The 60,948-nt window shown below is 51.9% G+C and overlaps 1 protein-coding gene and 2 long non-coding RNA genes across 3 annotated transcripts; 2 read left to right on the top strand and 1 right to left on the bottom strand.

Annotated features, from left to right (window-relative positions):
- The first annotated feature begins 9,510 nt into the window (after positions 1 to 9,510).
- On the top strand, positions 9,511 to 9,862 carry LOC142905819 (uncharacterized). The gene is made up of 3 exons (XR_012929815.1): positions 9,511 to 9,582; positions 9,661 to 9,686; positions 9,817 to 9,862. It is a non-coding gene; the product is annotated as an uncharacterized LOC142905819 (long non-coding RNA).
- Positions 9,863 to 10,365: 503 nt separating this feature from the next.
- Positions 10,366 to 10,775, top strand: LOC142905820 (uncharacterized). The gene is made up of 3 exons (XR_012929816.1): positions 10,366 to 10,414; positions 10,493 to 10,622; positions 10,727 to 10,775. It is a non-coding gene; the product is annotated as an uncharacterized LOC142905820 (long non-coding RNA).
- Positions 10,776 to 10,955: 180 nt separating this feature from the next.
- Positions 10,956 to 53,194, bottom strand: LOC116955412 (chloride intracellular channel protein 5-like). The gene is made up of 6 exons (XM_032976478.2): positions 52,849 to 53,194; positions 22,373 to 22,482; positions 21,240 to 21,365; positions 20,263 to 20,369; positions 18,717 to 18,901; positions 10,956 to 15,324 (listed from the first exon to the last, which is right to left on the bottom strand). Exons 1-6 carry the CDS (start codon positions 52,903 to 52,905, stop codon positions 15,163 to 15,165), a joined length of 747 nt encoding a protein of 248 aa, XP_032832369.1. The 5' UTR covers positions 52,906 to 53,194; the 3' UTR covers positions 10,956 to 15,162.
- Between the last annotated feature and the right edge of the window lie 7,754 nt (positions 53,195 to 60,948).

The following is a 60,948-nucleotide window of genomic DNA, read 5'->3' as shown; positions in this document are numbered from 1 at the left end:
TGGGTTCACCTGCGTTCACCTGGGTGGATTTACCTGCGAGTACCTGGGTGGATTTACCTGCGTGTACCTGGGTGGATTTACCTGCGTGTGCCTGGGTGGATTTACCTGCGTTCACCAGGGTGGATTTACCTGCGAGTACCTGGGTGGATTTACCTGCGTGTACCTGGGTGGATTTACCTGCGTGTGCCTGGGTGGATTTACCTGCGTTCACCAGGGTGGATTTACCTGCGAGTACCTGGGTGGATTTACCTGCGTGTACCTGGGTGGATTTACCTGCGTGTACCTGGGTGGATTTACCTGCGTGTACCTGGGTGGGTTTACCTGCGTGTACCTGGGTGGATTTACCTGCGTTCACCTGGGTGGATTTACCTGCGTTCACCTGGGTGGATTTACCTGCGTGTACCTGGGTGGATTTACCTGCGTGTACCTGGGTGGATTTACCTGCGTGTACCTGGGTGGATTTACCTGCGTGTACCTGGGTGGATTTACCTGCGTGTGCCTGGGTGGATTTACCTGCGTGTACCTGGGTGGATTTACCTGCGTGTGCCTGGGTGGATTTACCTGCGTGGGGAGCGGTGGCGTAGCGGTCAGCGCTATGAACCCAGCGACCCGAGTTCGATTCCCGCTCACGGCCACCAACACCAGCGGTGACGATTATTTTGAACCGGTCCTGGGACCTCCCCTAGGTCGACTCAGCTTTAAACGAGTAGCTGGTGCGGTGTGTAGTAAACATCGCCACTGGGGAGACAAAGGCGGCCGGGCGTGGTGCTGCCCACCCACCCCCTCGTGTACCGCGCTCGCTACCAGCACTTGCCCCCACAGTCTGTTACGGCTATACGGGGGAGATTTGTCTTTGTTTTTGTATGGACTCTATGTTGAACTTCTTTCGCACCGTACGTAGCCGACCGCGCGGGGGGAGGACAGCGACAAACACCAAACACTCGAGAAGGCAGCTCTAGAGAAAGGAGTTCGTCAATCTCGACAACGACGCTGATGATGACGATTTAAAAGGGCGCAGCTCCCAGTGGCTTCCGACTATCGGACGGGCAAGAGCGTTCCAGACGGCCGCAGCCGCAGCAGCGCAAAGCGCCGCCGGCTCCGTTGGCCGGCGGCGCCGTGGCGAAGACCCCACCGCTGTCTGACGAGGTCGGCCAAGGGGAGGAGGAGGGGGGAGGAGGGGGGAGGAGGGGAGGAGGAGGGGGAAGGAGGAGGTGGAGGGGTGGAGGGGGTGAGGGGAGGAGGAGGTGGAGCGGGTAGCTGATCATGATGATGATGCACAGGCGGGTAGCTGATGATGATGATGCACAGGCGGGTAGCTGATGATGATGATGCACAGGCGGGTAGCTGATGATGATGATGATGCACAGGCGGGTAGCTGATGATGATGATGCACAGGCAGGTAGCTGATGATGATGATGCACAGGCGGGTAGCTGATGATGATGATGCACAGGCGGGTAGCTGATGATGATGATGATGCACAGGCGGGTAGCTGATGATGATGATGATGCACAGGCGGGTAGCTGATGATGATGATGCACAGGCGGGTAGCTGATGATGATGATGCACAGGCGGGTAGCTGATGATGATGATGCACAGGCGGGTAGCTGATGATGATGATGCACAGGCGGGTAGCTGATGATGATGATGATGCACAGGCGGGTAGCTGATGATGATGATGCACAGGCGGGTAGCTGATAATGATGATGCACAGGCGGGTAGCTGATGATGATGATGCACAGGCGGGTAGCTGATGATGATGATGCACAGGCGGGTAGCTGATGATGATGATGATGCACAGGCGGGTAGCTGATGATGATGATGATGCACAGGCGGGTAGCTGATGATGATGATGCACAGGCGGGTAGCTGATGATGATGCACAGGCGGGTAGCTGATGATGATGATGCACAGGCGGGTAGCTGATGATGATGATGCACAGGCGGGTAGCTGATAATGATGATGCACAGGCGGGTAGCTGATGATGATGATGCACAGGCGGGTAGCTGATGATGATGATGCACAGGCAGGTAGCTGATGATGATGATGCACAGGCGGGTAGCTGATGATGATGATGCACAGGCGGGTAGCTGATGATGATGATGATGCACAGGCGGGTAGCTGATGATGATGATGCACAGGCGGGTAGCTGATGATGATGATGCACAGGCGGGTAGCTGATGATGATGCACAGGCGGGTAGCTGATGATGATGATGCACAGGCGGGTAGCTGATGATGATGATGCACAGAGGGCGGAACGACGAAATGCCCCGACCCGCACACACGAAGCAGGAGACATCGCCCTACACCCCCACAGGGTCCCCCCTACACCCACAGGGTCCCCCTACACCCCCACAGGGCCCCCCTACACCCACAGGGACTGCCACGTGGACCCCCACAGGGTCCCCCTACACCCACAGGGTCCCCCCCCTACACCCCCACAGGGTCCCCCTACACCCCCCACAGGGACATTGCCACGTGGACCCCCACAGGGTACCCCTACACACCCACAGGGTACCCCTACACACCCACAGGGACTCCCACGTGGACCCCCACAGGGGTCCTGGTTCCACACGGAACTTGAGTAGTTTAGTTTTTTTGTGATTCGCGAACCTCCCCTACAAGCTGCACATCTCCTTGTCTTGTTGTCACGTTCTGACCCCGTGCCCCCTACTGGACATCTGCGATGAAGAGCTTCATGGCTCATCGGATTCCTCCAGCAGGATAAATACAAATTCTGATCGTGAAACCCCACGGGCTTCCAGCGCCAAGACGCGAGGTGGCGCCCAACTCCCACATACAGCCCCGTGTCTCCACATGTCCCCGTGTCTCCACATGTCCCCGTGTGTCTCTACATGTCCTCGTGTGTCCCCGTGTGTCTCCACATGTCCCCGCGTGTCCCCGCATGTCCCCGTGTGTCTCCACATGTCCCTGTGTCTCCACATGTCCCCGTGTCTCTACATGTCCCCGTGTGTCCCCGTGTGTCTCCACATGTCCCCGCGTGTCCCCGCATGTCTCCACATGTCCCCGTGTCTCCACATGTCCCCGTGTGTCTCCACATGTCCCCGCATCTCCCCGTGTGTCTCCACATGTCCCCGTGTCTCCACATGTCCCCGTGTGTGCCCGTGTGTCTCCACATGTCCCCGTGTGTCTCTACATGTCCTCGTGTGTCCCCGTGTCTCCACATGTCCCCGTGTGTCTCTACATGTCCCCCACATGTCCCCGTGTGTCTCCACATGTCCCTGTGTGTCCCTCCACATGTCCCCGTGTGTCCCTCCACATGTCCCCGTGTGTCTCCACATGTCCCTGTGTGTCCCTCCACATGTCCCCGTGTGTCTCTACATGTCCCCGTGTGTCTCTACATGTCCCCGTGTGTCTCTACATGTCCCCGTGTGTCCCGTGTGTCTCTACATGTCCCAGTGTGTCCCCGTGTGTCTCTACATGTCCCCGTGTGTCCCTCCACATGTCCCCGTGTCTCCACATGTCCCCGTGTGTCTCTACATGTCCCCGTGTGTCTCCACATGTCCCCGTGTGTCTCCACATGTCCCCGTGTGTCTCTACGTGTCCCCGTGTGTCCCTCCACATGTCCCCGTGTCTCCACATGTCCCCGTGTGTCTCTACATGTCCCCGTGTGTCCCTCCACATGTCCCCGTGTCTCCACATGTCCCCGTGTGTCTCCACATGTCCCCGTGTGTCTCCACATGTCCCCGTGTGTCTCTACGTGTCCCCGTGTGTCTCCACATGTCCCCGTGTGTCTCTACATGTCCTCGTGTACCCCTATGTATATTTATCAGTGTGTCTATTGGTCCGCCTATCTCCTTGTGTCTCCGTGGTGTGTTCATGTCTGTGTTCATGTCCGTGTGTTCATGTCTGTGTGTTCATGTGTGTGTGTTCATGTGTGTGTTCATGTCTGCGTGTTCATGTCTGTGTGTTCATGTCTGTGTGTTCAAGCGTTCCCCCGTGTCCACGTGGCCCTGTGAAAAGCGTTTGGCTGCTGTGAATGTCCACGTGACGGCAAGCCGCTTTGTCGAGCTGTCGTTTGTGCGGCCAGGTCGCGTCTGCAAAAAAAGAAGTTAATATAGCTCAGTGCGCCTTACCTGGTACTATAGAAAGTAGTTCACGTCGTTTTGTGTTAATTTGTTCCCGTGTGTCCATCTGCATCCGTGTGTCTATGTATCATGCGTGTCTGCGTGTGTACCCACGTGTCTCTCCCGTGTGTTCCGTTGCCGGCCTTCAGAGGTGCTACTCGCTAACAGAACTTGCCCCTACAGCCTGGTGAAGACTATAGAGGGTATATTTGTCTTTGTGTATCCACGTATCCCTCCGTGTGTGTCCGTGTGTCCACACATTCCCGTGTGTCCATGTGTATACGTGTATGCGTGCGCCCATGTGTATGCGTGTGTCCATGTGTATACGTGTCCATGTGTATAGGTGTGTCCACGTGTGTCCATGTGTATACGTGTGTCCATGTGTATACGTGTGTCCATGTGTATGCGTGTGTCCATGTGTATACGTGTGTCCATGTGTATGCGTGTGTCCATGTGTATACGTGTGTCCATGTGTGTCCACGTGTGTCCATGTGTATGTCCATGTGTATACGTGTGTCCATGTGTATACGTGTGTCCACGTGTGTCCACGTGTATACGTGTGTCCATGTGTGTCCACGTGTGTCCATGTGTATGTCCATGTGTATACGTGTGTCCATGTGTATACGTGTGTCCACGTGTGTCCACGTGTATACGTGTGTCCATGTGTATGCGTGTGTCCATGTGTATGCGTGTGCCCATGTGTATGTGTCCATGTGTATACGTGTGTCCATGTGTGTCCGTGTGTGTCCTTGTGTGTCCTTGTGTATGCGTGTGTCCATGTGTATGCGTGTGCCCATGTGTATGTGTGTCCATGTGTATACGTGTGTCCATGTGTGTCCATGTGTATACGTGTCCATGTGTATACGTGTCCATGTGTGTCTGTGTCCATGTGTATACGTGTCCATGTGTAACCATGTGTACGTGTGTCCATGTGTGTCCACGTGTGTCCATGTGTCCATGTGTATACGTGTGCCCATGTGTGTCCATGTGTATACGTGTGTCAATGTGTATACGTGTGTCCATGTGTATACGTGTGTCTATGTGTCCATGTGTATGCGTGTGTCCATGTGTATGCGTGTGCCCATGTGTGTCCATGTGTATACGTGTGTCCATGTGTGTCTGTGTCCATGTGTATACGTGTGTCCATGTGTATACGTGTGTCCATGTGTGTCCATGTGTATACGTGTGTCCACGTGTGTCCATGTGTATACGTGTGCCCATGTGTATGCGTGTGCCCATGTGTATGTGTCCATGTGTATACGTGTGTCCATGTGTATACGTGTGTGTCCACGTGTGTCCATGTGTATACGTGTGTCCATGTGTATACGTGTGTCCATGTGTATACGTGTGTCCATGTGTATACGTGTGTATGCGTGTGTCCATGTGTATACGTGTGCCCATGTGTATGTGTCCATGTGTGTCCAAGTGTATGCGTGTGTCCATGTGTATACGTGTGCCCATGTGTATGCGTGTGTCCATGTGTGTCCATGTGTATAGGTGTGTCCGTGTGTCCATGTGTATGCGTGTGTCCATGTGTGTCCATGTGTATAGGTGTGTCCATGTGTGTCCTTGTGTATACGTGTGTCCTTGTGTGTCCATGTGTGTCCATGTGTATACGTGTCCATGTGTGTCCATGTGTATACGTGTCCATGTGTGTCCATGTGTATACGTGTCCATGTGTGTCCATGTGTGTCCACGTGTGTCCACGTGCGTCTCGTCTCTTCCACCATCTCCCCCCTGGTGGCCCCACGCCTCTTCTCACAGGAACGACGCGAGACTTGGTAACTGCAATCATATTTACTTTTAAACTCCGTTCCAACTATGACAATGACGTTTAACACGCAGTAGCAGGCTTTCGCGATCAATATCATCCATAATGCAGGTTGTTTCGTGGGTTAGATCGCGTAAATCTATAAATGTGTCGTTAACCCCGCCACCACCCGAGACAGCCAATCGGTAAGGGTTGCGTCACGTGAACAGAACGTTGCCAACTCGTCACGAGCACAGCACCGCCGGTTGTGTTTAGAGAGCCAAGCCGCGACATTCACAATCCGAGTGTACGACGTTTCGCCAGTGATTACAAGCAGCTTCATTAGGCGAGAGCAGCCAGACCTGTGGCTGTAACGACACGTGGATACACTGACGCGATCTCACCACCACCCACCCGCACGACGGGAGAGGGACTCGGGCAGAGCGCCACGCGGGTTTGGCTCCGCGCAGTGGCCGTGGAAGTGGCCCGGCACGGGAGGCGTGAGCCGGGCACCGCCGCTGTGCCCAAGGTTGGCGAATACGCAGCGTCTGAACAATATCGAGCGTTGTATATTGTTCACTTGAAGTTTAGTTTGCCCGGCGTCTGCGTCGTTGGCCGAGGCAATGGACCAACGTCGCGCGTCACCACCGCAGCCCAAGAAAATCTCAAATCCACTCCCCTCTGAGAACCCGCGGGGCGTGGGATAACAAAAACACCGACACACCACCATCATCATCACCACCACCACCATAAGCCCAGTGGATGCGATTCTATTTGACATCTCGCACCCGTTGCTTTCGACTGCCGCGCCGGGAGGTTGGAATCGAACCCAGCAAGTTGCATACGGCGCAGCGCCGACAAGTCAGCGGGGGGGGGGGGGGGGCGACCTACGGCTACGGAGCCCCCCGGGGCGGCACTTGCTGAGGACAGCTGCTTCGTGACGTAGTTCATGAATAGACCCACCACTACACACACCACACACACCACTACACACACCATCACAAACACCACCAGCAACACACACCACTACACACACACACCACCAGCAGCACCAGCAGCACCAGCAACACCATCACTACACACACACCACCAGCAACACCACCACCATCACTACACACACACACCACCAGGACCACACACCACCACCACAAACACCACCAGCACCACACACCACCACCACAAACACCACCAGCACCACACACCACCACCACAAACACCACCAGCACCACACACCACCACCACAAACACCACCAGCACCACACACCACCACCACAAACACCACCAGCACCACACACCACCACCACAAACACCACCAGCACCACACACCACCACCACAAACACCACACACACACCCCACCAGCACCACACACACACACCACCAGCACCACACACACACACCACCAGCACCACACACACACCACCAGCACCACACACACACACCACCAGCACCACACACACACACCACCAGCCCCACACACACACACCACCAGCACCACACACACACCACCAGCACCACACACACACACCACCAGCACCACACACACACACCACCAGCAGCACCACACACACACACACACCACCAGCAGCACCACACACACACACCACCAGCAGCACCACACACACACCACCAGCAGCACCACACACACACCACCAGCAGCACCACACACACACCACCACACACACACCACCAGCAGCACCACACACACACACCACCAGCACCACACACACACACACACCACCAGCACCACACACACACACACCACCAGCACCACACACACCACCAGCACCACACACACCACCAGCACCAGCACCACACACACACACACCACCAGCACCACACACACACACACCCACCACCAGCACCACACACCACCACCACACACACACACCACCAGCACCACACACACACACCACCAGCACCACACACACACACCACCAGCACCACACACACACACCACCAGCACCATACACACCACCAGCACCATACACACACACCACCACACACACACACCACCAGCACCACACACACACACACCACCAGCACCACACACACACACCACCAGCCCCACACACACACACCACCAGCACCACACACACACCACCAGCACCACACACACACCACCAGCAGCACCACACACACACCACCAGCAGCACCACACACACACACCACCAGCAGCACCACACACACACACCACCAGCAGCACCACACACACACACCACCAGCAGCACCACACACACACCACCAGCAGCACCACACACACACACCACCAGCAGCACCACACACACACACCACCAGCACCACACACACACACACCACCAGCACCACACACACACACACCACCAGCACCACACACACACACACCACCAGCACCACACACACCACCAGCACCACACACACACACACCACCAGCACCACACACACACACACCACCAGCACCACACACACACACACCACCAGCACCACACACACACACACCACCAGCACCACACACACACACACCACCAGCACCACACACACACACACCACCAGCACCACACACACACACACACCACCAGCACCACACACACACACACCACCAGCACCACACACACACACACCCACCACCAGCACCACACACCACCACCACACACACACACCACCACCACCACACACACACACCACCAGCACCACACACACACACCACCAGCACCACACACACACACCACCAGCACCATACACACACACCACCACACACACACACCACCAGCACCACACACACCACCACCACAAACACCACAGCACCACACACACCACCACCACACACCAGTTGATGTGACGCTTAGGACTACATCGCGTTCGTGTAATGTTCAGTTTGCGTGTGCGTTAAGGTGGTGCGTGTTCAGGTTGTGTGTGTTCAGGTTGCGTGTAATGTTCAGTTTACGTGTGTGTTAATGTGGTGCATGTTCAGGTTGTGTGTGTTCAGGTTGCGTGTAATGTTCAGTTTACGTGTGCGTTAATGTGGTGCATGTTCAGGTTGTGTGTGCGTGTGTTCATGTTATGTGTTCAGGTTGTGTTCGGGTTGTGTGTGTTGGGGTTGTGTTCATGTTGTGTGTGTGTTGGGGTTGTGTTCATGTTGTGTGTGTGTTCAGGTTGTGTGTGTTCAGGTTATGTGGTCAGGTTGTGTTCGGGTTGTGTGTGTGTGTTGGGGTTGTGTGTGTGTGTTGGGGTTGTGTGTGTGTGTTGGGGTTGTGTGTTCAGATTGTGTTCGGGTTGTGTGCTCGTGTTCAGGTTGTGTGTTTGTCATTAATGCTCATCTCCATTCCGCCTCTCCGTCACTCTCATCGTCGAAGGTTCACCAGGCACACCTCCAGTGAAGGTTCACCAGGTACACCCCCAGTGAAGGTTCACCAGGTACACCCCCAGTGAAGGTTCACCAGGTACACCCCCAGTGAAGGTTCACCGGGTACACCTCCAGTGAAGGTTCACCAGGTACACCTCCAGTGAAGGTTCACCAGGTACACCTCCAGTGAAGGTTCACCAGGTACACCTCCAGTGAAGGTTCACCAGGCGCACCTCCAGTGAAGGTTCACCAGGCGCACCTCCAGTGAAGGTTCACCCGGCACACCTCCAGTGAAGGTTCACCCGGCACACCTCCAGTGAAGGTTCACCCGGCACACCTCCAGTGAAGGTTCACCAGGTACACCCCCAGTGAAGGTTCACCAGGTACACCCCCAGTGAAGGTTCACCAGGTACACCCCCAGTGAAGGTTCACCGGGTACACCTCCAGTGAAGGTTCACCAGGCACACCTCCAGTGAAGGTTCACCAGGCGCCCCTCCAGTGAAGGTTCACCAGGCACACCTCCAGTGAAGGTTCACCCGGCACACCTCCAGTGAAGGTTCACCCGGCACACCTCCAGTGAAGGTTCACCAGGTACACCTCCAGTGAAGGTTCACCCGGCACACCTCCAGTGAAGGTTCACCCGGCACACCTCCAGTGAAGGTTCACCAGGTACACCCCCAGTGAAGGTTCACCAGGTACACCTCCAGCGAAGATTCACCAGGTACACCTCCAGTGAAGGTTAACCAGGTACACCTCCAGTGAAGGTTCACCAGGTGTACCTCCAGCGAAGGTTCACCAGGTACACCCCCAGCGAAGGTTCACCAGGTACACCTCCAGCGAAGGTTCACCAGGTACACCTCCAGTGAAGGTTCACCAGGTACACCTCCAGTGAAGGTTCACCAGGTACACCTCCAGTGAAGGTTCACCAGGTACACCTCCAGTGAAGGTTCACCAGGTACACCTCCAGTGAAGGTTCACCAGGTGCACCTCCAGTGAAGGTTCACCAGGCGCACCTCCAGTGAAGGTTCACCAGGCGCACCTCCAGTGAAGGTTCACCAGGTACACCTCCAGTGAAGGTTCACCAGGCACACCTCCAGTGAAGGTTCACCAGGTACACCTCCAGTGAAGGTTCACCCGGCGCACCTCCAGCGAAGGTTCACCAGGTACACCTCCAGTGAAGGTTCACCAGGTGCACCTCCAGTGAAAGTTCACCAGGCACACCTCCAGTGAAGGTTCACCAGGTGCACCTCCAGTGAAGGTTCACCAGGCACACCTCCAGTGAAGGTTCACCAGGTACACCTCCAGTGAAGGTTCACCCGGCGCACCTCCAGCGAAGGTTCACCAGGTACACCTCCAGTGAAGGTTCACCAGGTGCACCTCCAGTGAAGGTTCACCAGGCACACCTCCAGTGAAGGTTCACCAGGTGCACCTCCAGTGAAGGTTCACCAGGTGCACCTCCAGTGAAGGTTCACCCGGCGCACCTCCAGCGAAGGTTCACCAGGCGCACCTCCAGTGAAGGCTCACCCGGCGCACCCCCAGTGAAGGTTCACCAGGCGCACCTCCAGTGAAGGCTCACCAGGTGCACCTCCAGTGAAGGTTCACCAGGCGCACCTCCAGTGAAGGCTCACCAGGCACACCTCCAGTGAAGGTTCACCAGGTGCACCCCCCAGTGAAGGTTCACCAGGTACACCCCCAGTGAAGGTTCACCCGTGACCCCTAAACGTTGCCCACCCACACACACAGAGCCAAGGGCTCTCAACCCCCGAGATGGGAAGCTGTAAGAACGCAGGAGAGACGAGTCGATGCATAGTCAGTTTAACGCAGCAGCAGCAGCAGTTGTAGCAGCGGAGAGGCTTTCGCGACCGACATTATCCAGATGTGTCGTCGAACCCGCCACCACCCGACGCAGCCAATTCAGCAAGGGTTTGTCACGTAAACAAAACGTTCCAATGAGTTACCAGTCTCAGCACGCACGGTTGTGTTGGAGAGTAAAAACATTTTGAATTCGAGTAGCTGCGACGTTTCGCCGGTAATTCCAACAACTGGCCTCATCGGGCGACAGCCAGAATTGAGGAAAATTCCACCGGTTCCGGACTTATGCATAGTTTTGAGAGTTTATAAATCTCTGCCGAACGGTCACTTGGCGAGTCATGACCACCCCTAGCTTGGCGACGAGTTAAAAGCGAAACCGATCCTTGGAGTTCCGGCCAAACATCACCTGGGGTTCGCACCGACCCCCACGCACGCAGCGGCATCAGCGGCTTGACGCGGCCACGCCGACGACTCCCAGCAAGGTGGAGCTACCGCAGGCGTCATCGAAGCGAACGTCACGGAAGGAAGAGGGGGGGGAGGGAGGGGGAGTGCCACCCCCCCCGCCCCAGGTGGCCAAAGCTACGAGTTGGAGAGGGCCTCCCTTGACAGCCGCCATCCGATGATGAGATATTTTCAAGAACGACGAGAACAAAAAGAACCAAAAACCCATTTAAACCGGAGCCGCCCCCAGACGCCGTTAAACGTCAGAGAGACCAAAATGGGACCCCTCTTTCCCCTATAGAGACTGGGTCTTAACGAAGGCTGCTGCCGTCTGGTTTAGGCCAGTCTCAAAGACAATACATCACACAGTATCAGAACCACACGTTTGTTTGCACGTTCACTACAAGCACTGCGTGTGGTTAATGCAGAAACTTGATTCCCTGTAAAAAGTTACTATTTGGTGTTTGAACTTTGTTTTATTGCCAGACAGAGTAAAACCTAGTATTATTTTTCATAATTTGATACTGGCAAAAAAAAGGCACCCCATGATGAAGCTGCTCAACCCCGAGGTATAAACGCTCTGACACGTGTGTGGCGTTGTCTCTGTGCTGTTCGCCTTGTGGCGTTGTTCTCTGGTCTGATAATGGTGGTGAGGCTAGGCCATGAAGAAGGCCAATCAGTCTCAAAGACAACGCATCACACATTAGTATCAGAGCCGCACGTTTGTGTCCGCACGTTCACCACAAGCACTGCGTGTGGTTAATGCAGAAACTCGATTCCTCGCAAAAGTTTACTATTTGGCGCTTGAACATCTTCGCACAACTCGTGTTTTACGTCGTACGTTGGAGAGCCCGCTAGCGTGACCACGGATGGCGGTTGAGGCAAGGGGAGGGCCTCGAGGTGTGACCGTGCGAGAAAACAAATCTAATGGTGGGGGCCCACCCGACCGATTACCGCACCCCCGCAGGTGATGATAATAATAATATAATGTCATGACCACGCGCCGCTGGGTACAGCCGCTTACAACCGCGCTGAGATAACACACGTGGAGGGGGGGGGGGGGAGATCCTTAACATAATCGTTTGTTATTCCTATGCACTATATGTAGTACTCTGCCTCTAATAACACTATGTTGCACGATAACATACATGAACAGGGATTTGATGACAAGAGGAACGATAATGGAAAGCGTAACAAGTTTAATATTCATAATTCTGAGCCTTCCTTCCACTCTCGTAAAAGCCTCGCCATTAATCTGCCGGGCACAGCAATCGCCGCCAATCGGCGCCACTTCCCATTCACGACACAGCAACAACAAAAACCGCGGATTTCGAGAGCTGTGGGCGTGCAACGGCTGCCATTTGTGATTCGAAACTTGGTTCGGAGGTTTTTTTTCCCTTCCTTCCTCCCCGCGGCCCCAAGATTCCGATTCATCGTCCGACGTTTCAAGCCGCGGGCGATCAAGGCCACCGGGCGTAACGATCCGAACAAATCTGCGCGTCGTCGTCGTCGTCAACCCTCCGACCGCCCGACACGGAAGAAGACGAAACGAGACTGTCGTGCGTGGCGCACGGTCCCCTCCCGTCGTAGCGGATCAACTCGACACCGATGGCGGCGGCGGCGGTGGGTGCGACAGAGATTCAGCGGCGGTGAGCTCGCGCGACGATTCTCTTCGGGGGAGGGGGCCGCGCCGAGCGTCTTCACGTCACGAATTCGGCGACTATTGCGATCGTGGCGTCCTGGATCTCGCCCCGAAGGCGCTCGACACGGTCGCAGGCGAATCGTCGATCTGGCCGCGGGAGTCGCTCCCGAACTTAACCCTCCGGCAACGAGCGGAGGGTTCTGAACGACGCAAAATTTGCGTTGGGCGGCCCGCCAACCCCAATTTCACGACGAATCCCGCGTCCGTCGCCTGCTACCGCCTTGTCCGCATCCGACCTATTAGTTGCACGGGCGAGCCGCTCTCGAAATCCACGCCGCTTCTTAAATCGACGGCCGGCCGGCCGCCGCGCGGACGTCCCCGGTCGCAGAGGGCAGGTTGCGTGGAACGCCCACACGTGGGGGAGCGACGCAAGTTGCACGCAACCGCCTGTGGGGAACGACCGCCACGACCAATCGCAGTCCGTCGCACGCCAACAGAACCGCGCGGCGCACGCCCCACCACCACCACCGCGCCCCCCATGGACCCGCGAGCAACGTGCCAATCGCGACGAGGAGTAACGGGCGGCGAAGACCGTAACGGTAAACGGCGGCAATGGTAACGAGAAGAATAAAAATGATTAACAAAAACAACTTTTAATTGGCCCTTCACGACGGTCGTGGATATTTGCGTGTGGCCAAGCGTGGTCATATGCAGGCACCTTGTGAGATTCACGCACACACACACACGCACACACACACACACGTGCACACGCGCACGCACGGACACTGCGAGTGTGCGTGCATTAGGGATGAGTTTAGGATTTAAAGATTTCGGGCGAGCGACTATTTTTTTAAATATAATTTCTGTTCGCGTAACGTTGCTCCGACTATTTATGTGGTCACGTGACGCTGGTTTTTATGCGAGACAAATTTACCGTCCCCGACGATTCGTTATTGTATGTATCTCTCTATCTCGAGAGAGAGACCAGCTCGACCAAGCGTTAGACGTGAATGTGCAATTTGATTGAGGGACTACTGCTGTGTGTTATGCTGGTGTGGTGTGGGGCCATTTGTTGTTAATTTAACACGCAGTCTTGTTGTTGTTGCCCAGGCTCGATAAATCGAACTTATAGGATGGATGTAATAGTCAATGCTTTATATATTGTGACGTGATTACCCATTCCTCGATTTAGCGCTCCCCTGTCAAGTCTTTGCTATCGTTTGTTGTCTTAAGCGATTTGTTTACCTTGCCATCAACTTGCACTTCTATCGTGCTGTTGAATTATTCGTTGTTGTAACGTTCTCATCCCGTGGCCCCACACTTGACATAATGCGAAAAAGAGCTTCATAGCTCATCGGATTTCCACCTCCTGCAGTGTAAATAAACATTCTGATTTTGATTCCGATCAATCGACTCGCCGCCGCCAGAGTATTGACCATCCAGATCCCGTCATTCGCAGTAGCGCCAAGGGTTCCAAAATTAGCCGAAATCCTGCGGAAGTTTTACTTAAATCGGGGGTTGATGCCACGGAGCCTCCATCGCCCTCCCAACCCCCCCCCCCCACTGCGATGCTCTCACTTGGTAAATAAAAATTATAACAAATTTTTTTTAGTTTAACCAGGTAGGGCCGCGCTGAGCTATGTAGCTCTTCTTTATAAGCGACCTGGCTATCATAAATCATCGTGTGATAAGCCGCTCAAATCAAGCAACTTACCATCATCGTGTGGAAATGTATAGCAGTGGCCACACACTCTAAAACGTGTGATGTTGACTCTAAACGTGGAGGGGAAGAACCGGAGGACTCGGAGTAAAAATCCACGCGACCACGTGGAGAAAGAAAGTGAGACACGCAAACTCCAGATACAGAGCAGGTGCCAGGGTCAGGATCGAACCCACGACATCCTACTACATACCAGGCGGAGGAGTTAACGTCTCGCCGACTAGACGACCGTAATAACAACATCATCCCTAGCGTGAGCGTGAGCGCGTGTCAGGAAGAGAAAGAGAGGAGAGAGAGGAGAGACAGAGAGCGAGGGCAGAGAGAGGGGAGAGAAACAGAGAGAGAGGAGAGAGAGAGAGAGAGGAGAGAGACAGAGACGAGAGAGAGATGCTCATTTGAGAGGTCGGGCGACCGCCATGTAGGCAATTTCGATCTCCTTGTCGGCAGGACAGGTGTTGGCAAACTCTTCGCGGGCGTACGCGCTGTCCAGGTATCGCCAGTAGCCTGTGAGCTCCCGCGGGATCGAGAAGCCGCGGTACTTCTTGCACACGACCTGCCGGGACGGAGAGACGGACGCGGAGCGGGAATGTTAGCGTCAGTCACGCAACGCTTACATACTTGCTGACGAAACTTAAAAACGATAAACTGTTTTTTTTTATTTTTACCAGGTAAGGCCCACCGAGCTATATAGCTCTTTTTCCTAAGCCACCTGATAGCTCAACGAATATCATCACGTGGAAATTAATAGCAGAAGCCAAATACACTAAAAATGCACGGAGATCCCCCCGTATAGCCGTTAACACTGTTGGGGCGAGCTCCGTTAGCGAGTAGCACCACCTATGAAGGTCGTTAGTGAGTAAAACACAGGGGAATCTACGCTTGGGGTGTCGAGAGCTTACAAATCTCTACCAGTTGGTGACTGGGTGAGTCGTGAGTCATTACAACCCTAACTTGGCGACGAGTTAAAATGGAAACTGATCCTTGGGGCTCCGGCCAAGCATCATCTGTGTTCACACCGACCCCTACGCACGCAGTGGCATTACAGGCTTGAGGCGGCCACGCCGACGACTCCCAGCAGAGTCGAGCCACCGGCAGGCGTCGTCGAAGCGAACGTCACGGAAGGAAGCGGGGGAGAGAGGGAGGGGGCTGCCACCCCATGGTAGGCGCAGCCGCCCCCACGCGGCACCAAGGGAGGGGGGGGGAACTCGGTGATGTCGTCGCTTCCTTTCAGCCAGGCACGGAGCCACGTCCTCGCGTCACTACCACGCGCGCGCGGGGCTCGCGAAGTGACATGTCAAGGCGTGTGTGTATTTTGTGAGTGTGTGAGCGTCTGAGCAAGTAAGAGAGCGGGTGGGTTGGTTGTTTTGTGACTGTGTGATGGTGTTTGTGTTGGCAATGTGGGGAGTGGTAGCGGGTGCCAAGCGTGGTGGCCAGCATCATGCTTGGCCGCCTTTGAATCTCTCATGGCGATATTTACACACCGCACCGGGCGGTCATTTGAGATCGAGTCGATCTAGGGTAGGATCCGGATTAGTTCAGATAATCGTCACTGGTGTTGGCCGAGAGTAGGAATTGAACTCGGGCTGCCGGGTTCGTAGCGTAGCACGTGAGCCACTGTGCCACTCGCACTGGAAAACAAGTGGAGGACGTTCAAACTCCACACAGAAAGAGGTGCCCAAGTCTGGAATCTTTCCATGAGGTTCAAGTTTTGCCACCGAGCCACCCTGCCGTCCAAAATCCATCACCAAGACATCGATCCGCTCACTTGCTCATGGACACGCGCTTGCATACTCGTTAACACACACCTTAAATCACTCACCCCAGTTCTGGCTCGCTCAACAACAACAACACTAAGTGGCGGTGACATCACCACGGAGCTTGTGCCAGGCCAGGTGCACTTTGAGGCCATCAAGTGAAGAGTCCAAGGCTCGCTGACAGAGGTCACGGGACAGACCCAGGTGCCGTGCGCTTTGACCGACTGAGATGGCGGGCAGATGCACCAGCTGTGCCTCCTACTGTGACAGCTCACTCGCTCACACACAACAACCGCCATTCGCCACTAGGTGGCGGTGACATCACCACGGCACTCGTGCCAGGCCAGGTACACTTTAAGTCCACGTGAAAGTGTCGGACGCACGCCGCCAAGAGGTCACGGGACAGACCCAGCAGGTGCCTGGCCGAAGCACCACCTGTGCCCCCTACTGTGCCAACCTGCTGGTGTTTTAGCCGCCCGGCTGAAACAGTCACTAACCATAACATCCGCCCACTCGCCCACAAAGACAAACACCCGCACGTACGCGCGCAACCTGTTCACAATAGCAGCACATCAACCCACGCACGCACGCGCCCTACGCAAACTGACCGCAATCACCCTCTACACCACTCCCCCGATCCCCCTCCCCGCTCAATGGCACACACACGCTCTCACCGATAACCGACCCGTTGACGATTCGTAATTGATTTTGGGGTCAGATCGCCACTTCGGTGAAGTGCGTATCGTACACCCCCTCTCCTCCGCCCGACAGGACAGGTGAACAAAGTCGGCACGCGATGAACAAACGTGGGGGCGCAGTGAATCAGTGGGGCAGCAGCAGCGGCGGCAGCAGCGGCAGCAGCGGCAGCAGCAGCGGCAGCAGCAGCGGCAGCAGCAGCAGTAGCTGTAGCAGGGGCAGCGCTGTCGGTCTCGGTGCTGCTGGAGAGCGATCTGCAATGTGGTTAGCGCCGGGGGTGGGTGGTGGTGCGGGTGTCTCGCTGGCTGTTCTGAACCGGTCCTGGGCCCTCCCCTAGGTAGACTCAGCCTCAAATGAGTACCTAGGGAGATAAAGGTGGCCGGGAGTGGTGCCGGCGACTTGGGCCTTACCATCAGCCCCACCAAAACTAAGCACCTGCCTGGGTATTTTGTACCATCGGACACTCCACCCCCACAACTCTCAATCGGTGATGGGGCAGTTGTAGAGAGAGTGGAGAGTTTCCCATACCTGGGCAGTGTGCTTCTGACCGGCTTCAGTTTAACAGCAGAGATCTCACTCCGAATCAGTCGAGCGACAATATCTTTTCATCGGTTGCGTAATGCTGTGTGGAAGCGACCTGGTCTGTCGCTCCGCACTAAGCTTCAGGTCTTCTCAGCCACAGTCATTCCCTCCCTTCTCTACGCTTGCGAAACGTGGACCCCCTTAATGGAACATCTTCGCCGGTTAGAAACATTTAGGCTAGCCTGCCTACGATCCATCCTGGATTTAACCAGGCTGGATTGTGTGAGGAGCTCACAAATCCTTGAAAGATCTGGGCAAGGTCCCATCGGTGAGCCCCTCTGGCAGACAAGGCTGCGTTGGCTGGGTCATGTAGCTCGCATGCCCAGCCACCGCATGCCGAAACAGCTTTTGTTCGGCCGGATCGAGGGGGCTAAACGGGCGCGGCACGGGCTAGAGAAGAGATGGAGTGATGTGGTACAGGAGGACGTGGAGCTGAGTGGACTTGCCGATGACTGGTACCAGCGGTGTCAAGATCGGCCTCTGTGGAGGAGGCTCGTGAAGGACGCTACTGGGCAGTTGGAGGCAGTCGCCCTCCAACAACAACGGAGGGCGGAGGAGCGACGCTCACAACAACGAGCGGAGCGCCGGGTGGCTAAAGCACAGCAGGTTGGCACAGTAGGGGGCACAGGTGGTGCATCAGCCAGTCATCTCAGTCAGTCGACCCGTGGCACCTGAGTCTGCCCCGTGACCTCCTGCCAGCGGGCGTTCGACACTTCACGTGGCCTCAGGGTGCACATGGCCTGGCACAAGCGTCGTGGGGACGTCACCGCCACTTAGTGGCGAATGGCGGTTGTTGTTGTTGAGTATCAGTGAGTGAGTGTGTGAGTATCAGTGTATGAGTATCAGTGATTGAGTGTGTGTATCAGCGAGTTTGTGCAAAAAAAATCAGTGAGTGAGTGGGCCCCCTCCCCACCTTGACGATGTGCAGCTTGGGCAGCAGGTTGCAGTCGGCCAGCGTGAAGTCGTCCCCGTCGAGGAACTTGCGCTGGGACTGCCCCAGGTCGTCGTCGTCGTCGTTCTGGTCCACCTCGTCGGGCAGCGGCGTGTTCATGAAGTCGTCCAGCTTCTTCAGCGACTTCAGCAGCGCCATCTCCAGCGCTGCGTCGCCGGCGGCGGCAAGAAGGCGGCGCGCCGACGTCACCCACGGCAACCACGACTGCGGCCGCGACCGGCGCACACGCTGTGGAGCTACGCCGCTGTGGTCTGTGCAGACCTGCGGAGTCTCTATGCGAATCTGTGGGTCTCTATTTGAGTCGCTGGTGACCGGGCTGAGGCCCTCAACTCGCTACACCTGAGACCTCAATTTAATGACAACTCAGTCCTCTGTGAGACTGTGAGTCTCTATGTGCATCTATGGGTCTCTATGCGAGACAATGGGTCTGTGTGATTCTAGATTTAAAGCTTTCGTGACTGCTAGGATCCATACTCTTTGGTTCTATTGGGTAAAGTCACATAGGAGAAAATAAAATAACAAAAAAAATTATTGTTATTTTATTTTCACCTACGTGACTTTACCCAATAGAACCAAAGAGTATGGGTCTGTGTGAGTTTACTGGTCGCTATGCAAATCGATGAGTCTCTATGCAAGGCTATAGGTCTCCCTCGTGTATACTGGAGAACGTATGGACATCTGTGCCGGCCTTCATAGGCGCTCGCGAACAGCCCTGGCCCTGGCAGCCTGCGAAGGCTAAATGGGGGATGTCTGTATTTGTCGCTGGGGATGAGGGGTAATGTGATTATCATTACGCTTGTTCAGCCGGGAAAGCCTCAACGAGCCTCAGGGCTCTTTGCGGTGGACCATGCCGACGGCACACACAATTGCCGGCTACTCTTTCCGAATGACGTCACAGGATCTTTAACATCCACCGTGAGTGAAGCAGGCTGCGTGTAGTAGTAGTATGATTATGGTTAATACCATGCCATCTTAGTAGTAAACGGAGCGACCTCTGCATTCAAACCACCCGGCTACATCACCACGCTATTATTATTAATTGGGGCGCTACGGTGGCGAGATGTTAACTACCTCGCCTGGTATACACGAGGTCGTGGGTTCGATCCCAACTCTGACGTCTGTTGTATATTTGGAGTTTGCATTTCTCTCTCCCTATGGTAGCGTGGATTTTTCTCCGGGTTCTCCGGCTTTTCCCTCCACAATTAGAATCAACGTCACGCGTTCAGAGTATTTTCAGCTGCCGACATTAATTTACACGCGATGATGATGAGCCCACTTCACTGGGCTATAATTTGTGATGGCCAGGTCGCTTCTGAAAAAGAGCCACACGGCTCAGTGGGGCTTTACCTGGTACAATATAAAGAGTTTAGTTTTATAGTTTGGTTTCGATTAACCGGGGCGGCCGCTGGACTCGTTCAACCACGGAACCCCTGCGATGAGCGGCGTGCGCGCCACCGCCACGTCACTGCGAGGGCTTTCGGAGCGCGCGCCCCGGCGAGGGACTCACCGTCGTTGCTGGCCGGGCTCGTGTTCTTCACGTAGGCCGAGAACTTGGAGAAGATGTCGTTGCCAGCTGTGTTCGACTCCGGGTTCTTAGCCGCGAGCTTGGGGAACCTGCGGAGGGGGACATCGTCCGTTCGTTAAATTATTTTTTGGGTTCTGGGCCACTCCGTGATGAACTTCCCGAGTCTGCGTGTGTCGAAGCTAAAAAAAATTGAATTGTCGCGCGGTGCACGAGTACCATAACGGTGTGCCGATTATCACTGTCGTTTCGGCTCAGCCCACCGGTGGTGCGGGCGAGGGACCCTCGCAGCCACACTGATCAGCAATGATTTAGCGGCAATGAGATTGCGCAACGTTTCAAGTGGTGCTCGCTAACAGCACTTGCCGCAACCGCCTGTGCGTGTGGGGCAGTGCGAGGAGCGGTATTGTGGCGGTTACCGCGCTGTGCTATGAAACCCGCAAACACCGGTGATGATTATCTGAACCGGTCATAGGCCTCCCCCCCCAGGTTGACTCATCCTCAAGTGAGTACCTGGTGCGGTGTGTAAACATCGGAAATAGGGAGATAAAGGCGGACGGGTGTGGTGCTGGCCACCCACCCCCTCGTGTGCCATGCCAGCCTTCATAGATGCTCACGAACAGCACTTGCCCCAACAGTCTGTTAAGGCAAGATTTAGAGACCTTTGTCTTTAGTGGATAGCGGTTACATCTCTCGTGGGTGGGGTTGGCGGGGGGGGGTTGGTTTTGAACTTCCTCCATCATTATCCAGTACAGAGCGAGTTCCCCGACCCTGGATGTTGTTGTAACCTTCTGACCCTGTGCACCTACTGGACATCCATGAAAATTAGCTTCTTCAGGATGAAAAGAAATTCTGATGATTCTGAGGTGCTACTCGCTGACAGCACTTGCCCCCAACGGTCTGTTGAGGCTACACGGGGCATCTCTGTCTTTTGCGCAGCAAGTGCCCCCCCGCGTGCGTACTTGGGCGGGCTGAGCGTGGCCTCCAGGAACTCCTCGATCTTGTTGGTGTCGGTCTTCACGTCCCCGTTGTAGGTGAGGAACGGAGGCTGAGTTCCAGGCGCCAGGTTCGCCAAGTTCGCCGGTTTCCTGGAAGCGCAAAGGACACAAAAGCGGGGCGACGCTCGCGTGAGAACGCGTGGACCGCGAGCGTGAAATCGAACAGGCCTTGAAGACACCAACCTCATCCGTGCGCTGGGGGGGCACCACGGGAGCCCCTCATCACGAGAATAAACAAACCGCCGTCGCACCTCAGATGACCACCCTCTCTCGCTACCTCCCGCTCTCCTCTTGAAATCCACTCGTTCTCTCTGGCCCACCCCCTCCCCTTCTCCCCTCGGAGTCATCGCCACTCGCGCCAACGCCGCCTTCCTAACTCCCCGTGGTCACCCACCATCAATCCACTCATCTCATTTCCATCTTCGCTTATACCACGCATCGTCACCACCACCACCACCTCGTTTAACATATATCCCCATCCCCTCATCTCGTTTCATCTCGCCAACCATCTTGTACCACACTTAGTTCAGTGTAAAGCGCCTTGGTTAAGGCGCTTTATAAATATGCAAGGAGATAAGAACTACCTCGCCCGGTCTGCAGGATGTCGCTGGGTAGATCCAGACCTTGACACCTGCTGGATATTTGGAGTTTGCGTGTCTCTCTCTCCTCGTGGTCGTGTGAATTTTTAACGGGGCCGTCCAATTTTAGAATCAACATCACGCGTTTTTTTTAATATTTGGCTGCTATGAATTTCCACGTGATAAGCCGCTTCATTGAGCTGTCATTGGTGATGGCCAGGTAGGTTCTAAAAAAGTACTATTTTGCTCAATGGGGCCTTCCTGATAAAATAAAAATAGTTTAGTTTTAAATAGTTTAGTTTTCCTCTGCACATTTAGAAACATGCGTTTAGAGTATGTGGCTGCTGCTATACATTTTCACGTGATGATAAGCCGCTTTTTTGTTGAGGCCAGGCTGCTTCTGAAAAAGAGCGACAGTATGTAGCTCAGTAGTGGGCCTTAACTCGCAAAATAAAAATAGCTTATCGTTTTAAGTTGTCACCCCAGCGCCCGCACGGCCGGGTTGTCCACCCGTCTCACCTCTTGAGGTCCACCGTGGTCACGTTGAAGGTGACGCCCTTGAGCCAGAGGATCATGAAGAGCCGCTGGGAGAAGGGGCAATTCCCAATGCTCTCTCCGTCGCTGCCGGCCTGCGGCAGACACGATAGACACGCGCTTGAAGCATGGGCACCCACTCGGGACCGTTAACGCGCGTCATAGTCAGGTCACGCGTCTCAAGAGTCCACCGCTCGGGGTGGATCGTGAGGTGAGCACTCGGATGCGGGTGTGTGTGTGTGTGCGTTCCCTCATTGTATTCGTGTGCCGTGCCAGCCCTCATAGGGCGTGGCGGAGGAGCCCGTATGCTGGCTCTGCCGGAAGGCAGTAGACAGCCGAGTGTGGACCAATTGCTCATCTGTTCTGTCTGTACGGCATAGAGAGTTTCCCCCCTCGGAGCAACACGCAGTACAACCCGAGTGGTGAATGTTTGGTGAGTGAATGGTGTTAGGTGACTGCCGAGTGTCTGGTGTCAGGGCGAGTGGTGAGTGTCAGGTGTCAGGCTAGTGGTGAGTGTTAGGCGAGTGGTGAGTGTTAGGCGAGTGGTGAGTGTCAGGTGTCAGACGAGTGGTGAGTGTTAGGAGAGAGGCGAGTGTTATGTATCAGGCGAGTGGTGAGTGGTAGGCAAGTGGTGAGTGTCAGGCAAGCGGTGAGTGTCAGGTCTCAGGCGAGTGGTAGGCAAGTGGTGAGTGTCAGGCGAGCGGTCTCAGGCCAAAACGGGAAAGGGGGCGAAACAGCGGACGGAGTGAACATTGAGGAGGGGCCACATCCGATGTGGAAGGCTGCCCCTGTCTGCAGGAAGAGCTGCCCTCCCGGGTTATTTACAGTGAGGGAAAAAAAGTATTTGATCCCCTGCTGATTTTGTACGTTTGCCCACTGACAAAGAAATGAACAGGCTATAATTTTAATGGTAGGGTTATTTGAACAGTGAGAGACAGAATAACAACAACAACAAAATCCAGAAAAACGCATGTCAAAAATGTTATAAATTGATTTACATTTTAATGAGGGAAATAAGTATTTGACCCCCTCTCAATCAGAAAGATGTCTGGCTCCCAGGTGTCCTTTATACAGGTAACGAGCTGAGATTAGGAGCACACTCTTAAAGGGAGTGCTCCTAATCTCAGCTTGTTACCTGTATAAAAGACACCTGTCCACAGAAGCAATCAATCAATCAGATTACAAACTCTCCACCATGGCCAAGACCAAAGAGCTCTCCAAGGATGTCAGGGACAAGATTGTAGACCTACACAAGGCTGGAATGGGCTACAAGACCATTGCCAAGCAGCTTGGTGAGAAGGTGACAACAGTTGGTGCGATTATTCGCAAATGGAAGAAACACAAAAGAACTGTCAATCTCCCTCGGCCTGGGGCTCCATGCAAGATCTCACCTCGTGGAGTTGCAATGATCATGAGAACGGTGAGGAATCAGCCCAGGACTACACGGGAGGATCTTGTCAATGATCTCAAGGCAGCTGGGACCATAGTCACCAAGAAAACAATTGGTAACACACTACGCCGTGAAGGACTGAAATCCTGCAGTGCCCGCAAGGTCCCCCTGTTCAAGAAAGCACATATACATGCCCGTCTGAAGTTTGCCAATGAACATCTGAATGATTCAGAGGACAGCTGGGTGAAAGTGGTGTGGTCTGATGAGACCAAAATGGAGCTCTTTGGCATCAACTCAACTGGCCGTGTTTGGAGGAGGAGGAATGCTGCATATGACCCCAAGAACACCATCCCCACCGTCAAACATGGAGGTGGAAACATTGTGCTTTGGGGGTGTTTTTCTGCTAAGGGGACAGGACAACTTCACCGCATCAAAGGGACGATGGATGTGGCCATGTACCGTCAAATCTTGGGTGAGAACCTCCTTCCCTCAGCCAGGGCATTGAAAATGGGTCGTGGATGGGTATTCCAGCATGACAATGACCCAAAACACACGGCCAAGGCAACAAAAGAGTGGCTCAAGAAGAAGCACATTAAGGTCCTGGAGTGGCCTAGCCAGTCTCCAGACCTTAATCCCATAGAAAATCTGTGGAGGAAGCTGAAGGTTCGAGTTGCCAAACGTCAGCCTCGAAACCTTAATGACTTGGCGAAGATCTGCAAAGAGGAGTGGGACAAAATCCCTCCTGAGCTGTGTGCAAACCTGGTGGCCAACTACAAGCAACGTCTGACCTCTGTGATTGCCAACAAGGGTTTTGCCACCAAGTACTAAGTCATGTTTTGCAGAGGGGTCAAATACTTATTTCCCTCATTAAAATGCAAATCAATTCATTTTTGACATGCGTTTTTCAGGATTTTTTTGTTATTCTGTCTCTCACTGTTCAAATAAACCTACCAATAAAATTATAGACTGATCATTTCTTTGTCAGTGGGCAAACATACAAAATCAGCAGGGGATCAAATACTTTTTTCCCTCACTGTAACGCAAGGGAGCGATGGAACAAAAACCCGGTTGCCTTACTTGTCAGTGAATAAGCCAAAGCGTGGGCTATTTAAAAAAAAATATTTGTATAGAGAGAGCAAAACTGCCCTGTGGCTTCAAAACCGGTCGCAGAGCCGCAGGACGAGAGACAGCACAATCCGGTCGAGTGGCCTGCTCGCATCCAGACCCCCAACACAACAGGGAGGGCACGATAGCGATCTGCCCTACAGGGATTCCAAATATCCTTACCTCCCCCCTATAGCGTTAAGACCGGCACGGCGCACGAGCGGGTTGGATGGCCACCACCACGCCGGACACACTTTGTCTCCCGAGCGGCAACGTTTTTACACGCCGCAGCAGGTACTCATTTGAGGCCGAGTTCACCTAGGGGAGGCCCAAGACCGGTTCACCGAATCAAAATTGGAACCTTTATTTAAATTGGTGTTGGCCGCGAGCAGTAATCGACACTCGGGTCGCCGGATTGGCAGCGCAGCGCGGTAACCGCCGCCCGACCGCTCCCCACTTCCTACCTCCGCGCACACAAAAGACAAAAATATCCTCCGTAGAGCCTTCATGGACTGTTGCGGGCAAGCGCTGTGAGTAGCGGCACCTCGGAAGGCCGGCACCATGGCACACGATGGAGGTGGGTGGCCAGCACCTCCGTGCGCACACAAAAGGCACGCAAACAACGCCACTCAACACACGCCCCGACCTCGCCTTCAGGGATACAATCGATACCATTCGGAGTAAAGCTACCGGTGAGAATAAGCCCTCCGGAGAATCGGCTAAAGTGTCTTGGGGGGGGGGGGGTCAACTCTACCGACGGGTCGCGCCGCCGTGTGTTGCTGGGCACGATGCCCGATGTTTCGTGCCATGTGCCGAAGGAGGCACGAACAGAACGCAAGTCGGTAGAGCTACGCAGCGGCAGCGCAACCGCGAACGCCCGCGCCAGCAAAAGTTCATAGGGTGAGGGGATGGCGATGGCTCGTGGAGGCCTTCATCCAGCAGTGGAGTGATCGGTCTGGAAGTCATCTACCCAGGGCCAATTTGTACACGTGTGTGTTGAACTTCTTTCGCACCGTACGTAGCCCATCGTGCTAACCAGAGGTGCACTGCAGGGAATTTAATATTTAGCTTCGATTTAAAATTGCGTTCTGTTTGTGCAATCACAATGACGTGATGTAGTTGATGATTTTGTTTCCGATTTGTATTCGCATCATTGATGTTACTTTATTTACTTTATTTTGCGCTCGTCATTCCGGTGACCAGGTCACATCTTGCGCAGAGAGAGAAGATCCCGATGACAAAGAAGAATAATAATAGGCTTTACCCTCTCTGGCAAGAATACGGGAGGCGTGTTTCTATGTCCAAACACCAAATAGACATAATTTACAAAGCATCAAATCTGCTTTAACCACACATACTTGTGGTAAAACATCCAAACAAACATGGCTTAGATACCATTACATGCATTGTCCTTGAAACTGATTTGCAAAAACCAGAGACAGCGGCCTCCCCTTTATGGCTTCGGTCTCTGCACAGGGCGGAGCCGAACCAGTACAAAGGTAATACTGCAAACATCAAAGAGTTAAGAGCTCGAGTTGAGCAGCTGTATCTACGGGGCGCCTTTTTGCCGGTATCAAGATTATGAATAGAAGGCCTTCACCCTTGTTGCATGTTTTACCACAAGCATGCTTGGGATTAATGCGGACTTGGTGATGCCTTGCAATAGCTGCCGATTTAGTGTTTGAACATCTTCGCCCGCGCTGTGTTATTTACCAGACAGGTTACAGCCTATTATTATGTTGACAACCCAGCCAATGTTGGATGGGTTTCACTGTCCAATTGATTAGCAAATGGGCAGTGACCATTATACAGGAGAACCCCTTTTAACGACCACCCCTGTTCACGATTAATCGCTAAACGACGGGCCTCCATAGAGCCCAATGTGTAGTGCAGTGTAGAGTATAGTAGTGTAGAGTATAGTAGTATATTTTATTGTAGTGTAGAGTAGCACCCCTCGTAACGACCAGCCCTGTTAACAATTAATCGCTAAACAACGGGCCTCCTTAGAGCCCAATGTGTTCACTTAGCGACTCTGTTAATCACGGGCTGTTGTGTGTACAGTAAATATTAAATAATGCATTGATTAAGTGCGCTTATTTTAATATTACGCGTTTATAATGTTGCTAGCATCTTTATGCATTCATAGGCATTGTTTAAATATTATAAAGTACGTTTTTTGGGTGAAAAAACGTGACTTTCAGTGCCATCGGAACGAATCAAGCCTTTAACGTGCATTGCCTGTCCTCGGCTTAACAACCAAATCACTGAACGACCAAATCACTGAACGACCAAATCACTGAACGACCAAATCACTGAACGAAAAAATAACTGAACGACCAAATCACTGAACGACCAAATCACTGAACGACCAAATCACTGAACGACCAAATCACTGAACGACCAGTTTCGTGAAACCAATTACCGTCGTTAAGAGGAGGGCTTCTACTGGTATGTGTTTGTCGATTGCCCCCTCTTCAAGTCCAGGTTTTGGATATTCCTCTTCTCTGCCCATGGCTGACCGACTCTCTCATGAACAGCGAGGGAAAAAAGCATTTGATCTCCTGCTAATTTTATACGTTTACCCACTGACAAAGAAATGATCAGTCTATAATTTTAATGGTAGGTTTATTTGAACAGTAAGAGACAGAATAACAACAAAAATACAGAAAAACGCATGTCAAAAATGTATTAAAGTTGATTTGCATTCTAATGAGGGAATTAAGTATTTGACCCCCTCTCAATCAGAGATTTCTGGCTCCCAGGTGTCTTTATACAGGTAGCGAGCTGAGATTAGGAGCACACTCTTAAAGGGAGTGCTCCTAATCTCAGCTTGTTACCTGTATAAAAGACACCTGTCCACAGAAGCAATCAATCAATCAGATTACAAACTCTCCACCATGGCCAAGATCATTAAAATTATAGACTGATCATTTCTTTGTCAGTGGGCAAACGTACAAAATAGCAGGGGATCAAATACTTTTTTCCCTCACTGTACGAACATAGGACTTCTTTCGCACCGTACGTAGTCAACGGTTTTATTCAGAGGTGCAGGATAATCAGGTGTGGAAACATCTTAACGTCCTGTGTGTTATTGCCGAAAAGGCCAAAGCATTTTCCTTTTTTCATTGTCTTCATACCGGCAAACCAAGGGTCCCCCATAAATTTAGACTATCTTGGGTCTCCGAACTCTCGCCTGATTAAACAAAACAATCCAGGGGCACCGCGGTGACGAGATGTTAACTGCCTCGCCGGTATACAGGAGGTTGTGGGTTCGATCCCAACTGACGCCTGCTGTGTATTTGGAGTTTGTATGTCTCCCTCCCCGTGGTCACGTGGATGTCACTGGTTCCTCCGGTTTTTTACCTGCATATTTAGAATCAACATCACGCGTTTAGAGTATATGGCTGCAATACACATTTCCACACGACGACAATCCACTTCGTTGAGATCAAATTTGTGATGACCAGGTAGTTTCTGAAAAAGAGCTATATAGCTCAGTGGGCCTGACACCTGGCAAAATACAAATAGTTTAGTTTTAGTTTCAATATTTTACAGACGTAATGTAACTTTCTGTCAATGGAATAAAGAATTCCGTGGCTTTTTCTTACACCGTTCTAAAAGCCACCTGGCAGGCATCCTCCATCATTTAGAGCAATTGATTATTATCGTTCTTATAAAAATAACGAACCAGGAACTCCCAAGAATACCAGGCCAATCTTTCCCCAGCACCCATTTGATGGTTCACGCGATCGTTATCAGTCACAGAGCCCCACAGCCCCTGGCATGAGAGAGCCGGTTTGCTACCGATCATCTCCATTACGATGACCGAGCTTGTGTGGCACTCACTCACATGCACGCTCTTTACCACAGTTTCTGCCAAAGGGAGAATTACACTTTTTTTTTACTTTTTTGTTCCTCACCGAGCTATTCAGCTCTTTTTCATAAGGGACCTGGCCACCACAAATTATGGCTCAACGAAGTAGCAGCTTATCATGTTGGAAATTCATGGCAGCCAAACACTTTAACCACATGTTTATAAATGTGGAGAAAAAAACCGGAGGCCCCAAAAGAAAAATCCACACAACCACGGGGAGAAAATGCAAACTCAAAATACACAGGTGTCACAGCATCAGAATAGGACCCAGGACCTCCTGCATACCAGGCAAGGTAGTTAACATCGCCACCATGACGCCCAGATTTGATTGATCGGCCTCATCCATAACCGACTTCAACCGCCTGTACGCCGCAGGTAACAACAAAGCACCCGCTCACTCAATCGCACAACAACCGCCATTCACCGCTGGAGCGCTTGTGCCAGGTTAGGTGCATTTTGAGGCTGCTACGTGAAATGCTGCCGACAGGTTACCGGACAGACCCCGGGGCGTTTGTAGGTTAACCGACCGAGGACGACCAAGGAAGGTGGCTCCAGGGTCGGGAATCTAACCCAGCATGCACCAACTCTGCTGACGCACTGCGCCACCACCAACCCTGCACGCCCACATAACACCCGGCTTTTACGGGCCACCGCCCATGCGGTATTTTTTGCTATTTACAACGGTCCAGGGCAGGTGCTTTGTTCGATACATAGAAATAAAAAAACCTGCCTGGTCAGGTGAGATGACCACCCACCCACCACACACCCACCACATTCCGCGAATGATAAAAAAACGCTGGAAGCTGACGAGTATTTTTCTATCTCTGTATCTATCGGTCAAGGCCGAGGTGGTCTTTGTTAATCTTTTATTTTGTTGAGCTATCATTCGCGATGGCCAGGTCTATTCTGAAAAAGAACTACATAGCTCAGTTGAGGGCCTTACACCTGGTAAAATAAATAAAAATCTTAAATAGGAGGGGGGCGTGGGGTCCTGTGGCAGTGTAGATTGAGGACAGGAGATTAACACCACACTTTGATTTGTTAAACTTGTGGGTCTCTGAGTCTATCGATCTCTATAAGTCTACGTGTCTGTAAGTATATGGGTCTCTTGGGTGCCACGGTGGCGAGATGTTAACTACCTTGCCTAGTATGCAGGAGGTCGTGGGTTTGATCACAACCCTAACACCTGCTGTATATTTGGAGTTTGCGTGTCTCTCTCTCTCCCCGTGGTCGCATGGATTTTTCTCCGGGTCCTCCGGTTTTCCCCTCCACATTTAGAATCAATATCACGTGTTTAGATTATTTGGCTGCTCTATAAGCCACTTCGTTGAGCTATCATTTGTGATAGCCGGGTCGATTCTGAAAAAGAGCTAAATAGCTCAGTGGGCCTGACCTGGTAAAACAAAAATACCTTAGTTTTAGTTTTGTTGTTGTGACATGCGATGTTGGTGGTTGAACACAGTGTGCGCGAGTACCTCTGATGAGTGCAGTTGGCTACATACGGTGGGAAAGAAGTTCAACGACCATACGGACTGCCCAAAGACTAACACGACTCACAGACTCAACACTACCCATAGGCTCAACATTACCCATAGGCTCAACACCGCACCTCCGATTAGCGCGGTTGTCTACGTACGGTGCCAAAGAAGTTCAACGTACACACACACCGAGTCCTCACACTGGTGGATGAATCAACGAGGGGAAGTTCCCGGGAACAGTAACCACGGGAGTGATATCTGCAGGAGGCACATGTTAAAGGCACCATTTATTTTAAGGCCACATATGCAGAAGTAGGCAGGGCGTGGTTCTCGTGAGGTATGCACATGCAACAAAATAATAACAATTACACATGCAGTCTATATGTGTCAATCCGCTGCTAGGATGAGGGCAATCCAGTGCCCGCACGGGTCGCGGGAGTCATTCGACCATACTTCACCGCTCCAATTGGTGCAGGGTTGGCGAAGGTGGTACAGCGCAACCGCGGGCCCGCGGACGCCTACGCGGTAGTAAAAATAACTGTTTCACAAGGGAGGCAAATTGTTAGCCGCTAATCACGTCGTTAAGACGATTCCAATGGAGCACTACACAGTTCTAATGATGGCTCTACTGCACAGCCGCTATTCCGCCACCCCCCACTTCCTCACCTCTTGAGGTCCCCTGCAAAGCCTGCACAGGCCGTTGGGGCAAGTGCCGATAGCAAAGCACCTGCGAAGGCTGGCACGGCGCACGAGAGGGTGGGCGACCTAGAGCACCACGTGTGACCGCTTTTGTCTCCCCCCAGTGCTACGTCTACACACCACCATAGGTGGTCATTTGAAGCCGAGTTGACATAGGAGGCCCCAGGACCGGTGTAGACATTCATCAGTGTGCTTACCACCGTGTCGCCGTGGTAATATACGTTGAACTTCTTTCGCACCGTACGTGGAGAACAGTGCTAATCGTAGGTGCAGTGTTGAGTCTATGGGAAGTGTTGAGTCTATGGGAAGTGTTAGTTTTTGGGCAGTATGCATGTGTGTATATTGAACTTCTTTCGCACCGTACGTAGCCATCCGTGCTAATAATTGAAGGTGCGGTAATCCGGAACGGCAGACCCACAGCTAAGGAATACGTTTACCTGCCAAGTAGTTTTTTTGCCAACTTAAGTCATCCTCACGTTCCCCCACTCCCCCCGGGGAGAGCCGGAGCAGGAGGAACATTCCTTCACGCTACCGGAACCGCCGCCGCCTTCGCCTTTCGCCCCCTTTGCCCAACGCTGCCAGAACCGCGGGAGGGCCTATGGCGGGTCTCGACAACAACAACGTGCTTTCCCGCGGTGTCACCCACGGTTAGCTCCTCGTGCCAGGCCGGTGGGGGGGGGCGAGAGCTTCTTCGGAAAATTAATCAAAACGCCGGGGGTGGTGGGGGGAGGGCGAGCGTTTAACTCTGACAGATGAATCCCGAGCGGAATGTGGCCGCCCATCGGCTCGGGGGTTTTGAGCCGTGGAGCCGTGGAGCCGCGAAGCTGAGGGCCTGGGTTCCGATTGCGGGTGTCAGCAGCTGCCCGTCATTAAACTGGGTTTCTCAAGTGCAGTTGAGTTGATGGTCTCCGCCCAGTGACTCCAATCCAAGCACTATCCTTTGTACATGGATCCATAGGTGTCTCTGTGCGAGGGGCTATGGGTATATAGGGGGCACAGCTGGTGCATCAGCAAGTCATCTCAGTCGACTTATGGCACCTGGGTCTGTCCCATGACCTCCTGTCAGTGAGCCTTCGACACTTCACGTGGCCTTCAAGTTAATCTGGCCTGGCACAGGCGCCGTGGTGACGTCACCATCACTTAGTGGCGAACGGCGGGTATTGTTATGGGTCTGAGTGATTGCCATCCGTGTGAGTCTGTATGAGTGTATGGCATGTGCGAGTCTAAAGTTCTCTGTGCGAGTCTATATGAGAGTGTGCGGTGCCTGTGTGGTGTGCTCCTAATCTCAGCTCGTTACCTGTATAAAAGAGCCAGAAATCTTTCTGATTGAGAGGGGGTCAAATACTTATTTCCCTCATTAAAATGCAAATCAATTTATAACATTTTTGACATGCGTTTTTCTGGATTTTTGTTGTTATTCTGTCTCTCACGGTTCAAATAAACCTACCATTAAAATTATAGACTGATCATTTCTTTGTCAGTGGGCAAACGTACAAAATCAGCAGGGGATCAAATACTTTTTTCCCCTCGCTGTATGTGAGTCTATGGGTCTTTATGTGAGCCAATGGGAGAGAGAGAGAGGCAGTCAGCCATGGGTGAAGAAGGGCAAGACCCAAAGCCTGGACTTGAATAAAGGGCAATCTACAATCTTACCTATAAATGATCACTGCCCATTTGCTAATCAATTGGACAGTGAACCCACTCAACATTGGCTGGGTTGTATAAACAATAGGCTTTAACTTTCCTGGCAATAACACAGCGGGTCGTAAGATGTTAAAACGCCAAATAGACACACCTATTGCAGAACGTCATCAAGTCTGCATTAAACACACATCCTTGTGGCAAAACATGCAAACAAACATGCTGCGATGTTTACGAACACCGCACTAGGTACTCTTTTGAGGCTGAGTCTAACCAAGGGGTGAGACCCAGGACCGGTTCAGACAATCGGGCAATCGTCAATGGTGTTGTGACGAACGTGAGCGTGAATATAACTCGGGTCACTGGGTTCGTAGCGCGGCACGCTAACCAACCGCTGCACCACCACCGCTCCCCATAAACAGACGTGCACGACAACACAACACGGACGTGCACGACAACACAACACAGAGACGTGCACGACAACACAACACAGAGACGTGCACGACAACACAACACAGAGACGTGCACGACAACACAACAACAGACGTGCACGACAACACAACAACACAGACGTGCACGACAACACAACACGGACGTGCACGACAACACAACAACACAGACGTGCACGACAACACAACAACACAGACGTGCACGACAACACAACAACACAGACGTGCACGACAACACAACAACACAGACGTGCACGACAACACAACACAGACGTGCACGACAACACAACACAGACGTGCACAACAACACAACAACACAGACGTACAACACAACACGGACGTGCACGACAACACAACAACACAGACGTGCACGACAACACAGACGTGCACGACAACACAACAACACAGACGTGCACGACAACACAACACAGACGTGTAAGACAACACAACAACACAGACGTGCAAGACAACACAACAACACAGACGTGCACGACAACACAACAACACAGACGTGCACGACAACACAACAACACAGACGTGCACGACAACACAACAACACAGACGTGCACGACAGCACAGAGACGTGCACACAAACGCAATGCACGTGCTGTACCGGTTTGACAAATCACAGTGTGGCGTTTATCTACTGTCCTTAATCTACATTGCCATAGGACCCACGCCCAACTCCTATTTACTAAACTATTTTTTATTTTTAACCAGGTGAGGCCCAACTGAGCTGCAATGGAGCTCTTTTTCAGAAGCGACCTGGCCATCAAAAATCAAAGCTCAACAAAGTGGATTGTCATCATCGTCGCGTGGAAATTTAAAGCAGCAGCAGCCAAATACTCTGAACGCGTGACGTTGACTCTAAATGTGCAGGGACAAACCGGAGGACGCGGACAAAAATCCACGCGGCCACGGGGAGAGAGACACACCGCAAACTCCAAAATTACAGCAGGCGTCAGGGTCTGGACCTACGAACTCCTGTATACCAGGCGAGGCGGTTAACATCCCGCCACCGTGGGGCTTCCCTTCTCCGAGAGCCATTAGCGTCGTCATCGCCATCGTGCTGCACCCGACGTCGTACTGCGCACAATAAGCTCCGTTTGTTTCTCGGGCCCTGGGCGTGGGCCCCTCGAATGACCGCATTTATATTTTATTTATTTCGAATATTTGTTTTCCACAGTCTAATTAGACCCAGCGCCCTCATTTTCCTCTGGGCCTGGGGTCCTCTCGTTCTCAAATTCCAAGACGCCTGGCGGCGTTTTATTTCCACGACCGCCTTCAGAATATCAGAATATTTATTTGTACCGAAGGAATCCGATGAGCTATAAAAGCTCTTTTTCCACAGACGTCCAGTATCACAGATAGTCCGGCCTTGCGTTGGTTGCAGTTCGGTTCGGAACGGACGTAGCACCGGTGGGGTGGCGAGGGCATTCAGAGCGTTACCAGAGCATCACTTGGAGGAGGTAGCTCTGTGGGAGCCACTTCAGCGGCGGCATACTCCGACACAGCGCGTCCCACGCTGCTCATCGCATGGGCGAGAGAGATCCGACTGGACGGTTCCTTCTCGTGACTGCGACGCCCGGTAGCGCGTTGGGGGATTAAACTCGGGTTGCACGAGGCAGAGGCGCAGCCCCGCAATGGCCTTGCTCACGTCACTGCTAGCGGAAGGGGGCCCCCTCCCACAACAGTGCACTCCGGGGTGGGGAGGGGGGGGGCAATTGGACTACTCCTCTTCCACGTTACCAGGGCGTTGCTGGATGAGGTGAGAGTACCCGTACTTTACCACCCCACGTAACCTGCCAATCGACTGACTCCGGCGAACCCGTTTATTCTGCTGGGTGGACAGAGGCGGTGATGATGGCGTGGGGGCATGAGAGAAACTCGCCCGTGCCCCCCCCCCCTCCCTCTGGACAGTGTGAGAAAAAAAACAACACGGTTGAGGAGCTCGGGCCTCTAACGACGACGGACGAATAGTTAACGGGCTGAGTAAACACAGGGTCGCTCAAGGTTATTCGTCAAAACTGCCGTGGCGTTCCACTCTGCGCGCACGTGCCTGGCACAGCCAGGGGGGTGGTAGGCCACGCGAGCGAGCGGACAGAACTCCCCAGCGCCGCCGCCACCACCACCAGGAAACCACACCCAACCCAACAAGGGACTGGCACATCGGAGGAATGCAAGCACCACCAAAAAAACCCACCCCACGTAGAGAGCGAGCGGCCAGGGTGACCAATGAACCGCCACTCACCGATTCACTCCCGTCGCTCGACGGCGGTCAGTCGCCTACTTGTCGCCCCTTCCAATCACTGCTACCACGGTTACTGGATCGCATGGACCGATTTTTCCTCCTTCGCTAAATCGGGGGCCATTCCGGTGCACGGCAGAAACTCGGCCGCAACGCTGGGAAGCACGGAAGGCTGGTGGAGGAACGGCTGAGAGAACAAGGCCCTGCCGTCGCAGATCCCATACACACCACGATCACCCTTCCTGTCTGCACTCCTACCTGCCACATGACATTTCCCGGCTAAATTTTGTCATGCGGGGCACGGTGTCGCAAGTCTAACTAACTATAACTATTTTTTTATTTTACCCGATAAGACACCGCTGAGCTACGTAGCTTTTTTTCAGAAGCAACCTGGCTATCACAAATGATAGCTCAACGAAGTGGCTTATCATGTGGAAATGTATAGCAGCCAAATACTCTAAATGCATGTCTCTAAATGTGGAGAGAAAAATATGAATCAGAATATTTATTTATACTGGAGGAATCCGATGAGCTATAAAGCTCTTTGTCACATGCAAACTCCAAATATACAATAGGCGTCAGGGTCGGAATCGAACCCACGACCTCCTGTATACCAAACGAGGTAGTTAACATCTGGCCACCGTGGCGCCCCTGACTCTTGCCTCCAAAGAGATTTATTTGCAAGTGTGCGCAGTCGCCACCATCAATGATTTTTTTGGGATTAGGTTGCAAGACTACGTGGCCCAACCTCCGATTAGCTCGGCTAATCACTCCCGTCGAGTGACGGGAGTGAATCCAATGGCTCCCGTACCAATCTCAGATCAATTTCTCTACAAATTAGATGTTTTTCCCCCACACAGTTTATGATCGCAGGCCCAAGGTTCCAGATTGTCAAAAAGGCAAATATTGAAAAAAGCAAAATAAAAGTTGGTTGAGATAAGAGTAACAATACTTTAATTGAGCAAGGTCATGATTATAATAGCTGGGGGAAAAGAGACGATGGGGGGGGGCGGGGGGGAATTCCAAAGTGGAGTAGTGTGAGGGAAGAATCAGAGAGAGAGAGAAGTGAAGTGACCTGCAGTGAGGTGAGTGAGTGGGTGGATGAGTGATTATGAAGGTGGGCGAGTGGATGGGCGATTGGTTGAGTGACCGGATGAGCGAGTGGGTGGGCCAGTCTGGTGGCTGAAGAATGTGGGTGAGACGTAAGTCTTGGCAAGCCAAGTCCTTGACGGGATGGGGGGGGATACCCAGACGTCTTTTACTTTGATGTGAATCAACTCAGTGACCTTATTCTATTATATCTAAACTTGTTTTCAAAGCGATAAATATTAGCGTACATTTTGTCCATTAGCATTACACCTAGTTATTATATGTAAGGAAAGCACATTCCATTTTAAAGTGAACGTCATGAGGGTGAGCCCAGGCAACATCACTTGGATTTTCCGCCTGCGACCAAACTGGTCCGATCTCAGACGCAAAGCGAGCACGAGAATGGAGAGCGTGTTTTTTGATGGGTTCCATTCTATCCCCGCGTGTGATGGCTATATGCTCGGGAACCGAGTGCCAACGTCAAGGCCTGCTGGCTACGATGAGGGGGCTTCGGGAGAGAGTGCGTGTACTTTTGCTATTCATCCTCTGAAGGAGCGCAGACTGCAGTGGTTTACTACATGGTCTATTCACGGTTGACCAACAGGTACAACAGGTGTTGGGAGTTTTGTACGTTCTTCCCTCTGTGTGTGTGCGTCTCTCAGTTGCGATTTACTTATTTGGGCCGATTTTCAGTTTTGGTTCCTTTTTTTGTAAGCGTCCGGTGCATTCCCGTACGTCGGTAAAACAGCCTGAATGCACACCGATCTAATCGTTCTCTTCTCGATACACACCGGTACCCAAGCCGTTTTGCACAATCAACAAAAGGCACTTCAATCCACACCCTGTTTTAGCTAAGATCGGTTTCATCACTCTGATCCCCCCCCCTCCCCGGTTTCAACTGCAACGATTGCCTTAAGTCCAGGGGTCGGCAACGTGTCTCTCGTTTTCACCGCGGTGCATTGCGGCGCGTTGAAATAACGAGTAAAAATTACTCGTTATTTTGGTTGCCGGACCCTTCCCTAGCCAGACAGTGGTGGCTCTGCGTGTAATCCAGGCAGCAAAGGTTGGTGGATTCCAAGCGTGGTCTCTCCACGCTTCTCTGAACACCATTGGGCTTTTGTTCTATGAACTTCCATTTGCACGTATGTACGTCGACCTTCTTTCGCACCACGGTACGTAGCAAACCGTGCTAATCGGAGGTGCGGGGGAAGGACAACAATCTAAAGCACAAAGAGCAGTACTTAAAGAAATTAGTTTAATCTAGATTTGAAAGTGCATAGCTCCAGTCATTTTCTAATATCGGAAGGAAGAGCATTCCAGACGGCTGCAGAACCGGATCGGAAAGCGCTCAATGCGGTGACCGCCTTTGTTCGAAAGCTAACGAAAATCTGCTGCTGCGAGGATGACCGGAGTTCGTGTGATGGTTTATGCTCCATGACGAGATCAGCAGGGTATTGTGGTTCATTTGTGGCAAGCACTTTGCGTGTAATGAGTGCAACCTTATGACGTATTTGTTTGCCAACCGGAAGCCAACGCAGCTTGGCGAGCACTTAACGGACGCGGTCGGATCTTGCAGTACCCCATCACGTCACGTGCCAAATAATTTTGTACACACTACAGCGAGTTGCAATAATCGAGCCTTGTCAATACTACGCTACACACCACCGTGTTGGTTACGTCACGACTCAATAGTGATCGTACGTGTGTTTGAGCCCCGATATAAAAATTGCAGGACCTGATGATATTTTGCACGTGGTGAACATCACCGACCTAAGGAGAAAAGTGAGAAGGAGGCGCCGTGTCCAATTATTAATGTTGCTATATTCTCTAGAGTGACGCTTAATTATACTTACGCAGAGCAAAAATGCACAAAGGAGAATAAACAAAAGCAAAATGCTCCATTGTTTGGTTTTCTATTATTACCACCGTTCACACGTTAATTTTCCCCAAGTCCGGCAGAACAAAAAATTACTCTCTCTCTACACTGCTATACTACGAGGATTGGGTCATGGCAAGTCCGCTCGCCACAACAACAACCGGCATTCGCCACCAAGTGGCGGTGACGTCCCCCATGGCGCTTGTGCCAGGCGAGCTGAACTTTAAGGCCACGTGACAGGACAGACCCAGGTGCCATGGGTTGACCGACTGAGATAACTGACCAGATGCACCGCCTGTGCCCCCGACTGTGCCAACTTGCTCGCCTCCCACACACACACACAAGCGTGCGCGCAGTGTCTCGTGCGGGGTGCCGCGAGGAGACGCATGAGACTTCAGGCGCACATCCCAGGGAGCATTCCGAGCGTTCTCCGCGTTCACAGCGGTGACGCACCGTGACCTGGCGAGCCAGCCCAAGGGCGCACACGGCCATTCTGAGACTCAACATGAAGGCCCATCAGACAGCAAGTGGCGTGAGCCAGAAACTGCGGGGCCGCACCTTTTTCCTTGCGTTTTACTTCTTTTATAAGTGCGGTGCACTAAGAATCTTAAATGTGCCTTAGTCCGGCTCCATGAGCCCCAGGCATTGACGCACGATTGTTATGAATCCTAAACGCACCTAAAGTCACAACTAATTTCAAATCAAGATTCTTTAGAACCGCTTTTTGTTTAGTTCGTTGTACTTCCCCCACACTTCTGATTAGTGCGCTTGGCTATGTACGCATACATAGACTAACACTGCCCATAGACTAACACTGCCCATAGACTAACACTGCCCATAGACTAACACTGCCCATAGACTAACACTGCCCATAGACTAACACTGCCCATAGACTAACACTGCCCATAGACTAACACTCCCCATAGACTAACACTCCCCATAGATTAACACTGCCCATAGACTCAACACTCCCCATAGACTCAACACTGCCCATAGACTCAACACTCCCCATAGACGAACACTGCCCATAGACTCAACACTCCCCATAGACTCAACACTCCACATACAGTGAGGGAAAAAAGTATTTGATCCCCTGCTGATTTTGTACGTTTGCCCACTGACAAAGAAATGATCAGTCTATAATTTTAATGGTAGGTTTATTTGAACAGTGAGAGACAGAATAACAACAACAAAATCCAGAAAAACGCATGTCAAAAATGTTGATTTGCATTTTAATGAGGGAAATAAGCATTTGACCCCCTCTCAATCAGAAAGATTTCTGGCTCCCAGGTGTCTTTTATACAGGTAACGAGCTGAGATTAGGAGCACACTCTTAAAGGGAGTGCTCCTAATCTCAGCTTGTTACCTGTATAAAAGACACCTGTCCACAGAAACAATCAATCAATCAGATTACAAACTCTCCACCATGGCCAAAACCAAAGAGCTCTCTAACGATGTCAGGGACAAGATTGTAGACCTACACAAGGCTACAAGACCATTGCCAAGCAGCTTGGTGAGAAGGTTGACAACAGTTGGTGCGATTATTCGCAAATGGAAGAAACACAAAAGAACTGTCAATCTCCCTCGGCCTGGGGCTATATGCAAGATCTCACCTCGTGGAGTTGCAATGATCATGAGAACGGTGAGGAATCAGCCCAGAACTACACGGAAGGATCTTGTCAATGATCTCAAGGCAGCTGGGACCATAGTCAACAAGAAAACAATTGGTAACACACTACGCCGTGAAGGACTGAAATCCTGCTCAAGAAAGCACATATACATGCCCGTCTGAAGTTTGCCAATGAACATCTGAATGATTCAGAGGACAGCTGGGTGAAAGTGGTGTGGTCAGATGAGACCAAAATGGAGCTCTTTGGCATCAACTCAACTCGCCGTATTTGGAGGAGGAGGAATGCTGCCTATGACCCCAAGAACACCATCCCCACCGTCAAACATGGAAACATTATGCTTTGGGGGTGTTTTTCTGCTAAGGGGACAGGACAATTTCACCGCATCAAAGGGACGATGGACGGGGCCATGTACCATCAAATCTGGGGTGAGAACCTCCTTCCCTCAGCCTGGGCATTGAAAATGGGTCGTGGATGGGTATTCCAGCATGACAATGACCCAAAACACACGGCCAAGGCAACAAAGGAGTGGCTCAAGAAGAAGCACATTAAGGTCCTGGAGTGGCCTAGCCAGTCTCCAGACCTTAATCCCATAGAAATTTTGTGGAGGAAGCTGAAGGTTCGAGTTGCCAAACGTCAGCCTCGAAACCTTAATGACTTGGAGAAGATCTGCAAAGAGGAGTGGGACAAAATCCCTTCTGAGATGTGTGCAAACCCGGTGGCCAACTACAATAAACGTCTGACCTCTGTGATTTCCAACAAGGGTTTTGCCACCAAGTATTAAGTCATGTTTTGCAGAGGGGTCAAATACTTATTTCCCTCATTAAAATGCAAATCAATTTATAACATTTTTGACATGCGTTTTTATGGATGTTTTTGTTGTTATTCTGTCTCTCACTGTTCAAATAAACCTACCATTAAAATTATAGACTGATCATTTCTTTGTCAGTGGGCAAACGTACAAAATCAGCAGGGGATCAAATACTTTTTTCCCTCACTGTAGACTAACACTGCCCATAGACTCAACACTATCCATAGACTCAACACTGCGCCTCCCATTAGCTCAATTGGCTAAGTAGAGTGTGAAAGAAGTTCAGCGTACATACCTCACATACCAACTTTCTATGCCTGAAGCATTACCAATGAACCCTAATATAACTCTTGAATGTGCCGTAAGTGTGGGTCGAGGAAACGTTAAGAATCACAAAGGTGCGTCGCATGTGGCGTGACCAGTGAACCACAATACACGATACACGAATCCGAAATACGAAGAATTTAACAGGAGTTGGCTTTCGCGACCGATTTCCCCATTCGTAATTGGTGTTTGGGTCATATTGCGCAAGTATAACGTGAGCGCCGTTGCAGGAATCGAACTCAGGTCGCCGGGTTCATAGTGCAGCGCGCTAACCGCCACACCACCGCTCCTCACGCACGCACACACGCACAAACACACGCGGCGCCTCGGCCATTTCTTGAATTTTGAGTAAGGACCGCTGGCTGGCTGAGTGCCCAGAATGGCAGGAAGGAGTTGGTCACGCAGTTGGCCACTACTCATGCATGACGCAGACACCACCCCCTCACCCAGTTACCGCCCACACCCCCCGAGAGGCAAGGCAGTTGGGGAGGCAAAACCGTGTAATTGAGCGAGCAATTTTGAGCCGAGCCTGTGTGAACTGCAGCCTGAAATATAAATAAACAAGACGCGGCGTGTTTTATACAGTCGCGAGAGTAGGTTAGCAAGTCAACAGATGGCAGCACGGCATCGGATTCGTGAATCTGTCTGTGCGGAGCTTTGAGCGCAACCGCCTTGATGCGCGTGCTGGGTTTTCACCGGGTTGTCTCAGGGTGTTCCCTCCTCCCGTATGAAGCCAAACTCTCTCATCGCTCATGGAATTCACGGACACAACGCCAACGGGTGCGAGCGGCAGCGCCCTCCTCAAAAAGAGCAAAAGCCTCGAGAGGCAGCGATGCTCTCCTGGGAGAAAAATCTCTGCCATTTGCAATGACGAGGAAAGTCCACCACAACAGAAACGTTTGGGGGGCACCACGGTGTCTCGGGGATGTGAACTGCCTCGCCACGGTGGTGCGATGTCATCTTCCTCGTCTGGTATACAGGAGGTCGTGGGTTCGATACTGACCCTGACACTCGCTGTATATTTGGAGTGTGCAGTGTCTCTCTCTCTCTACCCGTGGTCCCGTGGATTTTTCTCTGGATCCTCCGGTTTTTCCCCTTTGCATTTATAAACACGCGTATAAAGTCTTTGGCTGCTATAAATGTCCACGAGGTCGTGGGTTAAATCCTGACCCTGACGCCTGTATATTTGGAGTTTGCACGAGGAAAAGAGCTTTGTAGCTCATCGGATTCCTCCAGTACAAATAAATATTCAGATTTTTCTCTCCACACTCTTTGGTTCTTTCGGTAAAGCCACTTAGGTAGAAATAAAATAAATCACGAGGTTTCAATCGCAACACAAGCAATCGTCATCAGGTGGGACAACTACAGCAAGAAAAAACTTCTGAATTTACAGAATTTGGCTGTTATAAATGTCCACGTGGTAAGCTACTTCGTTGAGCTATCATTTGTGATAGCCAGGTGGCTTCTGAAAAAGAGCTATATAGCTCAGTGGGCCTTACCTGGTAAAATAAATATCGTTTAGTTCATATAGTTTGTGCCGTCTGGAAATAAAACCGATTCAACAACACACGGGTGTGGCAGGCATTGCATGTACAAAAGCTCTCGGCCTTATCCAGACCACCAGCTCAAAAGAACTGACCCATGTGTCCGTGCTGTCGTTGAGAACCAATGTGGCTCAAAACAACAGGCATCATCAGTGATACAAGGACAACCGAAGGCCAGTTTCCTCCTCATTAGGACTCATCAGAAGAGCCATCAGTGTTCGCTGCTGCCACATGACCGCGGGAGCCCCCATACATGGAGGAGACTTCACCTGGCCACATTTTTTCCGACGGTGGTCTTAAAAACGGCACAAACTGGCCACACGTTCAGTCCTCGTGAGCTGGTGGTCTGGATAAGGCTGACAGAGCTCGCATATGTGCAATGCCGCATACCTCTGTCTTTTGTTATTAAATCTGTGATATTACTCTGCGGGGGTGGGGGGTTAAGTGAAGAATGGCACAGCTTTTTACAATCACCTGTTTTAGAAGTTGACGACACATGGGTATTAGAATGTAAACAAATGTGCGCTTGACCCAATCTAAGCTGTCAACATTGTGCACCTCTACAGAAATGTTTGTGGCGCAGCAAAATATTTCAATTTTTGTTGTTGAAAACCTAAGCTTAGCAACCAACAATCGTGACAAAATAAACTCGCAACGAGTTCCAAAAAAAAGCGCGGACAACGCAACAACTTTGGTGGTGCCGGTCAAGACTCCTCTGCACAAGACTTAATCGGTGGCCTCTCTCTCACCTCAAAACCAGGTCAGGTCCACGAGGTGCAGTCCAGAATGTCTTGCTCAAGCAACTGCTGGCGAAAGTGCATCCCCCACACGAGCTATGCTCTCTTCCCTCGGCAACCCAAAAATAAGAGACAGACGGATGGACCAGTCTCTACAAGAGACGTGTTTGTAACGGCCACATTTCATGCTCCATGAGGCCGTCTTTGCGGACTGTGATGTGAGGTCTGGCAGGAAATGTTATACACGGAATGCGTTCCATATACATAACAACACACACATACGCCACATACGAGCCTACTGGCTTGTCAGCTTGCAATGCATGGCATGCACAGGTGTGTATAGCCGTGCAGACTCTTGGGTAAAAGCAGGTAGCGAAATACAGTACACGCTTTAGAACAAAAAAGAAGACAAAGATCCTACACAGGCTGTTGGGCAAAGTGTTGCTATAGAGAGCATCAATGAAGGCTGGCAAGACGCACAAGGCGAAAGTGCGGTGAGCACCGCAATCGGCTGCCTTTGTCTACCCGTTGTTGATGTTCACACTCCACCGGATACTCATTCGAGGCGGATTCAACCTAGGGCAGGCTCAGAAGTGGTTCAAATAATTATTAGCAGTGATGTTAACCGTGTCCGGAAATCAAACTCACTCTTCTATCGCTTACTACGACCGTGGTGACGGTTCCCGTGATCTTTGCTCATCGTTTCCTCCCTCAATGTTGAGGACCATGTCTACCAGACTCACCGTTTCGTCTCATCGATTGTTCAACAACCACACGGCAGGTCACAACAACAACACTCACTTGCACACTCACTCACTCACAACACTGCAGGTTCCCATTCACTTCTCTCTCTCTCAGCTGCTCTGTGCTGCTTCCAGTGTTCAGGGGGGGCCTGCTTAAGGCAAAGCTCCAGGCTGGGGGACGCCACGTACCACACACACATCGGTGATGTGCAGCGCGTCTTCTTCGAACGCTGGGGAGCCAGAAAAGCCCCGCTCTGTACCAGCGTGGACGGCACCCCCCTCGTGTTCACCTTCTCTCGCTCGTCACCGTGGCGTGCGCGATGACCACCACCACCACGTGACTTTTCTTTCGTGTTGTGCGCGCTGCATTTAGCACCGCAGCGCGTGGATTTATAACGTTTAGTCGTTTGTTTGCTGGTGACTTTGTGTATTTGTGTTGCTGGTGACTTTGTGTGTTTCCTATCGGAATCGCCTCCAGTGCTGTTGCTGCCGGCGGCAATAAAAGTTATTGTTTAAAAGTCAAAGTCTCTGCTTCTTCCCTCGCCCCGCTCCGCTTCTTTGGAATTCCCTCCTCCCATCGTCTCTTTCTCGAAGCTCTTGTAACACCCACTCACTCCACTCACCTACTCACAACCTACCCCTCTACTCACCTCTCCCTCTCACAATCATCCACTCCACTCACCTCACCCTCTCACACCCATTCACCCCAGTCACACCCACCCACCTCACCCTCTCACTCATCCACTCACAACCATCCACTCCACTCACCTCACCCTCTCACCCACTCACTCACCCTCTCACAACCATCCACTCCACTCACCCTCTCACTCACCCTCTCACACCCATCCACCTCACTCAACTCATCCTCTCACCCACTCACTCACACCACATAGCAGGTCACAAAACTTATCTTTCTGCTCCTTCTCTCGCACTGCTCAGCTTTGGAATTCCCTCTTATCCACCCTCTTTTCCAAAGCTCTTATTACAAAAACAATAATCTCACTCAACCCAAGAAACGTGTTAACTCTTATCTTTTACAACTTTGCGAGTGCTGTTTGGCGCTGGCCCACTAGACACGTAGGGCCTTTGTGTCTGTGCTCAGCAACCGTGCAAAAAACTCGGAGCCAGGTTCATGCGCTCACCACTGCTCGCTACCACCTGTTAGCACACGCTGCACAACACACACAGTTCTCCCTTCCCAGCTGACATGGAGGTACGCGAGGAATGTGCAGAGTTTTTTTTCTATCCCGCCTTAACAACACACGGTGTCAGAGAGACGGGATAATCGTAATAAAGAATAAATCTAGTACACGTGGTGTCGCCGCTATCATTCTCGGAGTGCAGATTTATCATTACGAGGGAAGGCGCCGCTGCGATACATGGACACGGCTTGCAGTAGCTTTAAAGCAGGCGGGCGATTATGCTGCCGCTGCTACTGTACGCAATCCCGATAGAGTTGCGGTGAGATTATTCGAATTTGGAAAATTTGGGCTGTGACGCAGACAATACGATGACATCCACTGTGAATGAAACAGGTGGCGCATAGCGGTATTTTACGGTTGATACCACACCGCAGTGTTAACCAGGGCAGGCCTGCCGGATTCGAACCGCGAACCTCTGCAGCTAATGGTGAACGCGCTACCGCTGGGCCGCGCCCCACCGCCCTGTTCGCACTTAAAAAAACGGGAACTCAACTCGAATGTGTTTGTAACAAGAGATAAACACGGGCACGTTGGTTGAGAAATATGTGGGTTTCAGAGGGTGCTTTTTGTGTTTAGTGTTGCTGTTCTTCCCCCGCAACTTGGATTAGCACGGTTGGCTACATACTGTGCGAAAGAAGATCAACATACATACAGTGGCACATGGAATAGCTCAAAATAAAACTACATTTCTTTACTGCACCAAGAGCAGGGGAAGACCATTGATCTTTGGGCTGCCGGAACTTCTTTATAAAATACTGCGGTTTAAATGGATTTGAGGTGTGAGTTGGCAAGGTGACTTGGAGGGCAGAGATGCTGAGCCAATCACAAGGGTACCGAATTTGGGTGTCAGCCCCAGCCTGGCATTAAAACTGGTTTCTCAAGTGCAGTGAGAGCTGATGGTCTCAGCAGTGGGTAAAGATCCACATAAGGAGACTCATAGACTTGCATAGAGATTTAAAAACTCAGAGGCAATGATTTACACGACTTACACACAGACTCACAGACTGAGTTGTGATTCAACAGAGTGTAGTGAGATTATTGTCGCAGTCTGGTCACTAATGATTTCAGAAAAAAACCCATCACATTAAAATGTATTTTCAGTTCCAGCTCCTACTGCCAAAGCTACGAACATTTTCCTGTTCCAGGGCGGGTGGCGAAGTGCCACACCCTGACACTTTGAAGGGATCCCCCAAAAGCAGTTCCCTGACATCTACTTCTGTGGACCGTTCTCTAACACACGCAGCAATGCATCGTTCTACAAAGTTTCCCAATGGACACGTCGGGTCTCGTGACATGAACCACCACGAGCACAGGTAAAATAAAACTAGGCTAGAGATTAACGGAGATATCCTTTTGGGTGTGCAATTCAAGTTAACACATTCTCCTATGTGTTTTGGACTGTACGTAGCGTACGACACGATGTCCGACAGTTCGCTCCACGGTGTCGGGATATTTTTCAGGAGCCGAAGCTCGCCGGACCTCATGCTAGGACGGCATAAGGTCCGGCGAGCACCACTGCAGCACCACTGCAGTGGTGCAGACTCCGCCCCCCCCCCCACAGTGCAGCTGTATTTGTATATTTCATATTTTTGTATTTCGTGTTTTGTGGATCGGGTACAACCTGGTCTGGATGACCGTACAACATATAACGACGCAATTCCCCCGATCCACATATACGAAGAAGACATCATGGCGATGATGATGATACACTACTCCGCTGCTCCTGATGTCGTTATCTGGCTTGACCACCTGAATGTGAAATTGTCGTTGTTGCTCTGCATCTACATCAGCAGCTGTATGGAAGAAGAAAATAAGAAGAAAAAGTGAGGTTGTGCTCATTATCAGATAAATCTGAAAATATAAAATATATTGTGGAATCTAGATATAAAATTATGGAAGTGATGTCATCCAAAAACATGATGTCACCGTAAGTGATGTCACTTCCACAAGGTCACTTTTATTGCCAAAGGTGAGAGTCCCATGGCATCGGGTGACATCACGATTGTTAAGGCACGAAGTGCGTTTTAAATTCGTACACGTTACACAGCACCCCCGAGAATACAAAACAGTTCAAAAATTGTATTTAAAAGAAAATCCGAAATCTGAAACGTTTAAATCATAAACTCATCCCGACTACGCTGCAAGGTTCAACAAACCCTACGCGTTCCGTGGCAAAACTTCGAGTCGCCGGTATGACGGAGCCCAAGAGAAGACCCAGTGTTTGTGAAAGCAATGATCGGCAGCAAGTGGACCATGACAACACAGCCCCGACGTTGTGTCGTCTCCCCCGAAGAGACACCAGAAGAAGCACAGGAACAATGGCTTCGTGTCATCGGAGAAGCTCGCGGGGTTCACGCGAAGAGGAGAAGCAGCAGTCAAGGCTCAGTGTCCTAGCCCCTGTCATGGTGTTCGTGTCATCTTGCCAGTCGTATCTGGCACCCAGCTTGTTTTGTGCAAACAAATCTGGGTCAATTTAAGATCAAGACAAAGATGTTAGCGTGGTAAAAGCCTTTTTTATGCCACAACTACCACCCATCATCACTAACACCCGGCCATTTGCCACTAAGTGATAGTGACGTCACCACGGCACCTGTGCCAGGCCAGGTCCTCACCTTGAGGCCACGTGGAGTGTCGAAGGCTCGCTGACAGGAGTTTAAGGGACAGACTCAGGTGCCATGGGTAAGCTGACAGATGACTGGCAGATGCACCAGCTGTACCTCCTACTGTGCCAACTTGCCGAATTTTAGCTGCCCGGTGCTCTGCTCGTTGTTGTGAGCGTCGCTCCTCTGCCCTCCGTTGTTGTTGACGGCAACTGTCTCCAAGTGCCCACTAGCGTCCTTCACAAATCACCATCACCACCACCACATGTCGCTACCAAAGCGTTCTCCCCTCCGCCAGACCCAGCAGCTGCTGCACAGGAGATGTACAGCGACCTCCACAATCTGCCCTGACAGTGTCCAACTATCTGCTCTCGATGAGACCCAAAATGTTAGAACCAGACAACGCAACAACAAAAAACAATCATCATCATCTTAGTCCAAGGTCAATCCACTTATGGATGAAAGCCTTCCTGAGACATCACCATCTCTCACAATCCTGTGATGTAACAATCCACTTAGCACCTGCCCAACGCCGCTGATCTCATTGATCCATCTCCTCGGTGGATGTGCTCTGACGTATTCCTGCTCCTGACTGCCACTCCATCGTTATGTTTGACCACAGGCCATCATCGTCTAAACTAAACAATGTTTTATTTTATAGCTCTTTTTCAGAAGCGACAATTGGCCACAAATGATAGCTCAACTAATTGGCTTATCATCATCGTGGACATTTGTAGCAGCCAAATACTCAAAACTAACGTTGATTCTAAATGTGGAGTGCAAAACCAGAGAACCCGAACAAAAATCCACACGACCACGGAGAGAGCGAGACATGCAAACTTAAAATATACACAGCAGGCATCAGGGTTGTGATCAAACCCACGACCTCCTGTATACTAGGCGAGGGAGTTAACATCTAGCCACCGTGGTGCATCTTGCCCAAGCCCACTGACTTCTCTTAACAGATTGAATGATGTCATTAAGCAAGCATGTGTTCGCTAACAAACACCACACTTTATATATAAAAAAGTAAACATTTTTTAGGCAACTCAACACAAAAATATATAAACTATCCCGGCTGTACTGTACTTATTAAACCAACCCGACTGTACTGTACTTATTAAAACAAAGCCTGGAATTGGCGATGAAACCCAAAAAAGTTTGAAACGAGTCCAGCGTTGTATTGTTTGATTAAAGTAATGCTGCTTGGCAGTGCTGTTCCAGAATGCCCATATGAGGCTGACGAGACGAAATATATATATTTTTTGGCTCTCATGTGGGAAGAGGCCAACGGAAGTGGCATTCGTTGAATCACCGGTAATGGCATCCAAGTCGCTAATGCAGCCCACCCCTCTCCCCGGTCTAGACGCACACCATCCACGCGGCCCCTTAAACAATCAGTCACTGTTCTTCCCACACATGACATCGGCGCCAAAACAGGGCTGTGTCTCACACTAGCTGTACAAAAAAAAGAGTGTGAACCCATCAGTACGAATAACTTAAGCTCGCGATGTGATAAAAAAATAAGAATAGACTTTTACCCTTTCTGGCAATGAAACAGGTTGTTAATGCAGACTTGATGCACTGCAATAGATATCTATTTGGTGTGTGAGCATCGTTGACATTTGTTTTATTGCCAGAAAAAGGGTGCAGTCTATACTCATGTTTTAATCGCTTTGATACTGGTAAAAGGGTCCCATTGATATAAGCTCACGATTGCTTCCCTATCACGTAAGGATTTCTGTGTTTCACTTTGTCTACACAGGATGCCATACTAATTTAAGCCAAGAATTTGTCCCGCGCGTGACGTCACTCCACATGAGCCCCCCCTCATTAATAATCATGAGCGGGTGACGTCACTCCACATGCCGCACCCCTCCCCAATGACCATTAGCGCGTGACGTCACTCCACATGGGGTAACCCCCCTCATTAATAATCATGAGCTGAACAATTTTTCTATTGAATCTTTAGAATTTACTGCAATATACACCCGTCCTTGGACGGGCAAACAAGCTCGTGTTTGATAATGGAGTGGCAGCCAAGGGATGGAATCACGTGTTCAAGAGGAACATTCTTGGGGCCGCCACGTGGGCGAGATGTTAACAACCTCGTCGGCTATACAAGGCGTCGTCACGGGCTCGATGCCGATCGTGACGCTTCTATATTTGGAGTTTGCATGTTCTCCACGTGGTCGCGTGGATTTTTCTCCGGGTCCTCCGATTTTCCCCCTCCACATTTCGGACCAACGTCACGTGTCTTAAGAGTATTTTCTTGCTGCTATACATTGGCACGATGATGATGATAAGCCACCTCGTTCAGTTATCATTATGTAATAGCCAGGTCTCTTCTGAAAAAAGGGCTATATAGATCAGAGGGCCTTCCTTGGTAAAGTACAAAATAGTTTAAATATAGTTCTCCAAGATGGGACGATGAATGCAATTCGCGTGCATTGTTAATATCGCAGGGTAGCGAGATGTCGCGAAGGAGGCTCAGGGAGGTTGACCTCTGCCGGCCCCCCAGCCCCCCCCAGTCTGGAACTTCTCACAGCCATCATCAGTGCCTTCGACTCCTTGTATGTACAGTATGTTGAACTTCCTTCGCACCATACGTAGTCAACCGTGCTAATCGGAGGTGCCGTGAGCGGCAGGGCAGAAGGGTGTGCCGCTGATGACTTCACTTCATTCCCTCCGATTAGCACGGCTGGCCATGTACGGTGCGAAAGAGGTTCAACATGCACACTCATCTCTCTGCCTATGACCGACTGCCTCCCTCTCCTCCCCCATTGACTCACAGAGAGCGTCACTGACTCACAGAGAGAATCAGACTCACCTACATCTATAAAATAAACTTGCCCATTGTGTGTGTGTACAGTGTCTTGAGATGCGGTCACATTGAGACGCCACTACGTAAATCCACATTGTACTGCACTGACTTACAGAGGCCAACTCACTCCGAAACTAAAACACTGACAAGAGACCCATACACACACACACCATGGAACCCATAGCCTAATAAAGACCCTGAAACTCACAGAGACCCATAGACTAACATAAGAGATGCAAAGGCACTTACCACACACTATACAAACTTAAAAAAAAATTACCAGGTAAGGCCCCCTGAGCTAAATAGCTATTTTTCAAAAGCAACCTGGCCACAAGTGATAGCTCACCAAACTGGCTTATCACATGGATTTTTTTCGAGCACCCAAATATTCTAAACACGTGACGGCGATTCTAATGTGGAGGGGAAAACCGGAGGACCCGGAGAAAAATCCACGCGACCACGACGAGAGACACCGCAAACTCCAAAAATACAGCAGCAGGCGTCAGAGTTGGGATATAACCCACGACCTCCTGTATAGCAGGCGAGGTAGTTAACATCTCCTAGCCACCGTGATGATGAGAGACACCGCAAACTCCAAATATACAGCAGCAGGCGTCAGAGTTGGGATATAACCCACGACCTCCTGTATAGCAGGCGAGGTAGTCAACATCTCCTAGCCACCGTGATGATGATGAGACACGCAAGCTCCAAATATACAGCAGCAGGCGTCAGAGTTGGGATATAACCCACGACCTCCTGCACACCAGGCGAGGTAGTTAACATCTCATAGCCACCTTGGCGCACACGAGACACCATATACTTAGACAAGTCGACTTACAGGAGACACGTAGACTTAGAGATCTATAGACTCGGAGACCCACGGAGTCAGACAGACCCATCGGCTCGCACTCAATCCGACAACTCGCTCTCTACACAATATTCCGACTGTGTGTGTGCTGACGCTACACACAAATCCCCGTTGATGCTGATGCGTGTTAAACGGCATTCGTCGTAACGGCTGACGATGGCGCCAATGTTGCCGATGGCTGCAACGTTGTTCGTGCGGGGAGCGACGCTGCTCACAACAACGAGCGAAGCGCCGGGCGGACAAAGCGCCGCGAGTTGGCACGGCAAGGCCCACGCACAGGGCGGGGTTGCATCTCTGGCAGTCATCTGAGCGAGGCAAACCCATGGCAGCTGGGTCTAGACTGGTAACCGCGAGCCCTGTTCGACACTTTCACGTGGCCTTAAAGTGCACCTAGCCTGGCACAAGCGCCCGGGTGGACAGTCACCGCCACTTGGTGGCGAATTGCGGTTGTTGTTGTTGACGACGATTTTGTTGTTCATGGGGCCGATGCTGTTGATTTTATTCATGGGGGCGATGGTGACGTTCAAGTTAACGATGCCCACATATCGATTAAGAGTAGCTGCTGTCTGCATGTTCAATCCACTGCTGGATGATGCCCCCCCTCTCTCTTCCCCCCCATGTTAATCAACAAAGTTCCTCTCGACCATCAACCACCGTTGCCCAACTTCCATCGTGGGCGATATATTGGCACGTAAAATTAAGATCGATCGATTTAATCGAGAACCCCACAGATACCAATAAGCACGCGTGAACAAACCAAAAAGTCTCGACACGTTTCTAACTGTTCACCTTTAATTGCTTTGCAACAACGTTAAAAACGTCGCCTAAAAGGCCAAAATGTGGGTGTCGGCCGGGTCGAAGAGAAGAGGAATAATAATATATTTATTTAAAAAAAATAACCACCTATAAACAAAAAAACCAGGAGAGGCTTACAAAGCGGCACGGACACACGTCACTTGGCGCGCCTAAACGCTTCAACAAATCCACCTCGGAACGCTTTGAGCAACAGGCGACCGTTAATAACACTCTCTCTCTCACACACACGCACGAACATCGCCATTCGTTAAAGATGACGACGACGATGATGATGGTTAGACGCAGACGCCGCAGCTATTCCACTTAGGGCGCGCATTGAAGAAACCGAGCTTCGTGTGCGCGGCAGGCCTCGGGAAAGCGGCGGCAGCAGCAGCAGCAGGCGTGGCGTTTTAGCAACATTAAAACAACCCCAAAGTTCATAAGACATCGCCGCCAGCGACTCAACACGAAGCGCCCGCGACGCGCCGCTGAACGTGGAGAAAAGGCGCCGAGGGAGGGAACCGAGAGGCCGCTCACCTTCACGAAGAGTTCCACCACGGGCTCCTCGACGCCGCTCACGTCGGAATCTGCCATTGTTGTGCTCGCCGTGAGGGGGTCCCGCACCACGGGCGCGGCTGAGGCGAATTTATAAAATAGGATCGATTTTTTTTGTTAAAGTTATTTAACAAAAAAAATAGTTGAGACTTTCTTCGTTGTTAGGGGCGGCGCCGCCAACCTTTTGGAAAGTTGTTCAAAAAAAGGGGGAGTTGTGTGTGCTGTGGTTTTTGTTTGTTGAGGAGGGGGGGGGCCGAGTTGCTTCTTGCCGCTGCTGCCGCCGCCTCTTGGAGCCGCTTTGAGGAGTCGAGGAGAGCGGGAGACGGCGGTGGTGAGGGGGGCGGGGCGGGGGGTAAAGGGGGCGGGGCGTGGAGGGGGCGGGGCGTGAAACGCGCGGGAGATTCGCGTGGAATCCGAGGCGCGGCCTGGCGCGAGGCATAGGCGGGGCCTAGCCTCGTAATCTAAACAAATAAATACATTACATTATTACATAGCCCTTATATATGTGTGTACTTTATTATAATATTACATAGCCCTTATATATGTGTGTACTTTATTATAATATTACATAGCCCTTATATATGTGTGTACTTTATTATAATATTGCATAGCCCTTATATATGTGTGTACTTTATTATAATATTACATAGCCCTTATATATGTGTGTATACACAATATTACATAGCCCTTATATGTGTGTACTTTATTATAATATTACATAGCCCTTATATATGTGTGTACTTTATTATAATATTACATAGCCCTTATATATGTGTGTACTTTATTATAATATTGCATAGCCCTTATATATGTGTGTGTATACGCAATATTGCATAGCCCTTATATATGTGTGTACTTTATTATATTACATAGCCCTTATATATGTGTACACATTATTACATAGCCCTTATATATGTGTGTGTGTACTTTATTATAATATTACATAGCCCTTATATATGTGTGTGTTGGGGGTGTATGGGGGGGGGTATGTGGGGGGGGGTGTGGGGTGTATGGGGGGGTATGTGGGTGGGGGGTGTGTGGGTGGGGGGTGTGTGGGGGGGTATGTCGGTGGAGGGTTTGGGGGGTATGTGGGTGGGGGGTGTGTGGGTGGAGGGTGTGGGGGGGTATGTGGGTGGGGGGTGGAGGGTGTGGGGGGGGTATGTGGGTGGGGGGTGTGTGGGTGGAGGGTGTGGGTGGGAATGTGCATTGTGTCGCGTTGTTGTTTAAACGCTGCCGCCGTTCTTGCGATGTTTCACAACGTAGTTCCATCAACGTTTATCGACCCTCGTCGACCGACGGTGGATGGTGCGGTCGAGACAAAGCAAACAGGACTCGCAACATGCCGCTGTTGTGGGCCTCCGTGCGAGTCGATGGGTCTCTGTGTGAGTCTATGGGTCTCTGTGCGAGTCTGTGGGTCTCTGTGCGAGTCGATGGGTCTCTGTGTGAGTCTGTGGGTCTCTGTAGGAGTCTGTGGGTCTCTGTGCGAGTCTATGGGTCTCTGTGTGAGTCTGTGGGTCTCTGTGCGAGTCGATGGGTCTCTGTAGGAGTCTGTGGGTCTCTGTGCGAGTCTATGGGTCTCTGTGTGAGTCTGTGGGTCTCTGTGCGAGTCGATGGGTCTCTGTGCGAGTCTGTGGGTCTCTGTAGGAGTCTGTGGGTCTCTGTGCGAGTCTATGGGTCTCTGTGTGAGTCTGTGGGTCTCTGTGCGAGTCGATGGGTCTCTGTGCGAGTCGATGGGTCTCTGTGTGAGTCTATAAGTCTCTGTGTGAGTCTGTGGGTCTCTGTGTGAGTCTATGGGTCTCTGTGCGAGTCTGTGGGTCTCTGTGTGAGTCTATTGTTCTCTGTGTGAGTCTATGGGTCTCTGTGTGAGTCTATGGGTCTCTGTGCGAGTCGATGGGTCTCTGTGCGAGTCTGTGGGTCTCTGTGCGAGTCTGTGGGTCTCTGTGTGAGTCTGTGGGTCTCTGTGTGAGTCTATGGGACTCTGTGTGAGTCTATGGGTCTCTGTGTGAGTCTGTGGGTTCTGTGCGAGTCTATGGGTCTCTGTGTGAGTCAATGGATCTCTTGTGCGAGTCGATGGGTCTCTGTGCGAGTCGATGGGTCTCTGTGCTAGTCGATGGGTCTCTTGTGCGAGTCGATGGATCTCCGTGCGAGTCAATGGGCCTCTGTGCGAGTCTATAGATTTATATCATTCTATGGGTATCTGTGTGAGCCTAAGGGTCTCTGTCAGTCTATGGGTCTCTGTGTGAGTCTATGGGTTTGTGTGTACGTGTCAGTCTATGGGTCTATGTGTGAGTCTAAGGGTTTGTGTGTATGTGTCAGTCTATGGGTCTCTGTGTGAGTCTATGGGTTTGTGTGTATGTGTCAGTCTATGGGTCTCTGTGTGATCCTATGGGTTTGTGTGTATGTGTCAGTCTATGGGTCTCTGTGTGAGCCTAAGGGTTTGTGTGTATGTGTCAGTCTATGGGTCTCTGTGGGAGTCTATGGGTTTGTGTGTACGTGTCAGTCTATGGGTCTATGTGTGAGTCTATGGGTTTGTGTGTATGTGTAAGTCTATGGGTATCTGTGTGAGCCTAAGGGTGTGTGTGTGAGTCTGTGGGTCTCTGTGTGAGTCTATGGGTCTCTGTGTCAGTCTATGGGTCTATGTGTGAGTCTAAGGGTTTGTGTGTATGTGTCAGTCTATGGGTCTCTGTGTGAGTCTATGGGTTTGTGTGTATGTGTCAGTCTATGGGTCTCTGTGTGAGTCTATGGGTGTGTGTGTATGTGTCAGTCTATGGGTCTGTGTGTGAGTCTATGGGTTTGTGTGTATGTGTCAGTCTATGGGTCTATGTGTGAGTCTAAGGGTTTGTGTGTACGTGTCAGTCTATGGGTCTATGTGTGAGTCTATGGGTTTGTGTGTATGTGTCAGTCTAAGGGTCTATGTGTGAGTCTAAGGGTTTGTGTGTACGTGTCAGTCTATGGGTCCATGTGTGAGTCTATGGGTTTGTGTGTATGTGTCAGTCTATGGGTCTATGTGTGAGTCTAAGGGTTTGTGTGTATGTGTCAGTCTATGGGTCTCTGTGTGAGTCTATGGGTTTGTGTGTATGTGTCAGTCTATGGGTCTCTGTGTGAGCCTATGGGTTTGTGTGTATGTGTCAGTCTATGGGTCTCTGTGTGAGCCTAAGGGTTTGTGTGTATGTGTCAGTCTATGGGTCTATGTGTGAGTCTATGGGTTTGTGTGTGTCAGTCTATGGGTCTATGTGTGAGTCTATGGGTTTGTGTGTATGTGTCAGTCTATGGGTCTCTGTGTGAGTCTATGGATTTGTGTGTATGTGTCAGTCTATGGGTCTCTGTGTGAGCCTAAGGGTGTGTGTGTACGTGTCAGTCTATGGATCTATGTGTGAGTCTATGGGTGTATGTGTATGTGTCAGTCTATGGGTCTATGTGTGAGTCTATGGGTTTGTGTGTATGTGTCAGTCTATGGGTCTCTGTGTGAGTCTATGGGTTTGTGTGTATGTGTCAGTCTATGGGTCTCTGTGTGAGCCTATGGGTTTGTGTGTATGTGTCAGTCTATGGGTCTCTGTGTCAGCCTATGGGTTTGTGTGTATGTGTCAGTCTATGGGTCTCTGTGTGAGTCTATGGATTTGTGTGTATGTGTCAGTCTATGGGTCTCTGTGTGAGTCTATGGGTTTGTGTGTATGTGTCAGTCTATGGCTATCTGTGTGAGCCTATGGGTTTGTATGTATGTGTCAGTCTATGGGTCTCTGTGTGAGCCTATGGGTTTGTGTGTATGTGTCAGTCTATGGCTCTCTGTGTGAGTCTATGGGAGAGAGAAAGAGGCAGTCACAGACAGTATAGAGCCTGAACAGGGATGGGATCCAACAGAAGAGTTTTGATGGTCACTGCCCATGTGCCCATCATTTACCAGCGAACCCATCCAAAGATGGGCTGTGTCAGCCTGTGAGCAACTGCCTATAGGTTCACAACCGAACAAGGCCAATGCTGACGATAAATAATCGCTGACTCGGACAGAACAACAGCAGCCATTCTGCCCTCTGGTGGACACGTGGAGAGAAAGTTGTGTCTAGACACCTCCATCATAGACCTGTCTGTCCGTCTGTGAACTCTCCAACCCTCGATCCGCTGTCTTTCTCTCTGTGTCGATATTTATGATCTATCCGTCATAGCCGGGCGCTGGTGGCAATGCAGCAACTCAGCCTGCAATCCAACACTGTGGAGACAACAGCAAGGAGGGCTCGTGGATCGAGTCGTCCTCTCTCTCTCTGAGTTGTCCTCTCTCTCTAAGTCGTCCTCTCTCTCTCTGAGTCGTCCTCTCTCTCCCTGAGTCGTCCTCTCTCTCTGAGTCGTCCTCTCTCTCTGAGTTGTCCTCTCTCTCTGAGTCGTCCTCTCTCTCCGAGTCGCCCTCTCTCTCTGAGTCGTCCTCTCTCTCTGAGTCGTCCTCTCTCTCTGAGTCGTCCTCTCTCTCTCTCTCTCTGAGTCGTCCTCTCTCTCTCTGAGTCGTCCTCTCTCTCTGAGTCGTCCTCTCTCTCTGAGTCGTCCTCTCTCTCTGAGTCGTCCTCTCTCTCCGAGTCGCCCTCTCTCTCTGAGTCGTCCTCTCTCTCTGAGTTGTTCTCTCTCTCTAAGTCGTCCTCTCTCTCTGAGTCGTCCTCTCTCTCTGATTCATCCTCTCCCTCTGAGTCGTCCTCTCTCTGAGTCTTCCTGTCTCTCTGAGTCGTCCTCTCTCTCCCTGAGTCGTCCTCTCTCTCTCTGAGTCGTCCTCTCTCTCTGAGTTGTCCTCTCTCTCTGAGTCGTCCTCTCTCTCCGAGTCGCCCTCTCTCTCTGAGTCGTCCTCTCTCTCTAAGTCGTCCTCTCTCTGAGTCGTCCTCTCTCTCTAAGTCGTCCTCTCTCTGAGTCGTCCTCTCTCTCTGAGTCGTCCTCTCTCTCCGAGTCGCCCTCTCTCTCTGAGTCGTCCTCTCTCTCTAAGTCGTCCTCTCTCTGAGTCGTCCTCTCTCTCTAAGTCGTCCTCTCTCTGAGTCGTCCTCTCTCTCTGAGTCGTCCTCTCTCTCTCTCTGAGTCGTCCTCTCTCTCTGATTCATCCTCTCCCTCTGAGTCGTCCTCTCTCTGAGTCGTCCTCTCTCTCTGAGTCGTCCTCTCTCTCTGATTCATCCTCTCCCTCTGAGTCGTCCTCTCTCTGAGTCGTCCTCTCTCTCTGAGTCGTCCTCTCTCTCCGAGTCAGTCCTCCCTCTCCATACGAGAGCGAATCGTGTGTGCGGCGGTGCGTTGCAAGTCTAAGTCACTATTTGCAAGTAAACGTTCAACCAATGCGTAACATCGCGCGCTGGCACCACGCTGCCTACAGCGGTGGAGCGTCGACCGCCTAAGCCATCGCAACGAGGGGATTTTAATTCCGTTCCATGGAGGAGCCACGGTGGAAGCCCGTGCAGGAATTTCATTATCGCGGTGCCAACCAGTTGGCCCTACTGCTGCCCAGGGCGGTGAAATGTTGATACCCCCCCCCCGCCCCGCCATATTTAATTAAAAGAGCGTTCACGATGATGATGAATGAGCAGCGTTTAAGGCCAGTCCGCGCTACACGCAGAGATAAGCGCCAAATGCCGCTGGGTGCCACCCACAACGATTTTGCCCTCAAACTTCTGCTGACGTGAAGTGTTCAAGGTGGTAGTGCTGGTGGTGGTGCTGGTGGTGGTGGTGCTGGTGGTGGTGCTGGTGGTGCTGGTGGTGCTGGTGGTGGTGCTGGTGGTGGTGCTGGTGGTGCCGGTGGTGCTGGTGGTGGTCCTGGTGGTGGTGCTGGTGGTGGTGCTGGTGGTGGTGCTGGTGGTGGTGGTGCCGGTGGTGCTGGTAGTGGTGCTGGTGGTGGTGCCGGTGGTGCTGGTGGTGCTGGTGGTGGTACTGGTGGTGGTGCCGGTGGTGCTGGTGGTGGTGCTGGTGGTGGTGCTGGTGGTGGTGCTGGTGGTGCTGGTGATGGTGCTGGTGGTGCTGGTGGTGGTGGTGGTGCCGGTGGTGCTGGTGGTGGTGCTGGTGGCTACGCTGCTGCTGCAAGAGGCGTGGCTGCACTGTAATCCAACGCTGTGGAGGCAGCAGCAGCAGCGAGGGGTTGGTGGATCAGCGCACACACAGATGTTGTTGTTGTGTGAAACGCCCTCCACCCCGTGGGTGGGTGTCGAGTAGGAGCCTAACCTCCTGGCTCTGCCAGGTAGAAGGCGGTGCTCAGCAAAACGCGTGGACTAATCCCTAACCCGTTCCGTCTGTCCAGGATCGAGCGTTTCCCCCTCGCACGCACGCGTGGATTTCCTCCTCCCGCGTGTCGGCCGATGACACCGAAAATCACGGAGAGGAGTGCAGAGTTCGGGGCGATTGTTGGTGGTACGAGTCGTCCTCCGACGTTACTGCGACCACCATCATCATCATCACCATCATCATCACCATCATCATCACCATCGTCGTCGTTGTTGTTAGTTTGGTAACGTAGCTTCTCCTCTCTCTACCGGTGCGGCGTCGCGAGTTGACATCTCCGCGTCGTCGTGGACGGTGTCACGACGACGCGCGGCTCCCACACAGATCAACTCTGGAGTGACGCGGTGGGGTCACGGAGCCTCCTGCTGCCCACCCACCCACCAACACCACCACCCACCAACACCACCACCCACCAACACCACCACCCACCAACACCACCACCCACCAACACCACCACCTACCAACACCATCAAACACCAACACCACCACCCACCCACCAACACCACCACCCACCAACACCACCACCACCACCACCACCCACCAACACCACCACCACCCACCAACACCACCACCACCCACCAACACCACCACCACCCACCAACACCACCACCCACCAACACCATCAAACACCAACACCACCACCCACCCACCAACACCACCACCCACCAACACCACCACCCACCACCACCCACCAACACCACCACCCACCACCACCCACCAACACCACCACCCACCACCACCCACCCACCCACCAACACCACCACCCACCAACACCACCAAACACCAACACCACCACCCACCAATACCATCACCCACCAACAACAACACCCACCAACACCACCACCCACTAACACCACCACCCACCCACCCACCAACACCACCACCCACCAACACCACCACCCACCCACCAACACCACCACCCACCACCTATAAATGTGTCGTTAACCCCGCCACCACCCGACACAGCCAATCGGTAAGGGTTGTGTCACGTGAACAGGACGTTGCCAACTCGTCGCTAGTACAGCACCGCCGGTTGTGTCGGAGAGCCAAGCCGCGACATTCACAATCCGAGTGTACGACGTTTCGCCAGTGATTACAAGCAGCTTCATCAGGCGACATCAGCCAGACCTGTGGAGTTGTAGCTGACACCACCACTCGTGGTGTCTCTGGAAGCGCCGTTCTGCGTCCAGGTTGTTGACCTTTCCCTGCACACTCCGGTGAGCGCGGCGGGCTGCGGCACATTGGTGAGAGAAGTTCAACAACAACCGCCATTCGCCACTAAGTGGCGGTGACGTCACCACGACGCTTGTGCCAGGACATGTGCACCTTGAGGCCACGTGGAGTGTCGAACGCCCGCTGGCAGGAGGTCACGGGGCAGACTCAGGTGCCACGGGTCGACTGAGATGACTGGCTGATGCACCACCTGTGCCCCCTACTGTGCCAACCTGCTGTGCTTTAGCCACCCGGCGCTCCGCTCGTTATTGTGAGCGTCGCTCCTCGGCCCTCCGTTGTTGTTGGAGAGCGACTGCCTCCAACTGCCCAGTAGCGTCCTTCACGAGCCTCCTCCACAGAGGCCGATCTTGACACCGCTGGTACCAGTCATCGGCAAGTCCACTCAGCTCCACGTCCTCCTGTACCACATCACTCCATCTCTTCTCTAGCCCGTGCCGCGCCCGTTAAGCCCCCTCGATCCGGCCGAACAAAAGCTGTTTCGGCATGCGGTGGCTGGGCATGCGGGCTACATGACCCAGCCAACGCAGCCTTGCCCGCCGGAGGAGCTCACACACGTACGCACGCACACACAGGCACGCACACACACACGCGTGCGCGCATACACACACGCGCACACGCGCA

The sequence above is a fragment of the Petromyzon marinus genome, chromosome 59, assembly GCF_048934315.1.
Source record: "Petromyzon marinus isolate PM22_M1 ecotype Great Lakes invasive population chromosome 59, UKy_Petmar_22M1.pri1.0, whole genome shotgun sequence".
NCBI lineage: Eukaryota > Metazoa > Chordata > Hyperoartia > Petromyzontiformes > Petromyzontidae > Petromyzon > Petromyzon marinus.
Note: the sequence above shows the minus strand (reverse complement) of the source record. Positions and strands in the feature narration are given on the sequence as shown.

Coding starts and splice junctions, on each gene's coding strand:
- LOC116955412 (XM_032976478.2), bottom strand. CDS start 52,905: ATGGCAGATTCCGACGTGAGCGGCGTCGAGGAGCCCGTGGTGGAACTC. Junction 22,483..52,848: donor TGGTGGAACTCTTCGTGAAG/GTGAGCGGCCTC, acceptor TGTCTGCCGCAG/GCCGGCAGCGACGGAGAGAG. Junction 18,902..20,262: donor GAGCCCGGCCAGCAACGACG/GTGAGTCCCTCG, acceptor CCGGCGACGCAG/CGCTGGAGATGGCGCTGCTG.